The 56323-nt window shown below is 44.1% G+C and overlaps 1 protein-coding gene across 5 annotated transcripts; it reads right to left on the bottom strand.

The window, feature by feature from the left end:
- Nucleotides 1-1806: 1806 nt before the first annotated feature.
- LOC121550191 (apoptosis-inducing factor 3) lies at nucleotides 1807-51249 on the bottom strand. 5 transcript variants are annotated; one of them, XM_041862322.2, is made up of 22 exons: nucleotides 51089-51249; nucleotides 50882-50952; nucleotides 18237-18460; nucleotides 12029-12245; nucleotides 11786-11895; nucleotides 11539-11648; nucleotides 11385-11429; nucleotides 11200-11296; nucleotides 7892-8004; nucleotides 7296-7382; nucleotides 6976-7067; nucleotides 6707-6837; nucleotides 6383-6498; nucleotides 5866-5937; nucleotides 5300-5363; nucleotides 5041-5117; nucleotides 4644-4761; nucleotides 4256-4354; nucleotides 3681-3756; nucleotides 3396-3500; nucleotides 3078-3098; nucleotides 1807-2819 (listed from the first exon to the last, which is right to left on the bottom strand). In XM_041862322.2, the coding sequence occupies exons 3-22, from the start codon at nucleotides 18265-18267 to the stop codon at nucleotides 2777-2779; spliced, it is 1824 nt and encodes a 607-aa protein (XP_041718256.1). In that variant the 5' UTR covers nucleotides 18268-18460; nucleotides 50882-50952; nucleotides 51089-51249; the 3' UTR covers nucleotides 1807-2776. The 5 variants fall into 5 exon arrangements, with proteins under 5 accessions (XP_041718256.1, XP_041718257.1, XP_041718255.1 ...); XM_041862323.2 differs by lacking the exon at nucleotides 50882-50952; XM_041862321.2 differs by lacking the exons at nucleotides 50882-50952; nucleotides 51089-51249 and adding an exon at nucleotides 45237-45787.
- Nucleotides 51250-56323: the final 5074 nt, after the last annotated feature.

The raw sequence follows: 56323 nt of genomic DNA, 5'->3' as shown, positions 1-56323 counted from the left end.
AATCTAAGAAAGCGCCTGAACCAATCAGTGGGATCTTGAATTTAGCAAAACACGGTTTGAAAAAGCATGTGATCAAACGAAGCTTCGGACGTCATTGATGACATACTTCTGATAAAGTGATACACGGATCGGCACACTGCTTCAAAGTAATGCCTTGATCACACCGACAGTGTCATTGCATTTTGGTACACCAGAAGTACATTCATTTCCAATGGAACGCTGCGATCGCTTTGCAGAGGCATTTGCAGTGTGTCCTGTGTGGTGCATATGTTGGAGTTATCTTAGTATGAGTCAAACAGTATGCATAGACGACTTGACAGAAATCGTAGCAGAAGGTAAATGTTGCACACATATCCAGATGATGCTGCATACCATTTTGCGCAAGGCGTTACGCTTTGAACACACCGACTGCGTCATTGGAAATGAATGTACTTCTGGTGTACCAAAACACAATGACGCAGTCGGTGTGTTCGAAGCGTAACGCCTTGAAGCATGCCTTGGAGTTCTGGTATCAAACTTAACATCACTAGTTGACAAGCCACATCAGGCCTGCAAGTCACATTATGCTGGCTTGCAAAGTTATGTGTAATTCCTATTGGAATCCAGCCGGAGTGGGGATAGCCAACATTTAGAATTTTTATTCACCCACAACCTACATTTAGAATGACTGCTGGGTTGAGAAGACAAAGATATGAGACTACTTAAACTATCTTAACTGGAACAACCATTTCAGTAACGTGTGCAAAAGTACAGGTAACAGATTGGATTAGTTTAGAAAAACATATGTTATTTATATTTGAGTAGCATAAAATTAATTCATCAATCAATGTACATGCAAAATCATAGATATTGAAACAGACAATTCTAAAAAAAAAATGACCTGCAATAGAGCATGCTGGGAAATATGTTAATGATGGTCATGGTTTTGGTTTAACAATGGTTATTAACACCACACAGGGAATTTAACACCTGAATCAACACTAGAAATGTTACACAGAAAAATCAACACTAGGTAACACTGGCCAATTTGTGTATAATGATCCTCTTTTGTCATTCTTGTAAAGGGCTTTGTGTCGTTGTCTTTTATAAAGATAATATAGCTTTAATTCCAATACATAATGTTAGCAGTACAGAAAACATTGTTGAATACTTTTATTTCAAAGTTTCCATTATAAAAAATACCATTCTAAGCTTCTCTGTATGAAGAATATGTCTTTTAAAATGTGGTCTTGTTTTTCACCTCAGTGCTCAAGTATTTTGGAATCTTGCAACGTGCCAAAATGGAGATGGGAATACTTCCTCCTCTACACATCTAAGGAAATGATAAGCAAGTTCTGAAAACAAGACCTCTTCAAATACAGAGAACCAATATATGGTAAGAAAATAAAAGCAACAAGTTAATATATTTTTGCAACAGGACCAACCCCAATGTGATCAGGCCTCGAACCTCAGTTCCCTGAGTTAGTAACAAAGAGCATTCATAGCCTTCAGCAACTATTACATGACCATATCTAAAAGAACAACAGTAATTTAAGTTTTGTTAGAAAGCACAGACATATACTTTTCTATTGCGCAAGCATTAACATAGATTAAAGTACATTTCAATTTCTCGTTTGTGCAATCTACAGATGTAGTATCTTAATTTGATCACCCTGATGCAGGAAATGCAAACTTGTAGCTAGTGTATTCAAGGCTTAAAAAGGCTTCTAAAGTTTTACATTTCCACTTAAACATTTCAGACTTGATTTGCCCTAACAAAACATTTATCAACCCCTACACAAATGTCCATTCATTATAATACACACAATAATTCACATTTCCTGTTGCTGCAGGATTATTGGACTGCTGTGAGAAACTGGTCAAATTAAGATCCTGCATCTGTACGAGCAAGGCAACAAAGGTCACCACCAATAAGAAGAGATACATTGTAATCCTTAAAAGAGTGATTTGTAATCATATTGTGAGGATTTCATGCTTGTGTGTGTGTGTGTGTGTGTGCGTCAGGTGGGGAAAGGGACATTCAATTGCTGCAACTACAGATTATGTGTAGTTTATCTTGTTATGATACTTGCATGGTTGAGGCAAACATTGTGCAGTTGAAGGTCTCAATGCAAAGCTGACAAACCTAAGCGTTGTTTTTGTGTGGCTTCTATAGGTAATAATGTCTTTGCTTCTATAAATTGGGGCTGAACAATCTATAAGAAATCCTATTATTTCAACTACCAGATATACTGTACATGGTCTGTTTTAGCCCACATGAGCATACTCAACTAAATTTGTTTGATCTCAACCTTAGAAAACTCCAGTTTAAAATTATACAGCCCTGTTTTGTTACAATATATTGAGGATTATTGCTATATACAAAGTTGCATATACAAAAAAATTCAATACCCCTCTCCGGCCCTTTATAAACAAAGTGTACAGGTAGATACATCATGCAGAAGCACAGAGACTGCATCCAGGATTGCTTTACTGTGAAATCGCAGAACATTGCCATGAGCACACAGTTCTGCCATTACGGCATTGGATCATGTTAAAACCGTGCATGGCTCATGTTCTTGGTAAGATTACAGTATGTAATCCATCACCGTAGAGGTTCTCTGTAGAACCATCTCAGTCTCGATTCCAGGGGAGCGACTCCAACATTCCCAGACAGGGGTCTGCTGCTGTATGTCCACAGTATGACTGCTCTGCATCTCATCAGCACCAAAAGTGTCCATATTTTAGTGTCCGACAGATCCCAGACGCACAGAGAGCCTGAGACGTGGAGGCTCGATCACTGCGACCCTTTGTCTATCAACCAAGACATGTCCCCTGTCCTGCAATACAGAGGAAACAAAACGGCAAAAGACATCACTCAGAGTGCATATTATGCAGTTTAGACAAGAATGACGTGGATAATGTAGTCTAGGCTCCGAACAACAGAAAACAAGAGTGTAAAACTGGAACTGAACTGCATGTATAGCACAAGCATGCCAAGGTTGATTTTTGTGTGTTCTGACAGTGTTTCACATATAGTCTCATGAAGGGATCGTTAGTGGAGAGATTGAGAAAGACATGCATCTTAGATTTCGTACTTGCGTTGTCGGGTTAACAGCCTTCATTTTGTATGAGTGCACAATTAAAAATGAAAGATCAGCATTAGAGAAAGTAAGACATTGTTTACAGTAAAGCATTGTAGTACACATCTTAAACAAACTGACAGACACCCACTGGCAAATGTATCTAAACCCTCTACTTATTAACATAGGTCATGTCTTTCACAGTTATCACATATCATGTGGTAACATTTGTAGAGTTCGGTTTTTGCTCATAGTGAACCTAGGAAAATCTAAAGAACTTAACAACCTCATTGTCACCCAGACCCCCGCTTAAGACCATAGAAATGCACTTACTCCACATCTCGCTTTCTAATCGTCTTTCCGGACCCTAAGACCTCTGCCACACGGGATACAATGGGGTCATAGTTCATGCTGGCAACGGCAACCACCTCCTCACTCCTATAGGTGGGAGAGATACACCAAACAACTTTTAGACAACAAACTAGGTTTACTGGAGTTCATTCTGTGGTAAGGATGAACTCTACTGGATTATATAAGAACAAAAGAGAGGATTTACTTTACAAAACAACCTGGACCGATGGCTGAAAGCATCTCAGTAGATAGTGTTTGGACACATACCTGGTGTAAAATGCCACAAACTTTAGTTCGTCCACGTCCCCTTGGATGACGACATCATCAAAGCCCTCCCCGTAACCTTGGTAACAGAATAGACACACTTTAGGTCTGTAAAAAGAGTGCCACACCACCACCACACCTATCATGATGGCATCCTTCTAAATCCTATGATGACTGAAAAGCCGCAGTGTCTGAGCTCACAGCTAGGTGGCAGTACTTGAGCTACAATCTCAACAGAGGCATTTGGAGGAGAGCATTGGTAGTAGTCTTACCAACTCACTATTTGCAGATTTTTTCCACCTATTCAGTCCTAATTTAACACTTCCCAAACAATGAATACAGTACATAAACAAAACTTGTATAACTATGTAAAAAACTTTTCCAATGGTTCAGTGGGTTAGACTGAGCATGGTGCTGGCAACACCATGGTGGAGGTTTTGAAACATGCACAGGCCACATATACTAAATAGATGTGTCACTGTCAATTTTGACAGTTCTGCCATGTGCTTTGGATAAAATCTGCTAAATGACCCTAACGGTATTAAATGATATTACTTGTGGAGTGAGGCTCTGTTTACCTGCGTAGCGTAGGCTTTTCCCAAACATGGCCGACCAGAAATAGGGCACCGTTTTGATCTCAGTGGGTCTTCCCATCATGCCTAGTGCTGCCACTCTCCCTGTCAATCACAAACCAATAGAAAAGGTCCCATAAAAAACAATCCACTGCAAATCCAGCCCCAGATACGCAGCTGAGTGTTTGACCCTTTAGGGGAAATGTAAAAACTCACACTTAAAAGGAAAACTCCACCCCAAAACTATATTTTGGCATTTGTTTCATTAGTCCATTGTTGACATAGTCCCAAAATGTTTTGCTTGTCAGCAATCAAGTTTTCAAGATACAGAAATCATCCCCGTATGATGCATTTTTTATTTTAACACTTTATTAACACAACAATAAACACTTACCGTGCACATGGGCCATTTGCCAGTGTGGGATGTTCACCTTCTTATTGCTGCGCCCCGGAAAAGGAAACGTCACAATGTCTCCTCCGGCATAGACACCATCAATGTTAGTCTGCATTGTCTGAGGGTTAGAGGGTTATCCAGAAGAATACAGGAGCCAATGTGGAAATCAGGAGGATCTCTTACTTGTAGACAAGCCACCTGACAAATTAGATGATAACTGACGAAAAACTCACGGCTCTAGTTCTACAAATGATACAGTAACACTTGTACATCATTGCAATAGAGTGGCACTGAAATGATTTGTTTGAATAAAATGAGTGCATTTGAAATGAAATGAGTGCATTCAAAGTATTTGTGTGTTATTAGAATTGTTGTGCATCATCATTGTCTTTTCTACCTTGTTGACGGGGACAAAACCCTTGGAATCCATGTGAACGCCACTCTGTTTCAGGAATCCAGTGGCTGGGCCAGACCCTGCAGAGTGAAGAGACATAGATAGACCACCATTAATTCACCACCAGGAATCAGAGTAACATTAGTGGTTGAGTTTGATCAACTCTACATTACACTCCTGCACGACCACTGAAATGAGTGAGTGTGCTAAAGTGGAGGCTATTGCGGACCGAGCGTTTGTGTCTCTGAGCTAGCTGCCTCACCTGTGCCAATAACACACACATCCGCCCTTAGTACTTTCCCACTCTTCAGAACCACCTCTTTCAACTGTGGAACATAAAACAAAAAACATTGACAAAAACAGTGAGGCAACACACACACATAATATTACCACTAGATTACCCTCAGTTCTGCTACTTTCGTTCTTGAGTACGAAGTTTTTTTTTTTTTGCACAACCAGTATTGGCACACGTCTCTTTTACTGAGTCACACTCCAAATGGAGGTTGTAACTGGTAGTAATCTGGGCTGCTTATCCTTTGTTTGTTGGCACTCTGTGGTCTACTTGGGTCAGTCACACCCGTTCATCAGCGTTTAATGGCGGCGTCCCCATTCTCCTCTTCTCCCCAAGTGTATACTTGCACACTTCCTCTCATGGATTTGTGTATCATTCGCAGAGGGAGTTTCCACCATAGTGAAATCCATGACGGAAGTGTGCATGTTAGAGAATCTAGGCAAAGCCTGAAAATGGTCTTGACTGGCCAACAGTGAGAAGGAAGGAGAGAGCCAACTGTGCATTATGTCATGCTGTTTCTCTCACTTTCGGAATACCTGTCCATGATGGCCAACCATCTCCGACACCTCATTCAACATGTAGAACTTCACCCTGTTCGTCTCAAACAGCTGAAAAGTAAGACAGACAGAGAGAGCACTGGGTTAAGTGTTCAAAGAGTTGAGCTTTTGTTAAGTTTAGCCTAACTTGTGTTCAGCTACAAATATACAAAAATACATAGGCCTATTACTAATGCCAATGGTTAATTGGCGGTGATGCGGCAACTCTTTCTATAAATACCCTCTTCATAATGGATTATTAACACTATGTACACACACACACACCAGCGATACATCCAGTATACCCTCCCCTGAAAAACCAGGATTAATGGGCAATATATACCTGATTGTCTAAATAAGTGCATGAGCACCTATAATAATATACTAGACATATTTCCTTGTGGTGCCTGGTGCATTGAACATGATTCACATTTAGAGTATAGGTTTCTCTGTGTAGAAATGCTGATGAAGGTGTTCTAGAGGTAGTAGGGCTGATTTCCCAGGGGTGGGTCCCTACCTTCATTATGGCTTTCCCTACTTTCTCCCCCAGAGCTTTCCGGAAAGGGACTGCTTCTATCCCAATGATGGAGACAGAGTGTGCCTTGTCGGTGAGCGCAGCAGCCACCTCCATACCTAATGCAGAACCCAGATGATTACTCATGCACACATTCACAGATAGAAGTGCTACAATTACAGTACTACTATAAATACAACCATTCCAAACAAAGATTCCACAAAATACAAATTTTAAGGCTTAATGTAGCCTTCATAAACCCTTTATAAGGTATATAGATTGACATATGTGAATTTACATCTACTGGAGGTCTGTCATCTCTCTCACCAACAAATGATGTTCCCACAATCACAGCATTCTTGTTGTTGGCCAGCCTGGCTACGCTATTAGCATCTTCAGGGGTCCTGAGGTGAAACACATTCCTAACGTCCTGGCCTTTATAGTTCATTGGCTTGGGTCTTACAAAAGACAAAGGACAGTGTTATATCAGAGTCAATAGAACAATGAGTTATGTCAAAACTGGTTATATCAACTACAATAGAATTTAATTCCATTTTATTGCATTCAACCAAATACTATTTCCGGTCACTCCTCACTTGCTTCCTGTGGCAATGAAAAGCTTCCTGTATTCCATCCTAGAGCCGTCTTGAAAAGTCACAGCCTTAGTCTTGACGTCCACTGCCACAGCCTATGACATCCAAACATCACAGTTAGAAAGAGACCATGGGTGTCACCAAGGGGATGTGTTCATTAGGGCACACCAAACCAAAAGTTTTGCAACGGAAAACGAAAATCTTCTTATTGGAAGATGTTCAGGTAGCAAATCCATGATTCACTCCCTTTCAAAACTCCCTACTTAACACGGCCCAGTTGTAGATTCAAATGTAGCCTATATAATCAGTGTTTCAGGTCTCACCTCCTTCTCCGTGAGCAGCTCGATGTCGTGGGCTTGGAGGAAGTCTATGGAGCGTAGCCGGAGCTGCTCTGCTGTGCTCTCTAAGGACTGAGGGGGAGACAGTTAGTTACACCTCACCTCACCACAGCACGGTACACCACAGGCTGGACTTTATAGGTTGACGTTTGTTAAGTTGAAATGTTATAGGTGAAATTCATTGAAGAAATGCCACTTTTATGATGGTAATGCAACATTAATATGTTATCCCAATTTAAATCGCAATGTCAGCAAACCGTTTTCCCATAGAGATCATGGCCAAATGTCTACATTGGCCAGGACCAATATTTTCCCAAGATTACAGGCTAAAGATGGGTTCAGGATGGGTTAATACTTGCAATAACAAAATGGCAAGTATTTTGAGGCATGAAATCTCTGGATGGAATTGTTAATCTGCTATGAAACACAGTAGGGCATAACTGGTAGACTTTCGATCAGCAATTTCAATAATGTTTATATCCAGAAGAATCCTCAACTTAAAGAACCCTTGTGGACACTAAGTCTTTACGGGGATAGTCCTTGTATAGTTTCTGTGGTGTGTTCTGGATCTCTGTACAAACCTTACTCAGTTTAGGCCTGTCATAGGGTGGGTATTTGTCCATGGTGCACATGACAATGCGATCGGTGAAGCCTTCCTGTCTCAACGTCTCAGCGCACACCAGCCCTGCTGGACCTGGAGACACAAGACACTAGTTTATCATCTAAGTAGGATCTTAGATCCTTGCTATCCGAACTGAACACATGCTCTGTTTACCATAACGATTGACAGAAACAATAATAGTGAATCGGAGCGTGGATTAAGTTTGGATACCAGACACAATCTTATAGTGGTGTAAACAAAACTTTGACAAAGAGCATACAGTCAAAATGTGTAAAGAAAATATATATACACTGCTCAAAAAAATTAAGGGAACACTAAAATAACACATCCTAGATCTGAATGAATGAAATAATCTTATTAAATACTTTTTTCTTTACATAGTTGAATGTGCTGACAACAAAATCACACAAAAATTATCAATGGAAATCAAATTTATCAACCCATGGAGGTCTGGATTTGGAGTCACCCTCAAAATTTAAGTGGAAAACCACACTACAGGCTGATCCAACTTTGATGTAATGTCCTTAAAACAATTCAAAATTAGGCTCAGTAGTGTGTGTGGCCTCCACGTGCCTGTTTGACCTCCCTGCAACGCCTGGGCATGCTCCTGATGAGGTGGCGGATGGTCTCCTGAGGGATCTCCACCCAGACCTGGACTAAAGCATCCGCCAACTCCTGGACAGTCTGTGGTGCAACGTGGCGTTGGTGGATGGAGCGAGACATGATGTCCCAGATGTGCTCAATTGGATTCAGGTCTGGGGAACTGGCGGGCCAGTCCATAGCATCAATGCCTTCCTCTTGCAGGAACTGCTGACACACTCCAGCCACATGAGGTCTAGCATTGTCTTGCATTAGGAGGAACCCAGGGCCAACCGCACCAGCATATGGTCTCACAATGGGTCTGAGGATCTCATCTCGGTACCTAATGGCAGTCAGGCTACCTCTGGCGAGCACATGGAGGGCTGTGCGGCCCCCCAAAGAAATGCCACCCCACACCATGACTGACCAACCGCCAAACCGGTCATGCTGGAGGATGTTGCAGGCAGCAGAACGTTCTCCACAGCGTCTCCAGACTCTGTCACGTCTGTCACGTGCTCAGTGTGAACCTGCTTTCATCTGTGAAGAGCACAGGGCGCCAGTGGCGAATTTGCCAATCTTGGTGTTCTCTGGCAAATGCCAAACGTCCTGCACGGTGTTGGGCTGCAAGCACAACCTCCACCTGTGGACGTCGGGCCCTCATACCACCCTCATGGAGTCTGTTTCTGACCGTTTGAGCAGACACATGCACATTTGTGGCCTGCTGGAGGTCATTTTGCAGGGCTCTGGCAGTGCTCCTCCTGCTCCTCCTTGCACAAAGGCGGAGGTAGCAGTCCTGCTGCTGGGTTGTTGCCCTCCTACGGCCTCCTCCACTTCTCCTGATGTACTGGCCTGTCTCCTGGTAGTGCCTCCATGCTCTGGACACTACGCTGACAGACACAGCAAACCTTCTTGCCACAGCTCGCATTGATGTGCCATCCTGGATGAGCTGCACTACCTGAGCCACTTGTGTGGGTTGTAGACTCAGTCTCATGCTACCACTAGAGTGAAAGCACCGCCAGCATTAAAAAGTGACCAAAACATCAGCCAGGAAGCATAGGAACTGAGAAGTGGTCTGTGGTCACCACCTGCAAACCAGTCCTTTATTGGGGGTGTCTTGCTAATTGCCTATAATTTCCACCTGTTGTCTATTCCATTTGCACAACAGCATGTGAAATTTATTGTCAATCAGTGTTGCTTCCTAAGTGGACAGTTTGATTTCACAGAAGTGTGATTGACTTGGAGTTACATTGTATTGTTTAAGTGTTCCCTTAATTTTTTTGTGCAGTGTATATATATTACTGGAAACTTTCTACGTTTACCAATAAACTACCAGAATTTTGATATCTTTCAAGGATTTTATGTAATCTATCACAAGACATCTAGTGGCCCTTTTGGGTACTTCAGATTATCACAGGTGTCTGTAATAATCTCTGGCCCTCTGTGTGGCCTTATCACATGTAAAATACACTGAGTGCACAAAACATTAGGAACACCTTCCTAATATAGAGTTGCACCCCCTTTTGCCCTCAGAACAGCCTCAATTCGTCGGGGCATGGACTCTACAAGGTGTCGAAAGCGTTCCACAGGGATGCTGGCCCATGTTGACTCCAATGTTTCCCACAGTTGTGTCAAGTTCGCTAGATGTCCTTTGGGTGGTGGGCCATTCTTGATTCCCATGGGAAACTGTTGAGTGTGAAAACCCCAGCAGTGTTGCAGTTCTTGACACACTCAAACCGGTGCGCCTGGCACCTACTACCATACCCCGTTCAAAGGCACTTAAATATTTTGTCTTGCCCATTCACCCTCTGAAAGGCACACATACACAATCCATGTCTCAATTGTCTCAAGGCTTAAAAAATCCTTCTTTAACCTGTCTCCTCCCCTTCATCTACACTGATTGAAGTGGATCATCAATAAGGGATCATAGCTGTCACCTGGATTCACCTGGTCAGTCATGGAAAGATGTCTTAATGTTTTGTACACTCAGTGTATATTAAATAATTTAATAAGATGATTTTAAAATAAAAAACAGAATGACAAAGCTGTAAAACATGATCCTAAATATAAACCATCAACATAGTGAGTACCATTGGTGTTTAATATATATTGAGGGTTTCAGCATGAAATATCATTTATATATTGTTTTACAAACTTTTATTTATTTTACTATGTCAATATGTATTTGTTGTCAATGTTTTGGCGTCAAACTGGTGGCAGTTGTGAAAAAAGTAAATAGTTGCAGAGTTAATTGAAAATAATGCCATTGTTGATGCTTTTTTCATTAATTAGGCTATTTTCTATTGAACCATATGGTCTATCTAATAGAAGCTCATGGACAATATTAACACAGATATAATAAATGAATACTATGTGTATACATTTAAAAAAGTTATTCAAGTATAAATTATCAAAGTTACAATAGATTGCCATAGATTTTCTGTTAATTACCAAAATTACTGAAGATTCCGGTCATTTTGGTAAATTACCGGTAGCTTTGCAACCCTAACCATGAACTAAAAACATTGTTGTTGCAGTAATGTTTGGGAGCTGCTATCATCTATCCTTTTTTGGAATACTCAGGACCTATAATGAACCAAACATATGGTTCCAGTCCTAGTCGACAGTTTGAACAGACTTCTTTTTACCAGCGGTGTGTGAGTGCAAGGAGATGCTCAATGGCCAACTCACCTGATCCAACGATGAGGATGTAGCTGAAGCCAGTGCTGGAGTTAATGACTGCTGAACATCGGGCCATGGCCTTTGATCTCTTCTGTGACTGAAGATCCTGGAAGATGAAAATGTTTGCCAGGTCAACAAAGGGGGATCAGTTCATTTAGAACAACAGATTCTAGATAGTCCCAGAATATCTTTACCTGTTTATTAGCGCGAATGATCACCTTGTCCTTTTCAACTCTGACCTGAAGCAAACAGACATGAGCGATGTGTACACGGTTTTGACGATGCTTAGAGACAGTATGTGAAGGCAGGGAATGTGAATTGCATGGTGAATCGAATGAGGAAGGTCACCTGGAAGGTGGGCAAGCTGTCCAGTCCAGGAAAGTCCTCAATGTCTCCCGTAGCGATGTTGAAACAAGCTCCATGCCAGGGGCAACGCACGTGCCCTTTGGACAAGACACCTGCAACACACAAAGATATACATCCCACTGTATCATACACCAATCTATCTCAGAGCTTGTTTATAACATAAGAGAGCAAAAAGATACCACACCAATATTCCATCAAAAAAGCTAACACAATGCAGAACCGGACTCACCTTTGACCAGCGGTGCCCCATAATGTGGACACTTGTGCCCAATGGCAGAAAACTCTCCATGTTCTTTGATGAGCAGCGCTCTGCCACTTCCCAAATCAACCTCTCGCATCCTATGCAGGGATAAGAGCACACACACACACACACAGGAAGGGAGAAAAGATGTGAGGGGGAAAAACCACTGGTTGCAGCCATAAAAACTCCAGGTGATTGACCTGGTATATGTTGTCTTTTGTTTGGCCTTACTGTCCATTTTCCATATCCTTGACATGACACACTGAGGCCTCCACGTAGTCGCGGGGTTTGTAGAGCCTGAGGGGGGCGGCGGCGGCGTCCTCGTCGGAGCAGTGTCCCAGCGCTCCGTTGGGCCTGCATTCAGAGAAGGGGCTTGCCTTTCCATTGGGTGACATCACATCTGCTTCCTTTTCTTTCTCCAAGAGGGTAAGCTCCACTTTCACCTCAACTGCAGGACACAGACCATTAGAAATATGACAGCCTTTTCAGGTTGATCTTCGCCCAGTCACTTGTTTTTGTTCTTATCATACGGTACAGTTCGTCATTTTCACCCATCCTCCTCCTCAACTTTTAAGTCACCAGCCGCCCCTGATATTCATATTAATTTTTCCATTGATTACCATATCCAGCAGACTCCCCATGGAGAAGGGTTCTGTATCAAATGAAACTGACTTGACCATGAAAATACTTTTGCTGTGTGACAACCTTAAAAAGGTCCTGAACAATCATTCTGAATCCCATGTAAAATACCCTTTTGAGTGACTAAAATACACTACATGGCCAAATGTATGTGGACACCTGCTCGTCGAACATCTCATTCCAAAATCATGAGCATTAAGATGGAGTTGGTCCCCCCCCTTTGCTGCTTTGGGATGAGTTGGAACATTGCTGTGGGGACTTGCTTCCATTCAGCCACAAGAGCATTAGTGAGGTCGGGCACTGGTGTTGGGCGATTAGGACTGGCCTGCAGTTGGCGTTCCAACTCATCCCAAAGGTGTTCGATGGGGTTGAGGTTAGGGCTCCATGCAGGCCAGTCAAGTTCTTCTACACCGATCTCGACAAACCATTTCTGTATGGATCTCGCTTTGTGCACGGGGGCATTGTCATGCTGAAACAGGAAAGGGCCTTCCCCAAACTGTTGCCACAAAGTTGGAAGCACAGAATCATCTAGAATTTCATTGTATGCTGTAGCGTTAAGATTTCCCTTCACTGGAACTAAGGGGCCTAGTCCTAACCATGAAAAACAGCCCCAGACCATTATTCCTCCTCCACCAAACTTTAAAGTTGGCACTATGCATTGGGGTAGGTAGCATTCTCCTGGCATCCGCCAAACCCAGATTCGTCAGTCGGACTGCCAGATAGTGAAGCGTGATTCATCACTCCAGAGAACGCATTTCCACTGCTCCAGAGTCCAATGGTGGCGAGCTATACACTACTCCAGCCGATGCTTGGCATTGCGCATGGTGATCTTAGGCTTGTGTGCGGCTGCTCGGCCATGGATTGAACAGTTATTGTGCTGAAGTTGCTTCCAGAGGCAGTTTGGAACTCGGTAGTGAGCAACCGAGTGCAGACGTTTTTACGCGCTACGCGCTTCAGCACTCAGCAGTCCTGTTCTGTGAGCTTGTGTGGCCTACCACTTCGCTGCTAAGCCGTTGTTGCTCCTAGACGTTTCCACTTAACAATAACAGCTCTTACAGATGACCGGGGCAGCACTAGCAGGGCAGAAGTTTGACGAACTGACTTGTTGGAAATGTGGCATCCTATGACGGTGCCACGTTGAAAGTCACTGAGCTCTTCTGTATGGGCCATTCTACTGCCAATGTTTGTCTATGGAGATTGCATGGCTGTGTGCTCGATTTTATACACATGTCAGCAATGGGTGTGGCTGAAATAGCCGAATCCACTAATTTGAAGGGGTGTCCACATCCTGTTGGCCATGTAGTGAATCACCCATAATATCTTTGGGGAATAGAAATGCTCAAAATGTGAGACAAATTATTTTTTCTCTCATAGCTAACTACCAGGAAGTACTACTAGAAAAGACAGGCTGAGTGGGAGGAGAGCTTATATTTATGAGCTCGCCTTGACTGACAGCTCTTTGAAACGCAAGCAATTTGGATGCAGTGAGTAGTGTTGCAGTAAAATAATCTCAGGCAAATTTGGTGATACAGAAAGCAACTCAAACAACATTGTAATTGCATCAATGATGTCAATTTTTGTATACACATCTCCAGTTTGGCATGTCTGTTACGATCGGTTCACAGCAGCACTGATGTATCCGTTGACATGACAACTGTGTCAGAGTTTTGAATGACCCTTCCCTCCAACGTTTTGTTCCATGCTGGCTGAAGACCTAGCTAGCCAGTAACTAGTGAACACCAGACACAGATGAAGACCTAGCTAGCCAGTAACTAGTGAACACCAGACACAGATGAAGACCTAGCTTGCCAGTAACTAGCGAACACCAGACACAGATGAAAAAGGAAACATATAAGTAAGTATCTTTGCCATAGATGAATAGTGTAAACTTTTAATTATATTTGCAGACACCCTACAGTCACATTTTGGCACCAGTACAGTAGCTATCTAGCTATATAAACCATGCCCCTCTGCAAATGCACCTTATCTGATGTTGGATAAAAGGCAGTACTCATTTAAATTAGTTAAGAGAATATCATGTTACCATTGGTGTATTAAAACGTGAGTTAGGGTAATGTCACCCTATCCCCTTAATAATCTCGCCTCCTGAATCCAAGTGTTTGACATGGGGGAGGGGTTTATCAATGTAGAAGCAACAGTCATTTTTCATACATTGGTCATTATACTTTGATCTGGTTTCATCCAAATATCATCCAAATTTCATGAAAAACATGATTTTGACTGTTTAGATACAGTATATATTTAGGATCACTACACCATGCATTAGATATTTTCCTGAATAACCCACACAGGGATAGGCCTAAGGGGATGTGTGGGTTTATTTGTTGTGAGGCGCCCAGAGGCATTTGATGACATCTGATAAGTTGCCTCTGGGGTTTGTATTTCTTCATTTGAAGAAATGGTTGTGTAACCCGTTTTCACTGCAGCCAGCTTTATCTCTTCGGCTGGAAAAATGTGCTGACCATCCGGTTCTTACATGGTAATCTGGCAGGAATTTTCACCTGCTGAGCAAGTCTTAATTAAAATCACTGGAAAATCATGAGAGACTGCAATCGCAGGAGAGGAAAAGGGAGAGACTCCATCCCCAGACTCATATGGGATCTTTTTTTTTTTACTTTTATGAGAGATATTCAACTACAATAAGAGGAATTCACAATTTGTGCATTAGATTTGCTATAGAGATATATGTTTTTTGTTGATTATCTTTCTTTAGATTTTAATAGCATAAAATCACATCCACAGATCGGGACCATTCTAAATCCATAAGGTGATACTCTACCATATGCTCCATGCTGAAGTCAGAATCTCTCCTAAGCATCAGATCTATCTTTAATGTTCAGTAATTGTCACATGTATTTGATAAGAGATATACAGTATATAAATACAATGAAGAGTAACATGATAATTTAACATTAAATAAATAACGAACTCAATAATTATTTCATTCAATCAATCTAAAGTAAGTGGCATAGCCCATTCATGTGCATGAGCAACGATCAATTGTTTAATCATCATTAAAATCATATAGAAAGTGTATATTATGGTCCTCTACTCATCTTCTCCTGGACAGGGGTTTATTCGTCAATGATTTGCAAACGATGTTACCTTTAACTGAGTCTTTGGCTATCTGCCCATGCTGTGTAGCTGTGTTACCAAGCCAAACGATCTGCTCCTACTTTTGTACTGCATATAACATGTATAAAGTGTCATTTTTACCATCATACACACTGCTAAAAAAATATGGGTGATTTGCGGTTCTATATATAACCTTTTCTTCTAGCAATGCAAGCTGCTTTGTTTTTGGATGAGTTGTTTTTGCTTAGTTAAGGGACCTTTCTCTCCACTGAGATTCTCCAGTGCATCAAAGTGAAACTGAGTGAATTGTACACCTCAGGAGAAACATACCCTTGCTTGTCATTGGAGGAAGAGATACTCCGACATAGGGGAGATTATACTGCATTCTATCACTTTGCCATGCTATCACTTCATCCCCCCCTCTCACACACTCACCCCCTTTCTTTATCTTCCTACAATGTTTTCATTCAGAAACATCATGTGCTGAATCTTTTTGAATGGGCACTGATGGACTTTCTAGTCTCAGAAACAATTATTTGTTTATAATATGTTGTTAAAATATTTGAATGGATCAAATTGAAGGGCCAGTGTATGACATCTCAGCTCCCACTAACACATCTGCTTTTCACTGACTCTGCAGAAACTCAGTGTCCTGAAATGTTTTGACTAAGCCCACGTTTTCAGACATTTGCAGGATCATGACAATACACTTGGATAATTATCTTAATCTTCAATGTTCCTCTTTATGATTTATTTTTTAACCCTAAGTACAGTGTTAAGTACAGTGTAACAATAAATAAAGGAGTTATTACAATACATGTTCATCTGTACTTATAGGAATAACTACAGAGTTATAAAGACACTAATGTAAAGTTTTACCCTGATGGTGTGATATTGTATTTTACAGATTCTTGAAACATGTATTTATCTCACATTGTGTAAAATCTGTTTTTGTCTGGTTCAGTTTCTGATTTAGTTTACTATACTGGTGCTCATCACTGCTGTGTCCAAGGTTCTATTAAGGGGCCCATTTGTTTCCTACAGACTCAGACTAATTAGTCTTTTCACAGTGAGGGGCATCCGTTCCAACACACCACCCTCAAAAGCTCCCCTAGAGTACTGGAGACAAGTTTCCTATCCCCTACACTTTATCCATACTAGCTCCTAGTGTGGTATTGCAGTGGTTGTTTTTGTGAAAATTATGTTTAATTTGTTTTTGTGATTTCTTTACCGCTTTCCCTAAGCACTATTGAAAGTCAAAGATTTAAAAAATAAGTCATGTGTTTGATTTCAGTGCTTACTGCCCCCTTCAACAAGCTGACTGCATTTAAACAGTGAAATGTTTGCTTTTAAACAGCCATTCATCTGCAATCATAACATTGTTTCACTGCTATGCAGCTTTATTTCCAATCAGACCCAGTGACCAAGCTAGCGTAGCTACCTTCATAAGTGTCTTAATGACATCAAATGTTGGATGTCTGACAAAATTCTCCAGCTCAATGATAAGAAATCAGAGGTTGTTTTATTTGGCCCTCACCTTGCTAGAAACCAGGTTGTAAATAACCTTGCTCATTTGTCCACCAATGTAAAGCCTACGGCCAGAAACGTTGGTGTCTTCTTTGACCCTGACCTGAAGCTCGAGTTGCATGTAAAGAAGGTTGTCCAGTCCTGCTTTTATCATCTAAGAAATATAGCTAAAGTCAAGTCTTTTTATTTCAGTCACTGATCTGGAGAAGATTATTCATGCTTTTATTTCCTCACACCTAGATTACTGTAACTCTGTGTACATGTCTCAGTCAGAAATCACTCCATCATCTACAGTTCAAAATGCTGCAACTCGGCATTTAACACGCACCAGAAAATGTAACCATATCACCTATTTGGGATTCTCTACACTGTCTACCAGTCACTTTAATAATAGATTTTAAAATTGTATTAATCACATTTAAGGCTTTATTTAGCCCCATCCTATTACTCTGATCTTTTACCTCCTTACAAGCCAGGACTCAGCCTGAGATCCTCTGGCACGGCACTGTTGACCATTCCAAAGTCTAGGTTGAAAATGAAAGGAGACTGGACATTTGCTATTAGGGCCCCTAGACTTTGGAATGGTCTGCCAGAGGAGATCAGGCTTACAGATTCAGGGCCTCTTTTTAAATCCCTGCTGAAGACACACTTTTATAAAGATGCTTTTAAATGTAGGATTTCAATGTAGGATTTTAATTAGCTATCTTTTTTCATTCTCTTTCCTCCTGTCTTTGTTTCTTTGTTTGTACTTTTATTTCATTATTTTATGATGTGAAGCACGTTGTTACTTGTATTGAAAAGAGCTATACAAATAAAGTGATTATTATTACATTGTACCATACATTTTAAACTCATATTTGACAATGCAATTGAGAGCATAACAATTCTTCCTCCACAAAATGCCATGCTACAAAGGAGTTTGTATGACCTATATCTACATTTACATTTTACATTTTAGTCATTTAGCAGACGCTCTTATCCAGAGCGACTTACAGTTAGTGAGTGCATACATTTTCATACTGGCCCCCCGTGGGAATCGAACCCACAACCCTGGCGTTGCAAGCGCCATGCTCTACCAATTGAGCTACACAGGGCCTATATAGCTGGAGAACAAGTGCCAATTATTCCAGGATTTCGAAGGAGGGAAGGAAAACAGGGGGTTGGCGGAGGTGGTCACCTGGTTTGCTTTTGGAGAGGCATCCTCCCATGATGGGCCCAGGGTAGAGCCAGGAGGCCTGGCTGGAGGAAGCCCAGGGGAGGTGAGGGGGAGACAGGGTCAGATCCTGGGGTTGGGCTGTTGGGTTGGGAGGTAACGACGACAACGTTGAAATGGGGGTATCAGTACGTGCAGGTGCAGGTCCAGGCTAGCCATCGTAGACATCAGCTCCTCCACATCACCACCTGGGAAGAGGAAGAGTGATAAACAGCTGAGTGTCTGAAAAGCCCAGTGGAGGCTGGTTGAGGGAGAACATTTGGAGATTACATTGAGCCCATCCTCCCATTTCTCCCTCCACAATCTGGGTTTTCCGACCCTCCCATGGTGGAGCCGTCACTGGCTTACCACCTCCAACCCACACGCCGTGCTGCTAACACTACTGGCAGTTCACTCCCTGGAAAGACAGAGCGCTTTTCTGCCTCCATTTTCCATAAGACGCACAAAGCCTCGGCCTTATCAATCAGAGCACTTAACGTGACCTCTTTATTGTTGGCTTACCAGGCAGTGTTACTGGAGGATGTGTGGAAGCAACTGGATTCGGGGACCCTGAATAAGGATGCTTGGAATGAGATCTGTAAGATTACGGATCTAAACCTCCGGGCCTCACGTAATGCCATCCAAGGCTGTGGTCATACCATGAGCCTGGCGGTGGTGGAAGAAACAGACAAATAAATGGTGGACCTCCTGGATGCCCCTGTGACACCCAAGGAGTTGTTCGGCCCGCTGTCGCCGCCATGCAGCAGATGTATGAAAGAAGGCGAAGCCTCCCAGGCCCTGTGGCAGCCTGTTGGTCACTGCAACTCGCCCTAGCCTCACAGCAGGGAGGAGGCAACAAGCTGTCTTTGGGGGCCCACGACTCCCGGAGACTCAGCAGACTGCCAATGTCTTCGCTCAAATGGGAAAATGGGGGATGTGCACTCTTACCCTCAAGTGTCATCCCCCCTTTGGTTATCCCCTAAGCACCTTCTCATGTTTTAAGCCAGGACGACAGTCAGCATGTCCGCTCTCCCTCCAGTCTCTTCTGACTTACGGAGCTGGATGACATTGCCATATGCCATAACCATGGCTCCCCTTGCCTTGCGGCATTATCGCCTCTTACTGTCTATTGCGCAAGCAACACAGTTTAAACAGGCTCACATGAGTACCTCCAGGAGGTGGTACACAATTCCCATGTTTCCATACACTAAACAGGGAAACAGGTTTCCGAGGTTCACTTCAAAGATTGCCGTAACCCACTGGGTTTCTCTGGATCTTTTTTAGGATAATCTTATGGCAATTTAGCTCCATTGATAGAAAAGTATTTATATCGAGCTATAGGACAGTCAGTAAGGTATTCCATTATTCATATTTTCTGGTCCGAACCCCAGACAGCTATCTGGTACACCAAGTCCACCAGTCTCTGGCATTTTTCCTCGTCCCGTTCCTACCTGCGCTTGGTTCACGCAGTCTGGGATTTGTCAGCTCTACTTTCCCTTTGGGGAAATGTTCACTCTTGTTATCCCTCCTCTCCGAGGTAGGGCCAAGACTGACCAGACACATAGCTGATCTATTGCTTAGGATTAGGACATCTGTGTTACAAGCATGTTTCCTTCCTCCTTTAAGCTACACCGGTTGAAGCCTTATGTCACTTCGTTGGCTGCTCTCTCGCGCAAAAGCCCCCACTCGGTGACACGGTATAGCCAAACTTATTGCCACCTGCTAGGGACAGTCAAAGAGGATCAGGCATGTTTTGGAAAGAACGTTATGCCCATATGCCTCAGACAGATTACGAGGCTATCCCAGCAATCGCACACACTGTCTGCTATCTCCTGCAATATTATCACGCCCTGGGGTGCGAATGACACGCTCGCGCTGGCACTTTAAACCAGTTCCTGAGAGCCCACCCTCTGCATCTATCCAGACTGATTTGAAAGACAGACTGTAAAAAGCAACAACCCTATGAGGGTTTTGGAGACCCCGTCCCTGCTTAATGTTTACGCACCACTAGGGGTGGAAGCACTGGCACAAGGGTAATGCCCTAGGCTTTTTCTCTCTCCTAGGCCTGACACAGGCTTATCCCTCATCTTCGAGCCCTTCAATGACCAAGGATACCCTGGTTGGCGGAGATAACTCTCCCACTTTTAACCAGTCCTGGTAGTCACCGTTACGCAGGGATCTGCAGACCCAAATGCACGGAGAGATTTGCCTGCGACAAGCTGCCTACTCAAGACCTTTCACCAGAGTGCCAGTGCCCCTTTTTCGAGAAGTGGTGTGACCTACACAGATCATCCCTTGGAAACAGAGGGAAGATCTCCAAAGATCTCACCTGTCACATCTCACCTGTCGCACCAGCCTCGACATTTACAGTAGGGTAACACCCTCTGTAGTTGAGGGTGCGTGTCACAAAACCAGTCTTCAAGCCTTTAGCCCGTCACATGGGACTAGAGGTCTTCAAGGGTCCACCCGAGACGGTCCTGTTTGATTGTCATGGGGTCTTGGGTCTATGTAACTACAGCTGATAGACTCGGTTGGACCCGACCACAGCTCTGCATAGCCTATAGCAGATTTATTTTACGCTAATAAGGTGACTTTACTGACTTATAGAAGGCTTAGCCAACATATAAAGACCTATTTGTTAACCAGAAGAGCAACTCGGCTGATAAACATACTTTTTTTTGTAACGTGGATCCAATCTGGTCTAGGTTAAGTTGTTGTTGGATCCATTCAGGTTTGGGTCTGATTGTTCTTGGGTCCGTTCGGGTCCTCTACATGGGACCGTCTGTTGTGCTTGAGGCTTTCCCATGGTGGCCTTTTGTGCCGCTGGAAAGCGGGGAAATTTCATATTTATCTTTCTAACCTGCTTTTCCGTCTACCCTACGGCTACAAAGCAACCGTTCGTGCCTTCAGTTTGCCCTGGGGTCCTGCTGGGTACCTTGGTAGCCAAACCCAACCTTTATGCCTAGGGTCAGCGGCAACTGTGTTGTAGTGCCCTGGAGCTTGTGGTTACACCCACCGCTCTTCCCGTTTACAGAAGTAGAGTGTCTCCACCATTTGTGTCCAGCATGCACCTTGCACATTTGCTTGGATGAAAGCGAGAGTATTGCTCTAGAGCGGCAATGACCCCTGCATTTTTTGGGCACCTCCCTGCAAGGCGAGTCCCCCTTCCTCGTTAACGGCTATCTTCGGATGGTAGAGGCTATTGTATTGGAAAATATAATAGCAAAGGCTACAGTTTGGAAGGGCTCATTCCACCAGAGGTATGGTGATCTCTTGGGCACTGTTTAAGGCATCTCCTTATGGGAGTTTTGCATTTTGGCACGTGGAGCCACCCCTCATACTTTTATGAGGTCTTTACCGACTGGATGTCACTGCATCTTTTTTGTGGCATACTCCCTCTGTGTCGGAGACTCTGAGGGATGATGCTGTTGGAACTACACTGGCTTCGGAGAGGATGTCTGCATTGTGGGAGTTGGCCATATCCCATAGTGAGACATCAAAACGAGTATTTGAAATGAGATTACTTACGTAACCCCAGTTCTATATGAATATGAGTGAGATCGCAAGGAAGATAAGCAAGAGTGCAAGGAGGAGAGGCAGTTTGGCGGATGAAAGGCTCCCTTTATGGAGAGGAGGGGCTCTCATTCGCCACTCGACTTGTCGGTCTCCAACAGATGCTGTGTGATTGGATACTTCGAGCTTATGGACACGCCCAGGCACATCCCATAGTGAGACATCTCACTCATATTCTCATAGAACCGGGGTTACATAAGTAACCTTGAGTTCTTTGCAAGTCCTTCTCCTGTAGAGTGTGGTTTGTTTGCATTTATATGAACCACTGCCCCATTTTGGAAATTGAAATACAATACTTACAGTATATCAACCATGGCTCAACATTTTTACAATGAACCAATACACTTTTCAAGCTATTCATGATGCTGAGAAACAGGAACAGGCCACTGTGGTAGTGAAAAGACTAGCCTAGCACTAACAACCATTAGCATTCACAGCACCATCCACAGTCCTCTCAATGACATTGTTATAACATCGTTGTTTTCCACCAAAAAAACATCAACCACTTGTTTGAAAAGGAAAGGGTATGTAGTTGTCTGTCAACCTGCCCGTCTGTACATACAGTCGATCAGAGAAGAGAACTCCATATTTTAGTGATTTCTTTAATACAGTATGTCTGTGAGGCCCAAACTTGGTTCTCTGAGGTTGTATAGAGCAGCTATTACTATTCCTGTGTGCTCTGCACTCCAGCAACACTTGGCAACAATGTAAGGTTGTCACTTGTTTTCGACCCTTCTCTCTCTACCATGAAGCTAATGAGTGTGAGTGTGTGTGTGTGTGCATGTATGTGTGTATGTGTGTGCGTGCATGTGTCCAAATGCCCTTAAAGTGGAAGTAATAGTGTTAGTAGTGTTAATTGGTAACATTTTTCCACGTACATTGTTACTTAATGCATCACATGTTGCATACATAAGTGCTGTTAACCATTAACAGCCTTTGCACCTATTAACTTTAATGTCACTCTGTTGTGAAGGGAAGCAGAGGCCCCATGAGTTTCAAAACCACATTTGTTTTGCTGCCACACACTGCCCACACACCCCTGCCAGAACTTGTGGTATTTAACCCACTTGATGTTGCTTAACAATACAGCGGTTTATATGAATATGAGTGCAGTACTAGAGTAAGAAGCATTCACAGGCTGGCAGGTGAATCACTCAACACAGTACGATTCATTAGCAATAGCAAAACATTCTTTGGTGGTGCAACTAAAGTGAGTACTTGATATTCAGAGCACAGCTTAACGTCCTTGAGGTAAAACCAAAAAATAGCTGTTGAATGGAGCAGTGGTTAACAAAGTTTTAGAGACCAAGTGAGACATGGAAAGATCTCTCTTGTGAATGACAAAACACATTTCACACAATAAAAAGTTTGTGTCATCACTGTCAAACTGTTTAGACAGTATGTGTGTGTATATACTTCATAATACATTCAACTCAAAATGATCACAAAAAACATTCAAGAAGTTTGAAGGATATTTCCATTTGACTTATTTTGCAGCATGGAATTAATTATCAAGAGTCAATTTTGTCATCTTTTTAAAGGTAATATAGAACCTGAGCACGATAAACAACTGGGTAAGCCTGGTTCTTTTTGGGCAGAATGTGGGCGTTTGTTTTTCCCTACACAATTTGTGAAAATCTCCATGGTAACTGTTCATTATTTCCACTCTCACTGACACACCAACAACAAACACATCTCAAAATGTAATTTTGTATGAGAATGATGTTTCCCTATGAAGAAATCAATAACAGTCTTCATTAAGGCTGAATGAACCCTTTTTGCAATTTCACATTTGAAAATCGTATTTTCACAAGTGAAATAGCTGTTTTCACATGTTGAGCTTACATTTCCCATGTATTAAATTATAGTTCACATGTTAACACCACCTTTTCACATGTGAGGAGAATAACATGTTTTCACCTCACATGTGAATTGCAGTTTCAAATGTGGAATTGCAGATTCACATGTTGGGTTGAAATAATGTTATTCTCCTCACATGTGAAAATATGGTGTTAACATGTTGCAGTAGCAATGTTTCCACCGGTGGAATTAGGGTGACCAAATCTAAAAAGCCCAAAGGGACAAGGGAACAATTCTGCAGGACATTCGCGAAACAGTGGACAGAATAATTGTTTTTGGGGCAGGTTAATGGATCACATTAAAAAGGCGACATAGTTCTGCTGTGTGAAGGTCACTGCCTGTTAAAGGGGCAATCCTTAGTTGCTACATCAGTTTTTGGACTTATAAATATGAACCCATTAATTCTTGAAGAATACACTGAGTTTACAAACCATTAAGAACACCTGCTCTTTCCATGACAGACTGACCAGGTGAATCCAGGTGAAAGCTATGATCCCTTATTGATGTCACTTGTTAAATCCACTTCAATCAGCGTACATGAAGGGAAGGAGACAGGTTAAAGAAGGAGTTAAAAGCTTTTGAGACAATTGAGACATGGATTGTGTATGTGTGCAATTCAGAGGGTAACTGGGCAAGACAAAAAATTTAAGTGCCTTTTGCATGGGGTATGGTAGTAGGTACCAGGCACACCAGTTCATCTCAAGAACTGCAACGCTGCTGGGTTTTTCACGCTCAACAGTTTCCCGTGTGTATCAAGAATGGTCCACCACCCAAAGGACATCCAGCCAACTAGACATAACTGTGGGAAGCATTGGAGTCAACATGGGCCAGTATCCCTGTGGAACGCTTTCGACACCTTGTAGAGTCCATGCCCTGACGAATTCAGGCTGTTCTGAGGGCAAAAGGGGGGGGGGGGTGCAACTCAATATTAAGAAGGTGTTTCTAATGTTTGGTATATTCAGTGTATAACGTATAAATGCCTCATGAGCGTAGTTCAAATGTCATACCCCATCAGAACCCAAAATATAAGCTTGTTTTACGCTAATGTTTGTAAACAAAGTAAATGTAAACAACCACTGTATAGCCTAAAAACATGTTTAAAACTTTAATAGAGTAATAGTGTTATTATACGGTGCAATCCTCTAGTGAGTGAGTTACATTTTGTGCCATTAATACCAAGCAAAACTTCTGAAGTCAAGAACAAAATTCTAAGTATTGCAAACAAAAACAATGATATTGAAAGCAAAACACAAACCCAAAATTATTGATAGCAAAACAAAATATTGCAAGGAAATCATATTTTTTTATAGTAAATAAAACGGCTCTCTCTTTCCTGCAATTTTCCCTATCTTTGGTTACCTTGGCCTTTGCTTTCACTGCTTTGTTTCTAGTTGCAAGATTTGGTACATTAATTTCAGCAACATAGCAACCTGCATCCCACTGCTGGTTTACCTCTGAAACTAAGCAGGGTTGGTCCTGGTCGGTCCCTGGATGGGAGACCAGATGTAGCTGGAAGTGGGAAAAAAATATCACATGGGGAATTTATTTTTTCACAAGGGAAAAATGTACAGTGAGGAAAAAAAAGTATTTGATCCCCTGCTGATTTTGTACGTTTGCCCACTGACAAAGACATGATCAGTCTATCATTTTAATGGTAGGTTTATTTGAACAGTAAGAGACAGAATAACAAAAAAAATATCCAGAAAAACGCATGTCAAAATTGTTATAAATTGATTTGCATTTTAATGAGGGAAATAAGTATTTGACCCCTCTGCAAAACATTACTTAGTACTTGGTGGCAAAACCCTTGTTGGCAATCACAGAGGTCAGACGTTTCTTGTAGTTGGCCACCAGGTTTGTACACATCTCAGGAGGGATTTTGTCCCACTCCTCTTTGCAGATCTTCTCCAAGTCATTAAGGTTTCGAGGCTGACGTTTGGCAACTCGAACCTTCAGCTCCCTCCACAGATTTTCTATGGGATTAAGGTCTGGAGACTGGCTAGGCCACTCCAGGACCTTAATGTGCTTCTTCTTGAGCCACTCCTTTGTTGCCTTGGCCGTGTGTTTTGGGTCATTGTCATGCTGGAATACCCATCCACGACCCATTTTCAATGCCATGGCTGAGGGAAGGAGGTTCTCACCCAAGATTTGATGGTACATGGCCCCGTCCATCGTCCCTTTGATGCGGTGAAGTTGTCCTGTCCCCTTAGCAGAAAAACACCCCCAAAGCATAATGTTTCCATCTCCATGTTTGACGGTGGGGATGGTGTTCTTGGGGTCATAGGCAGCATTCCTCCTCCTCCAAACACGGCGAGTTGAGTTGATGCCAAAGACCTCGATTTTGGACTCATCTGACCACAACACTTTCACCCAGTTATCCTCTGAATCATTCAGATGTTCATTGGCAAACTTCCGACGGGCCTGTATATGTGCTTTCTTGAGCAGGAAGACCTTGCGGGCGCTACAGGATTTCAGTCCTTCATGGCGTAGTGTGATACCAATTGTTTTCTTGGTGACTATGGTCCCAGCTGCCTTGAGATCATTGACAAGATCCTCCCGTGTAGTTCTGGGCTGATTCCTCACCATTCTCATGATCATTGCAACTCCACGAGGTGAGATCTTGCATGGAGCCCCAGGCCGAGAGAGATTGACAGTTCTTTTGTGTTTCTTCCATTTACGAATAATCGCACCAACTGTTGTCACCTTCTCACCAAGCTGCTTGGCGTTGGTCTTGTAGCCCATTCCAGCCTTGTGTAGGTCTACAATCTTGTCCCTGACATCCTTGGAGAGCTCTTTGGTCTTGGCCATGGTGGAGAGTTTGGAATCTGATTGATTGATTGCTTCTGTGGACAGGTGTCTTTTATACAGGTAACAAACTGAGATTAGGAGCACTCCCTTTAAGAGTGTGCTCCTAATCTCAGCTCGTTACCTGTATAAAAGACACTTGGGAGCCAGAAATCTTTCTGACTGAGAGGGGGTCAAATACTTATTTCCCTCATTAAAATGCAAATCAATTTATAACATTTTTGACATGCGTTTTTCTGGATTATTTTGTTGTTATTCTGTCTCTCACTGTTCAAATAAACCTACCATTAAAATTATAGACTGATAATTTCTTTGTCAGTGGGCAAACATACAAAATCAGCAGGGGATCAAATACTTTTTCCCCTCACTGTACATGTGAAACTTCACACATGTCCGAGAACCACAACTGAATTTCAACAACAACAAAAAGTATATATACAGTATTTTACATGTCATTCACACATCTGAAAACCATGTGATTTTTTCATGCGTTTTTTTTTTCACTTAATTTTTTTGTAAGGGAAGAGCACTATATCTTCCATGTTGCCATATCAATAATTCCGTACAAATTAATATTTTATGAACATCGAAATTGCACCAGAAAGGCTGCGATTGTGAGGTTCAAGCAAGCCTGAGATATTTTGTGCTAACCCAAAGTAGGTTAAGCAGATTTGGTCCCCACAACATATGACGCAGATCCCAGTCGCTCACCAATGGGCCTGTCCCCAAGCAGTGCTAATAATCCTTCCTGCAAACAAGCTGTCAGTTTCACTCACTTCTCTCCACAAATGTAATACTTTTCACTGGAATGTAACTGGGAATAAGCCATTATGGCTCAATCCTTAGGCAGTACCCCCCATCCCCACCCCAAGTATGGATCTCTGTGAAACCAATGTTAAACTAAAAAATAAATTTGGACAAGAATGTTAAACACAGAGGACCAAATTCAAATGCGATGGCCACATCCATTACTCAGAAAGGAGACTTTACTTTTTAGAGCAGCCCAGGTAAACATACTTAGTTTCTAAACGGACTCCAGTTGAGGACTCCAATTGCATGAACATTTCACTGCACCACAGCCTTATTTGCTCACCGCCGTGGCACACCTGAGGGGTTGGTACCACACCCCAGGAAAAATAAGGTAAAACATTTGTCATTCCCAGATATAACAACTTTCCACACCTGCACCCCCACCTTATACCACCAGGAGAATGTTGCCCCATCCAGGTCATGAAGCCCACACACAAACAGATACAGCAGGCCAGGTAGTAGGTGGTCCTTATCCCTAAAGAGACAATAACAAACTCCACACTGACTATACCTACACTGAACTGCCTCAGGCATTCAGTGACATCAAGAGCCAGATGTACAGTAGCTTCAGTAAATCTGTATCAGAAATTATTTTGGCTCCTCAAGCATGCGGTTCAAGCAACCATAGGGTGCCATTTTCAGCTTAAAGGCCCAGTGCAGTCAAAATTCGGTTTTTCCTGTGCTTTGTATCATATTGTACAACAGCTGATGAAACTAACGCTGTAAAAGTTTGAAAAAAAAATGTATGAGTGTTATTTCCTGATAGTTGATAGCTGGTTGAAAATGCAATTGAAACAGGACCTTCTAATCAGCAGGTTTTGCACGGGTGGAGTTTTGGCTTGCCTGCTGACATCACCATGCGTTATACGTCAATAGACCAATAACAAAGAGTTCCAAACCTCTCTGCCAGTAACAGCTAGTTGTCAGGTTACAAAGCCCTCCAATTGGGCCCCTCACTCAGACCACCCCCAGACAGTCCTAGCAAAATCTTTGCTTGAGAAATCATTTTTTGCTAAAAAATCTATTTTTGTTTATTTTTGACCATTTTAAAGGAAAACTATTACAGTAAGGTACTTAAAATTGTTACCCAGAAATTATTTATCATTGAGATTGACTGTGTGCTCACAGAACAGGGCTGCGGGAAGGTGAGCGAAAATGGAGGAAATCTAAACTTCCGGAGGACCTATCATCCTTCCACTCTCTCCTCTCTACCTTATCTGCTTCTGTATCTGCTGCTAAAGCTGCTTTCTATCACTCTAAATTCCAAGCCTCTGTTCCTCTCTGCGGATTACTTTGTCAACCACTTTGAAAAAAAGGTTGACAACATGAGCTCTTTATTTACTCAGCCTACTGAGTCCACTGGACCCACTCACACAGAACTACCCTACACCTTGACCTCTTTCTCCCAAATCAAATAGAATTGGATTTGTTGCGTACACAGATTAGCAGATGTTAAAGCAGGTGCAGCGTAATGCTTATGTTTCTAGCTCCAACAGTACAATACTAATACACAAATACCCCCTCCAAAAAAAAAAAAAAAATTATATATCTATATATATATCAGAACGAACAATATCAAAATGAGCAATGTCAGAGTCCGGAATATAAATACGTATAGACAGTATGGACAATATATAAGTAGGAAAAGGTATGTACAGCAGTAGTTAAATAGGATGAGCTATGTCGAGAATACAGTGTGTACAGTGCCTTCAGAAAGTATTCATACCCCTTGACTTAGTCCACATTGTTGTGTTACAGCCTGAATTCAAAATTGATTTAAAAAAAAATCTCACTCATCTACACACAATATCCCATAATGAAAGTGAAAACAGGTTTTTAGAAATGTTTGCAAATGTATTGAAAATGAAACAGAAATTTTTAATTTACATAAGTGTTCACACCCCTGTGTCAATACTTTGTAGAAGCATATTTTACAGCGATTACGACTATGAGTCTTTCTGGGTAAGTCTCTAAGCGCTTTCCACACCTGGATTGTGCAACATTTGTCCATTATTCTTTCAAAATTCTTTAAGCTCTGTCAAATTGGTTGATGATCATTGCTAGACAACCACTTTCAGGTCTTACCATAGATTTTCAAGTAGATTTAAGTCAAAAATGTAACTCGGCCACTCAGGAACATTCACTGTCTTCTTGGTAAGCAACTCTAGTGTAGATTTGGCATAATATTTCAGGTTACTGTCCTGCTGGAAGGTGAATTAATCTCCCAGTGTCTGGTGGAAAGCAGACTGAACCAGGTTTTCCTCTAGGATTTTGCCTATGCTTAGCTCCATTCCGTTTATTTTTTATCTTGAAAAACTCCCAAGTCCTTAACGATTACAAGCATACCCATAACCTGATGCAGCCACCACTATGCTTGAAAATATGGAGAGTGGTACTCAGTAATGTGTTGTATTGGATTTGCCCCAAACATAACACTTTGTATTCAGGACAAAAAGTGAATTGCTTTGCCACATTTTTTGCAGTATTACTTTAGTGCCTTGTTGCAAACAGGATGCATGTTTTGGAATATTTTTTATTCTGTACAGGCTTCCTTCTTTTCACTCTGTCAATTAGGTTAGTATTGTGGAGTAACTACAATGTTGTTGATCCATCCTCAGTTTTCTCCTATCACAGCCATTAAACTCTGTAACTGTTTTAAAGCCACCATTGGCCTCATGGTGAAATCCCTGAGCGGTTTCCTTCCTCTCCGGCAACTGAGTTAGGAAGGACGCCTTTATATTTGTAGTGACTGGGTGTATTGATGCAGCATCCAAAATGTAATTAATAACTTCACCATACTCAAAGGGATATTCAATGTCTATTTTTACCCATCTACCAATGGGTGCCCTTCTTTGCAAGGCATTGGAAAACCTCCCTGGTCTTTGTATTTGAATATGTGTTTGAAATTCACTGCTTGACTGCGAGACCTTACAGATAATTGTATGTGTGGGGTACAGAGAAGAGGTAGTCATTCAAAAATCATGTTAAACACTATTATTGCACACAAAGTGAGTCCATGCAACTTATTATGTGACTTGTTAAGCTAATTCTTCCTCCTGAACTTATTTAGGCTTGCCATAACAAAGGGGTTGAATACTTATTGACTCAAGACATTTCAGCTTTTCATTTTTTATTAATTTGTAAGAAATTCAAAAAACATAATTCCACTTTGACATTATGGGGTATTTTGTGTAGGCCAGTGACAAAAAAACTATATTTTATCTAAATTCAGGCTGTAACACCACAAAATGTGGAACAATTCAAGGGGTGGGAATACTTTCTGAAGGCACTGTACATATAAAGTTATTAATTGATTAGCTTAATTTCTCAGATATCAAATAAAATTAATAAAATAATGTTGCAGGAATGCTAATCTTATCTGTTTTTAACTACATAAACGATTTGTGACCAGTGTTCAATGACTCCATATACTGTACATAGGGTCCCAGCTTTGATGCACCTGTACTGTCTCCGTCTGCTAGATGGTAGCAGGTTGAACAGGCCGTGGCTCGGGTGGCTGAGGTCCTTAATGAGCTTCTTGGCCTTCCTGTGACACCAGGTGCTGTAGATGTCCTGGAGGGCAGGTAGTGTGCCCCCGGTGATGCGTTGGGCTGAACGCACCACCCTCTGGAAAGCCCTTCATTTGCGGGCGGTGCAGTTGCCGTATCAGGCGGTGATACAGCTTGACAGAATGCTCTCGATGGTGCAGCTGTAGACGTTCGTGAGGGTCTTAGGTCGCCAAGCTGAATTTCTTCTTCAGCCTCCATCACGGTGTCGGTGTGGAGGGACCATTTCAGGTCCTCAGTGATGTGCACGTCGAGGAACTGCTTTTGACCCTCTCCACTGTGGTCCCGTGGATGTTGGCTCCTTCGTTTTGTTGACATTGAGGGAGAGGTTATTTCCCTGGCACCACTCCGCCGGGGCTCTCACCTGTAGGCTGTCTCGTCGTTGTTGGTAGTCAGGCCTACCACTGATGTGTTGTCAGCTAACTTGATGATTGAGTTGGAGATGTGCGTAGCCACGCAGTCATGGGGGAACAGGGAGTACAGGAGGGGGCTGAGCACTCACCCCTGTGGGGCCCCCATGTTGAGGATCAGCGTGGCGGAGGTGTTGTTGCCTACCTTCACCACCTGGGGTCAGCCCGTCAGGAAGTCTTGGATCCACAGGGAGGACTTCAGACCCAGGGCCCTGAGCTTAGTGATGAGCTTGGAGGGCACTATGTTGTTGAAGGCTGAGCTGTAGTCGATGAACAGCATTCTCACTTAGTTATTCCTCTTGTCCAGGTGGAATAGGGCAGTGTGCAGTGCAATGGCAATGGGGCGTCCGTTGATCTGTTGGGGCGATATGCAAAGTATAGTGGGTCTTAACTAGTCTCTCAAACACTTCATGATGTTAGAAGTGCTATGGGGCAATAGAAATTTAGTTTAGTCACCTTCACTTTCTTGGGTTCAGGAACAATGGTGGACATCCTGAAGCAAGTCGGGACAACAGACTGGGATAGGGAGAGATTGAATATGTCCGTAAACACTCCAGCCAGCTGGTCTGCACATGCTCTGAGGAGGGTGCTTGGGATGCCGTCTGGGCCGGCAGCCTTGTGAGGGTTAACACACTTGAATGTCTGACTCACGTCAGCCACGGAGATTGGGAGCACACAGTCCTTGTGAGCGGCGGGTGCCCACGTCTGCGGCTCAGTGCTGTTTTCCTCGAAGCGGGCAAAAAACTTGTTTAGCTTGTCCGGGAGTGAGGTGTCTGTATCTACGACGTGGCTGACTTTCCCTTTATACTCCGTGATTGTCTGGAGTCCCTGCCACTTGCGTCTTGTCACATGTGTCTCATCCCCTCTCTCTCCAGATGAAATCCTGCAACTAGTGATGTCCAGCCGCCGTCAACCTGCCCACTCGACCCCATCCCTTCTCCAGACTATCTTTGGAGACCTTCTTCCATTCCTCACTTCCATCATCAACTGACCACTGGCTGCATCCCCCTGACTTCAAGATGGCCAAAATTACTCCCCAACACTCGACCCCTCTGATGTCAAAAACAACAGATCGGTATCCCTTCTTTCTTTTCTTTCCAAAACACCCGAGCGTGCTGGTCTCTGACCAACTCTCTCGTTATCTCTCTGAGAACGATCTTCTTGACCCTAACCAGTCAGGCTTCAAGACGGGTCACTCAACTGAGATTGCTTTCCCCTGTGTCACAGAGGCTCTCCGCTCTGCCAAAGCTGTCTCTCTCTCCTCTATTCTCTATTCTCATCCTCCTAGATCTATCTGCTGCCTTCGACAAATTGAACCATCAGATCCTCCTCGCCACCCTCTCAGGGCTGGGTGTCTCAAGCTCTGCACACTCCCGGATTTCATCCTACTTGGCAGTTCGCTCCTACCAGGTGGTGTGGAGAGGATCTGTGTCTACACCACGTGCTCTCATTACTGGTATCCCCAAGGGCTCGGTTCTAGACCCTCTTTTCTCTGTACACCAAGTCACTCAGCTCTGTCATATCCTCTCATGGTCTCTCCTATCATTGCTATGCAGATGACACTCAACTACTTTATCATTCACCCCTTCTGACACCCAGGAGGTGACACACATCTCTGCATGTCTGGCAGATATCTCAGCTTGGATGTCGGCCCACCACCTCAAGCTCATCTTGACAAGACGGAGATGCTCTTCCTCCCATCACGGTAGACAACTCCACGGTGTACCCCCCAGAGTGCAAAGAACCTTGGCAAGACCCGGGACAGTACCCTGTTGTTCTATGCAAACATCAAAAAAGTGACTCGCTCCTGTAGGTTCAAGCTCTACAACATTACATTTACATTTTAGTCATTTAGCAGACACTCTTATCCAGAGCGACTTACAGTTTGTGAGTGCATACATTATTTTATTTTTCATACTGGCCCCCCGTGGGAATCGAACCCACAACCCTGGCATTGCAAACAATTGTGCACCGCCCCATGGGTCTCCCGGTTACGACAGAGCCTGGATTCGAACCAGGATCTCTAGTGGCACAGCTAGCACTGCGATGCAGTGCCTTAGACCACTGCGCCACTCGGGAGTGGTCTAACATCTATAGAGTATGACCTTCCTCACACAGAAAGCAGTGCAAGTCCTAATCCAGGCACTCATCATATCCCATCTGGCCTACTGCAACTCTCTGTTGGCTGGGCTCCCTGCTTGTGCCATCAAACCCCTGCAACTTATCCAGAACGCTGCAGCCCGTCTGCTGGTCAACCTTCCCAAGTTCTCCCATGTCACCCCGCTCCTCCTTACACTCCACTGGCTTCCAGTCAAAGCTCACATCCACTTCAAGACCATGGTGCTTGCCTACGGAGCAGCAAGGGGAACTGCCCCTCCCTACATTCAGGCTATGCTCAAACCCTACATACCAACTCTGAGCACTCTGTTCTGCCACCCCTGGTCTCTTGGCTGTCCCACCCTTACGGGACGTCAGCTCCTGCTCAGCCCAGTCAAAGCTCTTCTCTGTCCTGGCATCCCAATGGTCCCTGCCCATCTTCCGAAAACTGCTAAATGACTAAAATGTCAAATGCAAATGTAGATAAAAACAGCTGCATTGGGCCTTTAATCTGGTAAACCTTGAAAGTCATCACTTCGATGCGGTCAGAGCTTCACCAGTAATGCAATGCAAGAGTGTATCGTTGCTGTCTAACAAAAACCTTGTAACAAAATTAGTGTCTATTTTTTTTTACATTTATTGAACGCAGTAACTCCCCTTAATGTATTCTGAACATCTCATGACTCTAGGACCAAGAACATTTATTCAAAATAGCTTCTGAAGTTTCCTAATTGTATGTTCGTTAATAGGAAAATATGTTAAAATATTCTGTTTTGGAGATGAGGTTTTCATCAGACAGTGACGGTATGTTTTCCTTCTGTAAGTATGTGGTTTCTCTATGCTGTAGACGAACCAACAGGATACATTTTCCCTCAAGCGTGGGGTGACTGGTTATTTAACATATCAATTGGTTATTATATTAACATTTCATTCACCTAACACCTGTTCCACAGGTAAATGATGATACCAGCCAGGGTTAGGAACGTGGTCGTCGTCGGGTGAGGTTGTGTCTCTCTCTGGCGGGAGGTAAGCTTGGCTTTTATCGCTTATATACATAGTTTGTCGAGTAAAGCTTAAACTATGTATTTAGATTGTAGTTATGTATTGTAGGTAGTTATCGTGGGTTGTTGTATGTAATTATTGTAGGTAAGTATTGTATTCGGCTGAGCCCGGTGAAGCACGAAGCTAGCTAACCCACTACCTGGACTAGCTAGCGGGTAGCTACTGGTAACTATTAGCAACTGTGGATAGTTGTTTCACGCCTGAGAGTACCTGTAATTACGCCAGCTAGCTGCCTACAATAATTACATACAATAATGCCTACCATTCAGCTGTTTTTCTAACCTCATTGTCTGAAGCGTTAACGTTAGGTAGTAAGTGGCTACTGTGCTCGAAATGTAGCTAGCTTGTTGCTACCTGGATAGCTACTAAACAATAGCTGAAATGACCTAGCGAACAGACGCAAACTGGCTGAGTCAATTCAGTGGCTAGATTTGCACTTGGCTAGCTAACAGTAGCTGCTAGGGGTAAGTTATAACCTACATTTGTGTTTTGTTTTTACATACTGGTAGCCAGAGTCGTTCAAGGGAATTCGGGACATGGGTGACTAGTTAACGTTAGCTTGGCTCTCTCTGTGTGTTCGTGCCGTGGGAGGAGGGGTATCTTCGTTGGCTGAAAGCAATGGCTAGCTAGTATGCTAACTATTCTAGCTAACTAACTGGCTGAATAAGTTGACGACGGACTCGCTCAAGCTGTCGGGACTAACCCACAATGTTAGACACGAACACGAATGATCTGCTTGGCGTGTTGACACACTGGTGGTTTGTTGTGGCCGAGTATTGGTGCTAAACCGTGTTGTTGGAGTCCGGCATGCTAGTTGGCTGTGGCGTCATTTGACTAGGTGCCCTGGACGGTTTCACAGAAGAATACTGTACCAAGTTAGCTAGCTGAATAAAAAGTTAGTCTATTCCTAGAAAACATTGAACCGCTGTAGTTTACAACAATTATAGTTTCTGAGGTGGAAGTTGGGAGAGTTATATTTGGGTGTTTGTCACGCCCTGGCTCTGGGGACTCGTTATGTTTAGTTTTCTATGGGTTTTGTTCTAGATCGTTTATTTCTATGTTGGCCAGGGTGGTTCCCAATCAGAGACAGCTGTAGCTCGTTGTCTCTGATTGGGGACCATACTTAGGCAGCCTGTTGGCACCAGTTTATTGTGGGATCTTGTTCCGTAAGGTTTGTTTTGGTGTTAACCTAGGACTTCACGTATCGTTTGGTTTGTTGTTTTGATCGTGTGTTGAGTACGAAATAAAGTATGTACGCTTACCACGCTGCGCCTTGGTCCGAGTCAGTCAACGATCGTGACAGAAGATCCCACCAACAGAGGACCAAGCAGCGTGCCCAGGAGGAGAAACGGCGCCAACCGCGCCGACGACGGACCCGCGAGAGGCAACCCCAATAATTTATTTGGGGGGGGCACACGGCGTGGACGACGGGGCTGCTGGAAGCAGCTACAGGGCGAATCGGCGGATTAGGAGAGGAGGCCACCAGGTTACGGGGGCAATTGGTCACGAGGGAGAAGGAGAGTGTAGAGGCAAGGCGAGAGGAACTGGTTAGGCAGCAGAGGGAGCGGAGGTTTATGAGGAAACCCAGTCCCGCTCCTCGCACCAAGCAAGTGGTGTGTGTCACCAGTCCGGTCCGGCCCGTTCCTGATTCCCGCACAAGGCCAGTGGTGTGTGTTCCCAGTCCGGCCTGACCTGTTCCTGTTCCCCGCACTAAGCCTGTGGTACGCGTCGTCAGCCCGGTCCGGCCTGTTCCTGTCCCCCGCACCAAGCCTGTGGTGCGCGTCGTCAGCCCGGTCCGGCCTGTTCCTGCTCCCCGCACCAAGCCTGTGGTGCGCGTCGCCAGCCTGGTCCTGCCTGTTCCTGCCCCTCGCACCAAGCCAGTGGTGCGCATCGCCAGCCCGGTCCGGCCCGTTCCTGCTCCCCGCACCAAGTCAGTGGTGCGCGTCTTCAGCCCGGTCCGGCCCGTTCCTGCTCCCCGCACCAAGCCAGTGGTGTGCGTCGTCAGCCCGGTCCAGCCCGTTCCTGCTCCCCGCACCAAGCCAGTGGTGCGCGTCGTCAGCCCGGTCCGGCCAGTGGTGTGCGTCGTCACAACGATCGTGACAGTGTTTCAGTGAAACGTAAGTGAGGGAGGCCCCGCTCTCTTGCTTTCCCAGATGTTTAGTTCATTTCATTCCGATCTCCTTTGCATTATTGTAGCCATTTTATGTAGCCTGTCAACTATGCCTCTGTCTATCCCTGTTCTCTCCTCTCCGCACAGGCTATACAAACGCCTCACACCGCGTGGCTGCTGCCTCTCTAACCTGGTGGTCCCTGCACGCACCACCCACGTGGAGTTCCAGGTCTCCGGCAGCCTCTGGAACTGCCGTTCTCCGGCCAACAAGGCAGAGTTCATCTCAGCTTATGCTACCCTCCAGTCCCTCGACTTCTTGGCGCTGATGGAAACATGGATTACCACTGAAAACACTGCTACTCCTACTGCTCTCTCCTCGTCTGACCATGTGTTCTCGCATACCCCGAGAGCATCTGGTCAGCGGGGTGGTGGCACAGGAATCCTCATCTCTTCCCAAGTGGACATTCTCTCTTTTTCCCCTGACCCATCTGTCTATCTCCTCATTTGAATTCCATGCTGTCACAGTCACTAGCCCATTCAAGCTTAACAACCTTGTCATTTATCGCCCTCCAGGTTCCCTTGGAGAGTTCATCAATGAGCTTGACGCCTTGATAAGTTCCTTTCCTGAGGATGGCTCACCCCTCACAGTTCTGGGTGACTTCAACCTCCCTACGTCTACCTTTGACTCATTTCTCTCTGCCTCCTTCTTTCCACTCCTCTCCTCTTTTGACCTCACCCTCTCACCATCCCCCCCTACTCACAAGGCAGGCAATACGCTTGACCTCATCTTTACTAGATGCTGATCTTCTACTAATCTCACTGCAACTCCCTCCATGTCTCCGACCACTACTTTGTATCCTTTTTCTCTCGCTCTCCTCCAACACTACTCACTCTGCCCCTACTCAGATGGTAATGCGCCATCGCAACCTTCGCTCTCTCTCTCCCGCTTACTCTCTCCTCTTCCATCCTATCATCTCTTCCCTCTGCTCAATCCTTCTCCCTCCAATCTCCTGATTCTGCCTCCTCAACCCTCCTCTCCTCCCTTTCTGCATCCTTTGACTCTCTATGTCCCCTATCCTCCCGGCCGGCTCGGTCCTCCCCTCCTGCTCCGTGGCTTGACGACTCATTGCGAGCTCACAGAACAGGGCTCCGGGCAGCCGAGCGGAAATTGAGGAAAACTAGACTCCCTGCGGACCTGGCATCTATTCAGTCCCTCCTCTCTACATTTTCTTCATCTGTTTCTGCTGCTAAAGCCACTTTCTACCACTCTAAATTCCAAGCATCTGCCTCTAACCCTAGGAAGCTCTTTGCCACCTTCTCCTCCCTGCTGAATCCATGAAGACCATGGTGCTTGCCTACGGAGCTGTGAGGGGAACGGCACCTCCATACCTTCAGGCTCTGATCAGTCCCTACACCCAAACGAGGGCATTGCGTTCATCCACCTCTGGCCTGCTGGCCCCTCTACCTCTGCGGAAGCACAGTTCCCGCTCAGCCCAGTCAAAACTGTTCACTGCTCTGGCACCCCAATGGTGGAACAAGCTCCCTCATGACACCAGGACAGCGGAGTCACTCACCACCTTCCGGAGACACTTGAAACCCCACCTCTTTAAGGAATACCTGGGATAGGATAAAGTAATCCTTCTACCCCCCCTTACCCCACCCCAAAAATGTTTTATTGTAAAGTGGTTATCCCCAGGTGAATGCACCAATTTGTAAGTCGCTCTGGATAAGAGTGTCTGCTAAATGACGTAAATGTAAAAAATTTAAATGTAAAATCAGGCCTTGGTTAAAGATTAGGCCGCTCGCTTTCATCCATGGCTGATAAGGGCAGACGATCATGACAAAGTAACACCACACTTAATGTTCGACCACACCTCCCCCATTACTCCAGGTTTGTGAAATACAAGAACAGCTTGAAGAATCTTTTCCAAGTTTGTTAACCACCGCTTGACCAACAACCTTTTTGTCCCAAGACATTTAACAGCTATTTACCATGTTTGTCCTGAGCCTAATCAAGCCTGTGAAGTTATCATTTTGAACATTCTTGTTATATTATAAAACCTGCACTACTGATCGAATACTTGGCTTGTTGCACAACTTTGATTGATCTAAAAAATTGTCCCTGGAAAGCTGATGAAATAATAATTGTTTACCGATAACAGTCTAAGCCGGGGGAGGGGGACGGGGGGATTTTTTAAGAAGGTCATACCAAGGATCATTTGGCCTTACTGCTATTAGCCAATACAAACGCATTGAATAACAAGATTCACTACATGGAACAACAGATAGTCCCCCCAAAAACATCTAAAGGAAGTTTGTTCTGAAGTGTCTGTCCTACCTACAGTGCCTTGCAAAAGTATTCATCCCCCTTGGCGTTTTTCCTATTTTGTTGCATTACAACCTGTAATTTAAATGGATTGTATTTTGATTTCATGTAATGGACATACACAAAATAGCCCAAATTGGTGAAGTGAAATGAAAAAAATAACTTGTTTCCAAAAATTCAAAAAAAAACAATAATGGAAAAGTGGTGAGCGCATATGTATTCAACCCCTTTGCTATGAAGCCCCTAAATAAGATCTGGTGCAACCAATTACCTTCAGAAGTCACATAATTAGTTAAATAAAGTCCACCTGTGTGCAATCTAAGTGTCACATGATCTCAGTATATATACACCTGTTCTGAAAGGCACCAGAGTCTGCAACACCACTAAGCAAGGGGCACCATGAAGACCAAGGAGCTCTACAAACAGGTCAGGGACAAAGTTGTGGAGAAGTACAGATCAGGGTTGGGTTATAAAAAAATATCTGAAACTTTGAACATCCCACGGAGCACCATTAAACACATTACTAAAAAATGGAAAGAATATGGCACCACAACAAACCTGCCAAGAGAGGGCCGCCCACCAAAACTCACGGACCAGGCAAGGAGGGCATTAATCAGAGAGGCAACAAAGAGACCAAAGATAACCCTGAAGGAGCTGCAAAGCTCCACAGCGGAGATGGGAGTATCTGTCCATAGGACCACTTTAAGCCGTACACTCCACAGAGCTGGGCTTTACGGAAGAGTGGCCAGAAAAAAGTCATTGCTTAATGAAAAAAATAAGCAAACACGTTTGGTGTTCGCCAAAAGGCATATGGGAGACTCCCCAAACATATGGAAGAAGGTCCTCTGGTCAGATGAGACTAAAATTGAGGAAAACGCTATGTCTGGCGCAAACCCAACACCTCTCATCACCCCGAGAACACCATCCCCACAGTGAAGCATGGTGGTGGCAGCATCATGCTGTGGGGATGTTTTTCATCAGCAGGGACTGGGAAACTGGTCAGAATTGAAGGAATGATGATTGAATGATGATTGTTGAGGGAAACCTGTTTCAGTCTTCCAGAGATTTGAGACCGGGACGGAGGTTCAGCTTCCAGCAGGACAATGACCCTAAGCATACTGCTAAAGCAACACACGAGTGGTTAAAGGGGAACATTTAAATGTCTTGGAATGGCCTAGTCAAAGCCCAGACCTTAATCCAATTGAGAATCTGTGGTATGACTTAAAGATTGCTGTACGCCAGCAGAACCCATCCAACTTGAAGGAGCTGGAGCAGTTTTGCCTTGAAGAATGGGCAGAAATCCCAGTGGATAGATGTGCCAAGCTTATAGAGACATACCCCAAGAGACTTGCAGCTGTAATTGATGCAAAAGGTGGCTCTACAAAGTATTGACTTTTGGGGGTAGGGGGGGTGAATAGTTTGTTTGTTTCACACTTTTTTATTTTGCATCTTCAAAGTGGTAGGCATGTTGTGTAAATCAAATGATACAAACCCCCCAAAAATCTATTTTAATTCCAGGTTGTAAGGCAACAAAATAGCAAAAATGCCAAGGGGGGTGAATACTTTCGCAAGCCACTGTATATCTGAGATAAAAGAAAGATCAGGAAACACATATATATATATATATATATAGTACCAGTCAAATGTTTAGACACTCTGTCACGTTCGTTTAAGGACGGGTCAGACCAAGGCGCAGCGTGAAATGCGTACATGTTTATTAAACTGATAAACACACGACAAAACAACAAACCAAACGAAATGTGAAGTCCTAAGGCTGAACACTAAATAAGCCTCCACACGGAACAAGATCCCACAACTAATGCATGCCAACAGGCTGCCTAAGTATGATCCCCAATCAGAGACAACGAGCGACAGCTGCCTCTGATTGGGAACCACACCTACCAACATAGATCTACACATACTAGATCATATACATAGATATACACAACATAGAATATTCACACCCTGACTCAACATATAAGAGTCCCCTGAATCTGGGCGTGACACACACCTACTCATTCAAGGGTTTTTCTTTATTTTTACTATTTTCTACATTGTAGAATAATAGTGAAGACATCAAAACTATTAAATAACACATATGGAATCATGTATTAACCAAAAAAGTGTTAAACAAATCCAAATATATTTTAGATTCTTCAAAGGAGCCACCTTTTGCCTTGATGACAGCTTTGTACACTCTTGGCATTCTCTCAACCAGCTTCACATGGAATGCTTTTCCAACAGTCTTGAAGGAGTTCCCACATATGCTCAGCACTTGTTGGCTGCTTTTCCTTCACTTTGCAGTCCAACTCATCCCAAACCATCTCAATTGGGTTGAGGTCGGGTGATTGTGGAGCCCAGGTCATCTGATGCAGCACTCCATCACTGTCCTTCTTGGTCAAATAGCCCTTACACAGCCTGGAGGAGTGTTTTGGGTCATTGTCCAGTTGAAAAACAAATTATAGTCCCACTAAGCGCAAACCAGATGGGATGGCGTATCGCTGCAGAATGCTGTGGTAGCCATGCTGGTTACGTTTGCCTTGAATTCTAAATAAATCACAGACAGCGTCACCGGCAAAGCACCCCCACACCATCACACCTCCTCCTCCATGCTTCACGGTGGGAACCACACATGCGGAGATCATCCGTTCACATACTCTGCGTCTCACAAAGACATGGCGGTTGGAACCAAAAATCTCAAATTTGGACTCATCAGACCAAAGGACAGATTTCCACCGGTCTAATGTCCATTGCTCGTGTTTCTTGGCCCAAGCAAGTATCTTCTTATTATAGGGTGTCCTTTAGTAGTGGTTTATTTGCAGCAATTCGACCATGAAGGCCTGATTTACGTAGTCACCTCTGAACAGTTGATGTTGAGATGCGTCTGTTACTTGAACTCTGTGAAGCATTTATTTGGGCTGCAATCTGAGGTGCAGTTAATTGCCGATTTCTGAGACTGGTAACTCTAATGAACTTATCCTCTGCAGCAGAGGTAACTTTAGGTCTCCATTCCTGTGGCGGTCCTCATGAGAGCCAGTTTCATCATAGCGCTTGATGGTTTTTGCAACTGCACACTGACCTTCATGTCTTAAAGTAATGATGGACTGTCGTTTCTCTTTGCTTATTTGAGCTGTTCTTGCCATAATATGGACTTGGTCTTATACCAAATAGGGCTATCATCTGTATACCAACCCTACCTTGTCACAACACAACTGACGCATTAAACGCATTGAGAAGGAAAGAAATTCCACAAATTAACTTTTAACAAGGCACACCTGTTAATTGAAATGCATTCCAGGTGTCTACCTCATGAAGCTGGTTGAGAGAATGCCAAGAGTGTGCAAAGCTGTCATCAAGGCAAAGGGTGGCTACTTTGAATAATCTCAAATATATTTTGATTTGTTTAACACGTTTTTGGTTACTACATGATTCCATTAATGTTATTTCATAGTTTTGATGTCTTCACCATTATTCTACAATGTAGAAAATAGTAAAATGTAATTAAAACCCTGGAATGAGTAGGTGTGTTCAAACATTTGACTGGCACTGTATATATATTTTTTGTACATGTATTTGACCACTTTTTCTTTGGCACTAAACGGTCTCCATAAATACTGTACTTCCATTCACTTTTTCAACTGGTACAGGGGATCTTCAGATTATTCTTGTGAGGCCTGTGGGCGTCCTAGAGCAACACAACTGAGAATTGTGAGAATGTCACCTTTCCACAGAGGGGTCATATTAGTGTGTAGCCCAAACTGTTCGGACGCTACAGACAGAAGTTGGCAGGTCGGCTGTACCGACTTCAGACCAGTCCCAAGATGCTTGTGGGGGTCATAGAGCAAAACGGAGAACATCATCGTGTTCGTGAGAGTCGCATCTTTCCATAGATATTTTTGTATAGTCAGTTCGGACCCTACAGATGATTTTGTGAGAAGACTGATTTTCGGGATGTCTCACGGTCTGACAAACACCGCTCTAGCTCAGTCACCTTTCACCGCAGATGCGGAAGTGCAACATTGATGGATGCGGTGGATTGAGATGCATCCAATGCAAAAAAAAAACAGATATCGCTAGTTTAAACTGACAGATTTGTATGGAGATGTATGTATTATGCTAATTCGATGTATGTGGGGGCGTGGACATCGGCTCTAGGTTAAAGGATGGAAAGAAGCTTTTGAGTGACTTTTTTGTTTATTTCCAGAGGCTACCAGTTTTACACTTGATGTATTATAAACATTGGATTAGAGCTAATCAGATTCCCCAATGAGAGGCTCTTGAAGCATGTGAAACAATCCTACATTGTGACTAAGTGCATTCACACCTTTGTCTTGTACATGCTTGCATGCTTGTTTAAGTTTGTTGTCCCTAAGGGAAAAACGATAGTTATTTAAGGTAAGATCAAAATCTAACATTGTTTTTATGTTGTTTCTCCACTGTAAAATGTGTTTTCTGTCATTACAGTTCCATGAAAACAGAAGGTTCATCATTTTACAGTAACGTTTACTCCATCATCAAAGTTAATTTATGGAATAATGCATCTACATGTCCAAGATGAACAAGGTTCCATGTAGCTACTATGTCTATTAGACAGTTAACTTTCCATACAATAGATGGTGAAAGTTGTTAAGTTTGGAATGTAACGTATGATGTCTGAAATGTGTTTTTACCATGATCAGGCTGCAGAGGTCAGGTTGTTGAGCTTGTTGTGGAATTCAGAGGGTAACCATTAGTACACTTGGTGGGACAAGGCAGGAATACCACGTGGTACCAGAGAAGTTATATCTACCTACAATTAGTTAAGTAAATTCAGTTCAGATTCATGTTTGGAGTGGAGTTACATGGTTAACACAACTAATTGTAGGTAGATATAACTTATCTGGTACCACGTGGTATTCCTGCCTTGTCCCACCAAGTGTACTAATGGTTACCCTCTGAATTCCACAACAAGCTCAACAACCTGACCTCTGCAGCCTGATCATGGTAAAAACACATTTCAGACATCATACGTTACATTCCAGACTTAACAACTTTCACCACTCCAAACATGAAACTGAACTGAATTTACTAACATTAAATTAAAAGACCACTATCTGGAATAAAACATGCACTGAAACATTGAGTCTGATTTTGAAGTTGACAGATAAATGAAAAATAATGAAGAATTAAATAAATATGTAACGCTGAGTAGCTGGCAGCGGCACTATAGAGATATAGTGTCAGGGCATTTTTGTGCTACTTTCAGCATTTGCCTCCCAATTAGGCCAAAGGAGTTGTGATGTCATGGAAAACCAGAATAGCATTTTACAGAGGGGTGTCCACTCCTGCAGGGGACCAATGTTTCCATGGTCAGAAACAACGATTGAAACAACCAATTTCCCAGGCGTTTCACACATTCAGCACCTAGGTACACATTAACTGCACACACGCACACGCTCGCAATCACGTGAGTGCACGCACACACACACATACTGTATATCAAAATGAAACTAAACACAATTATTATCTCCCTCAGTGGACCATTCATTGTGTTGAGGGCAAAATATCCCTCAATGAAAGAGTTCCTAATTGAGGCAATATTACATGGCTGTTTAGTTTGATTACTGTAACATAAACACACACTTGCCACTGTATAACAGTGTGCTTATTTGTGAAGTGTCTTGTGTTTATTGGTGTACTGTGTGTAAGAATATTTGATATATTACTGCACCAAATTGCTCCACTTCTTTAAGCAGGACTGCAGAAATATGTGGAACTGGCCCAGAAACAAAGCTGAAAAACAGCTTCTATCTCAAGGCCATTAGACTGTTAAATAGCCTTCACTAGCACATTAGAGGCTGCTGCCTATATACATAGATTAGAAATCACTGGCCACTTTAATAAATGGAACACTAGTCACTTTAATAATGTTTACATATCTTGCATTACTCATCTCATATGTTTATACTGTATTCTATACTATTCTACTGTATCTTAGTCTATGCTGCTCTGACATTCCTCGTCCATATTTTTATTTATATATTCTTAATTCCGTTGCTTTACTTAGATTTGTGTGTATTAGGTATATGTTGTGAAATTGTTAGATATTACTTGTTAGATATACTGCACTGTCGGAGCTAGAAACACAAGCATTTCGCTACACCCGCAATAACATCTGCTAAACACGTGTATGTGACCAATACAATTTGATTTGATTTGAAACAAGTGACTTCCTTGGCTCTATAATGCTGAATGGACATAGTGCTGTACCACATGCAGAACACAGAATGTAGTAAAGTCTATTTGATATACTGAGCATCACACTAAGATATCATATCAGCAGTAACAAGCACAATCATAAAATGTAAAAGAGGAAAAGGATCTTACCCAACAAGCCAGTGTAGAGCTGGTGCACTGCCGAGTGCCTGTCTGTCAAACGTCCCAGTGTTCAGCCTTTCCTGTGAAGCACGGTAGCATACTATCGAACCAGTCCTCCAAGAATCCTGTCCCTCCTCCGCGTTTGCCTCTCTCTTCTAGAGTATTCCCACTCCGTATCTCCCGTTCAGCTCTCCTGTCTCCACTTCCTCCTATGCAGCAGTAGCGGCCGGGGCTCTAGTGGGTGTGCTATCACTGACAGAAACCTCTCGAGCAGCACAGTGATCAGGGGGGATCATGGAAGCTGCTCTCTCTCGCTGACGGAGGCGGCGAATGCAGCACTAGGGACCTCTGCCAGTTTCCAAGCTGTATGCAGTATTGACGGAGTTGCTGGGTGGATGCTAACACCGCACGAATTCTCACAGTGCTCGGCTCTCTCCCCCCTTACTCTTTCGCTCTCTCCCACACACGCATCCATACACACACACACACACGCACTGACGCAGACAAACACACACAGTCCCCCTCCTGCTTAGATCCTTTCAGCATCGCCTTCAGATGCTAAAGGCCTGACTGCCAGCTTAGCCTGTTCAAAGACTGGCTTGGCTCCCCCCTGCACTGCCTGGTCTCATGGACTAGACGTAACATAGTAAATGTAAATCCAGGACATTGAAATTAGCATGATACGTTTCGTTTTTTTATGATGTCATTTTTACTTTTTACCCCTTTTTCGAGTTATCCAATTGGTAGCTACAGTCTTGTCCCATCGCTGCAACTCCCTTCCTGACTCGGGAGAGGCGAAGGTCGAGAGCCATGCGTCCTCCGAAACACGACCCTGCCAAGCCGCACTGCTAACCCGGAAGCCAGCCGCACCAATGTGTCGGAGGAAACACCGTACAGCTGGCGACCGTGTCACCAAGCATGCGCCCGGCCCGCCACAGAAGTTGCTAGAGCGCAATGGGACAAGGACATCTCGGCCGGCCAAACCCTCCCCTAACCCGGACGACGCTGGGCCAATTGTGCGCTGCCTCATGGGTCTCCCGGTCACGGCCGGCTGCGACACAGCCCAGGATAGAACCCGGGTCTGTAGTGATGCCTCAAGCAATGCGATGCAGTGCCTTAGACCGCTGTGCCACTCGGGAGGCCCTAGCATGATATGTTGGTTGGGTGTTCGAATCTCATCATGGAAAACTTTAGCATTTTAGCTAATTAGCAACTGTACAACTACTTAATACTTTTTAGCTACTTTGCAACTACTTAGCATGTTAGCTAACCCTTCCCCTAACCCTAACCTTAACCCTAACCTACATGCCTGTCTGTGTGGAAATGTTCTGCCTACTTTAAATGCCTATCTGACTGACTACTGGCTGGCTTGACTGCCTAGCGGGCAAAACTGATTGCAATGACGTCACTATGTACCATTATGGTCCAGTTGTATACTGAACAAAAATATAAATGCAACATGTTGGTCCCATATTTCATGAGCTGAGATAAAAGATCCCAGAAAGGTTCCATACGCACAATAAGCTTATTTCTCAAAAATGTTGTGCACAAATTCCAGTTTCAACTAATTTGCTTATATCTCTGTTAGTGAGCATTTCTCCTTTGCCATTTCAAGAAGCTGATTAAACAGCATGATTATCATTACACAAGTGCTCCTTGTGCTGGGGACAATAAAAGGCCACTCTAAAATGTGCCGTTTTTTCACATAACACAATGCCACAGATATCTCATGTTGAGGGAGCGTGCAATTGCATGCTGACTGCAGGAATGTCCACCAGAGCTGTTGCCAGAGAATTTAATGTTAATTTCTCAACCATAAGCCGCCTCCAACATCATTTTAGAGAATTTGGCAGTACATCCAACCGGCCTCACAACCGCAGACCACGTGTAACCACACCAGCCCAAGACCTCCACATCTGGCTTCAGACGAGCCACCCGGACAGCTGATGTAATTGTGGGTTTGCACAACCAAAGTAGTTCTGCACAAATTGTCAGAAACCGTTTCAGGGAAGCTCATCTGCGTGTTTGTCATTCTCACCAGGGTCTTGACCTTCGGTGGGCAAATGCTCACCTTCGATGGCCACTGGCACGCTGGAGAAGTGTGGTCTTCACAGATGAATCCCGGTTTCAACTGTACCGGGCAGATGGCAGACGTTGTGAACAGAGTGCCCCATGGTGGCAGTGGGGTTATGGTATTGGCAGGGATAAGCTATGGACAACGAACACAATTGCATTTTATCAATGGCAATTTGAATGCACAGGAGATACCGTGTTGAGATCCTGAGGCCCATTATCGTGCCATTCATCCGCCGCCATCACCTCATGTTTCAGCATGATAATGCACAGCCATGTCGCAAGGATCTGTACACAATTCCTGGAAGCTGAAAATATACCAGTTCTTCCATGGCCTGCATACTCAAAAGACATGTCACCCATTGAGCATGTTTGGGATGCTCTGGATCGATGTGTACCCGCCAATATCCAGCAATTTCACACAGCCATTGAAGAGGAGTGGGACAACATTCCACAGGCCACAATCAACAGCCTGATCAACTCTATGTAAAGGAGATGTGTTGCGCTGCATGAGGCAAATGGTGGTCACAGATACTGACAGTTTATTTGATCCACGCCCCTACTTTTGTTTTTTTAAGGTGTCTGTGACCAACAGATGCATATCTGTATTCCCAGTCATGTGAAATCCATAGATTAGGGCCTAATTTAATAACCAGTTAATAACCGAAATATGACAAAGTATATTGGTTGTAAAAGGAATCGACCAAAAGACGACATTTCTTACTGGTCGTAAAGCTGAGTAGTTAATAACCAAAATATTAAATATTTCCAAGACGTTAGGGAAAAAGACGTCTTTGCCTGGTTGTAATCTGATGTCTTTATCAACAGAAAACCAGTTTACAACCAGAAAATGATTGTTTTCCCCTTTGCTTGGTGGATAGAGTGGGAAAAGGGAACACTGAAGTGGTCCTTGTTGTCCTTGACATGTTTTCTTGGGGGAGGGGGCATAGGTGTGCTGGTTTCTCTGATTGAATTGCTTATTTACAATGATTGGGAGTATCCAGGTGGATTGTCAAATCCCCTCTCTAATTTATGACAATGGCAAGGCCATACAGTCCCTCATATCATATTACATGTAAAGTGATTGATTTTATGGGAAATACAGCACCAACACACAGCTGGGGTATTCTTGAATTGCTTTGGCATTTGAGCCCCTTGGCTTTGCAACATGAAAACACTTACATTGACAAATAGTTACTCATCATACATGATTTTGTTTATATGGAACTGTTTATCAATGATAAAACATTATGCAAGTCCTTTATACTCCACATCTTTATGCACTGTTTAAAGTACTACAGGCAAGCAAATTGGCTTGTCCTGGTAGTAAGGAGTTGAGTTGCAGTGACATGTTTTGGGGATGTGAAGATAGCTTTCTATTTTTTGAATGCTAGAAAGTAAACAAAAAGTATTTAAAATATTATATAGGTCAATAAAAACAAAGGCGATTAAAATACCTGAACCATAACATTGCAAGTCAAATGTTTTGATTTGGCTATAATGCTCAGCCACTGCAAACAAGCATAATTTGGGCTCTCTTGTCTTGCTGCTCTGCTCAAAATACCCTCTGCTGGTCACACAGAGAAAGAACAGCACCGCTGTGTGTGTGAACGTGTGAATGTGTGTGTGTGTGTGTGTGTGTGTGTGTGTGTGCATGCATGCATGTACATGTGTGTCTGTCAAGTGTTATTGTTACTATAAGGGAAGCAAGATGACTGATCGTCTCTCCCCAAGGGCAGGAGGAGGGTCACAACATGAAATCACTGGTACGTCACTGTTTAATTTTATTATGGTAGTACTCCTATCCGCACCCTGGCCCAGGGGACAGCCAGCCAAGCACTCCAAAAACCCAGATTAAAGTACTACAGGCTTGCAAATGGGTGACTCATTTACGAGCTATATATCTCAAAATGTTAATGTCAGCAGCTTTAAGTGTAGGTTTAACCCCTGCCCCTCTCTGGGCAATACTAGGCTGTGTAAATACAAAACATCTGATTTAACTCACTTTGACACAGAGAGTGACTCATTTTACTTTACTCTTATTGGTGATAAATATGATTGTTTGAACTTGCTCCCTTTTACATTTACAGTAGGCTACATACAGTCTTTCCTCAAACAAACTTTTTCGTCTAGCCCCTCTCATGCCTAAATGTGCATTAAGAACTCAGGCTGCCTCATGTGGCCAAGTCCCTCCCCCAAACTACACAAAACACAGAAGAGCCTTGGCTTTGGAATGCATCTCTCCCCTCTCACACTGGCAGTGCACTAAAAGACCATAGGAAGTATCGGTTGAGGTTTACAATTCATTTATCTTCCCTGTTGCAATGAATCTCAGCAATTGCCAAACATATTAAAAGGGAAGTTCCGTATTTTACAACACTTATTGTTAGACGATCCCTCACCAATCCATGGTTCGGTTTTCTTTAAACAGCCCGTACAAACTTCAGCTAACTTTAGCCACCACTAGCTAAAAATGAATGGGAGTGGTAAAGGCATGGGGCATGGCCAAATCAACTCAATCATTTAGCTTGACGTTACTTAAAGATGATATGGCAACAAAACAAATTAACAGCTAACACATGACCTTACCACTCCCATAGATGTTTAGCTAGCAGTGGCAAAGGTAGCTGCTAACCAAAATTGGTTTTGACTTTGGATAGCCTATATCTGGAGCTAGTTAGGGACTGTCAATAAATTACACTAAGGAAACAACTGCAGGGTTTGCATTACAAAATAAATAGCTTCCCCTTATGTTATGTAATATTGATCAGGGACCCTAAAAAAACAGATACCATTTTTGGCAAATTATCCTTTAAGAGCTTTAGTGAGTGTGGAAAAGCACTGCTCAAAGTAATCTTATCTTTTCCTTTTTTTTTTTTACTTCCTTCATACTGGACACAGAGACATAAAAATGGTATCCACGAGTTCATCTGACTCTGGGGAAGTAGATAAAGGGCCTCATTACCAAAATCCCAAATCGCTCATAATCTAATGACTGCCTCAGACCTGTCGTAGAACCTCTACAGTGCCTTCAGAAAATGTATTCACAACCCCTTGACCACATTTTGTTGTGTTACAGCCTGAATTTGTTATTGATTAAATTGAGATGTTTTGTCACTGGTCTACACACAATACCCCATAATGTCAAATTATGTTTTTAGAAATGTTTACAAAATAATAAAAATGAAAAGTTGAAATGTCTTGAGTCAATAAGTGTTCAACTCCTTTTTTATGGCAAGCCTAAATAAGTTCCGGAGTACAAATGTGCTTAACACGCCACATAATAAGTTGCATGGACTCACTCTGTGAAATAATAGCGTTTAACATGATTTTTGAATGACTAACTCATCTCTGTACCCCACACATACAATTATCTGTAAAGGTCTCTCAGTTGAGCAGATTCAACCACAAAGACCAGGGAGGTTTTACAATGCCTCGCAAAGGGCACCTATTGGTAGATGGGTAAAAATAGACATTGAATATCCCTTTGAGTATGGTGAAGTTATTAATTACACTTTGGATGGTGCATCAATACACCCAGTCACTACAAATATAGAGGCGTCATTTAAAACAATACTCACGGGAGTCCCTGCTACAATGGGATCGCCCTGCTTCGGTGGATAAATCCCTTAACAAGTCTGTGGACTCTCTTCTGAAACACATGAAAGTGTTGGCAACCGATGAATGGATTAATGATCACAACCGTGGAAAGGCTGGCCAACGAGGGAGGAGAGGTGGTGTTCGATTACGGATTAAACATCAGCAGCAGGCTAACCGCATCCCCTTACCTTCTATTATCCTGGCGAAGTTGCAGGCAAAGGTCAATCATCTTCACGAGTACAGAGACGCCTGTTTATGGCTTTTAATGACACTTGGCTGACTGACTCAGACATGGACTCGTCTTTGGAGATAAAAGGATTTGGGTGTCTGTTCCTACTGGACCGGGACAGCAGTTCGACTGGGAAATCACAAGGGGGCGGAGTCTGCTTGTACATAAATCACCGATGGTGCAACAATGTAACTGTCCGTGAGAGACTATGTCTACCTCATATTGAACTGCTGTCACCTTTCTATCTCCCAAGAGAGTTTCTCCAAATATTTATCACGGTCGTTTACATTCACCCTAAGGCCAATGCGAAGAATGCTGCTGATCTTATTTATACTGTGTAGTGGCGACCCGTCATTCAGGGAGAGCCCCACCTGTTTTGAGCCCCAGATTTTTAGCATGTTATTTTGGCATTGATACGTGTCACATATCAGTTTGCAAACAATGTAAAAATAACAAAATCATTGAGTTAATAAAGCCGCATACAAACATGGTCTCTTCTTTGCTTTATTGAGTAAGGCAACTCCAAAATGCAGGTGTTTCAGCCTAGCTCAGAGTTTTCTGTGTTGGTGGGGCAGCCAGCAGAAAATACGGAGCGTAGGTGTTGGTAATGTTCTCTAGTTGCGCCGTGATTGGCTCAGTGTTCTGTCTCTCATGGAGACACTACATCACCGCCAAGTCTAAGGGTAGAGATCGAAAATTCAAGCCCCTTGGGTGCTGCCATGGAGTTGCATTAGAAGTGCTCATCCAAGAAGGTAATTGGCCACAGATAAAATTACATCAAATCACGTTATATCTACAGTAGCTTTGAATGGACTGATCATGTCAACATCATACTTTCAAAATCTCATGAATCAAGTCGACAATATACTGGCAAATCCTTTTTAATCCTTGTCACATGAAGATAAATAATGAAGATAAATTATAGATAAAACAAGTTGGAAATCGCAAATTCAACATTGAGTGGTTTGGAAGGAATCAGTGGCTAACTGCAAGCATTGCAAAGCAATCACTAGCCTGCTATTCAGTGGAGTGGCTGTGTGGTCCCAAGTATGGGATTAAGGGTCTCTTTTCCAAGTTTAAAATGATAAACATTCAACATTGGCCATGCTGTCAATGAAGCATGATTTGTGCCACGCTCAAAACAACTGTTAACTCGGAACTGCGAAATCTGACTTCAATCTGAGTTCAAAAAAACTGGGAACTCTGGAAAAATGAGCTCCGACTGGGAAAATACGTTTTGAACGGTCATCCAACTTGGAATTGTAAATCCGGAACTTGGGCCTCTTTCTAGAGCTACGACCTGAAGATCACTGACGTCATCATGATTCAACCTTGTTTTTTTCCGAGTTCCCAGTTGTCTTGAAAGCACCATAAATCCAGAGAATGGCCAGACTTTGATGACAAAGTTTGATAACAAAATTTGCCCACGAAGGACCGCCGCGCCACCTTCCTGTTCAAGTGAGCACAGCACAACAAGGTGAGTCCAAAAATGTATTGTATACTGCTGCATAAATTATGTAATATGCCAGGGATATATGTATACACTAGCTAAGAAAGTCATACTAAGTGTATGTTGTGTAGTAAGCTGTTAGTAGCCCATGTGCCACACCCTAATAACCTACAGTCGTGGTCAAAAGTTTTGAGAATGACACAAATACTAATTTTCACAAAGTCTGCTGTCTCAGTTTTGATGATGGCAATTTGCATATACTCTAGAATGTCATGAAGAGTGATCAGATGAATTGCAATTAATTGCAAAGTCCCTCTTTGCCATGAAAATGAACTTAATCCCAAAAAAACATTTTCACTGCATTTCAGTGTCACGGTTCTCTAAGACCGAACCCAGAAGCAGACCAGGACAAGGTGAGTTGAACGAATGAGAGTGTTTATTTACAGATAACAGATGCAGAATAGTCCAGTAGACGGAGCGGGTGGCGGAGATGAGTAGGTGGTGGTGAAGTAGCAGATGAACTGATGGCACGGCAGGGTTGGGTGAAGGTTCCGGGAGAATGACTGTAGACAGAACAAACGGAGGTAAGTACAAGGCAGGTCAACAAGGTGCAAAAACAACAAAACTAACGCTAGTACTCTGAGGCTGGTACGCTGGCAAAACATACTGTTTATGGCTAACGATCCGGCAGGGAATGGATGTTAGGCCAGAGCCTAAGAAGGGTGATGATCAGGACCAGGTGTGCAGATTGCTGATGGGATGCAGGTGCGGAAATCACGAGAGCTCCCCGGAGCGTTCCAGAACCCTCGGGAAACTGGAGATCACGAACAGAAAAAACTAGTCCACAGACAGGACCCGACTCAGACTGCCGGGATCGTTACAGTACCCCCCCTCCGACGAACGCCACCGGGCGGACTCCCCGGAGCGCCAGGATGGAGGCGGTAGAAGTCACGGATGAGGTCAGCATCTAGGATCTGTCGCCGCGGAATCCAACTCCTCTCTTCAGGACCATACCCCTCCCAGTCCACGAGATACTGGAAACCCCGGCCCCGCCGTCTGGAATCCATGATGCGTCGCACCGTGTAGGCAGGACCACCTCCGATCATCCGAGGAGGAGGAGGAGGAGGCGGAGGAGGCAACAGAGGACTGAGGAAAACAGGCTTGAGGCAGGAGACATGAAAGGTGGGATGGACTCTGAGCGTCCTCGGTAGTTTGAGTCGAACTGCCACTGGATTGATCACCTTCTCCACCACAAACGGACCAATGAACTTCGGTAACAACTTCCTAGACTCAGTCCGTAACGGAAGATCCCGTGTGGCCAACCAGACCCTATCTCCGATGGTATAGGTGGGAGCGGGAATCCGGCGACGATTCGCCTGGAGCTGATACCGGTCCGAAACTCTAAGGAGTGCCTTTCTGGCCCGATGCCAGGTCCGGTGGCAACGACGAATATGGGCCTGAACCGGAAGGCACTGAGAGCTCCTTCTCCTGAGAAGGGAACAGGGGAGGTTGGTAGCCATACAGGCACTGGAAGGGAGACATCCCAGTGGCAGATGTAGGGAGAGTATTGTGGGCATACTCAACCCAAGGCAACTGAGAGACCCAGGAGGTGGGGTTGGAAGAGACCAGGCAGCGTAGCGTGGATTCCATCTTCTGGTTGGCTCTCTCCGCCTGACCATTGGATTGGGGGTGAAAACCAGATGTGAGACTGACTGTAGCTCCAATGGCCAAACAGAAGGACTTCCAGACAGCAGAGGGTAAACTGAGGGCCACGGTCGGGAAACGATATCACTGGGCAAACCGTGGACCCTGGGAAACCTCCCCTAACCAGGATCTCGGACGTCTCCGAGGCAGAGGGAAGCTTGGCAATTGGCACAAAGTGGGCGAACTTGCTGAATCTGTCCACGATAGTCAGAACGACCGTGTTCCCCTCAGAAGCGGGCAACCCAGTGACGAAGTCCAGGGCCAGATGCGACCATGGTCGCCGGGGAATAGGAAGGGGGGTGAAGTAGTCCAGAGCTGGGCCGATTGGTACTCTTATTCTGCGCACACACTGGACAGGCAGCAACAAAACCCCGAGTATCCTCGGCCATGGCAGGCCACCAAAAACGTCTGCGAAGAAACGCCATTGTCCGAGCCACGCCAGGGTGACAAGCCATCTTGCTGGCGTGGGACCATTTGAGGACAGCAGGACGAACCGACTCAGGCACAAACAACCGACCGGGTGGACCGTTACCGGGACCGGGCTGAGTCCGAAGGGCCGCCAGCACCTCCTCCTCAATCTTCCACATAACTGCTCCCACGACGCAGTTCCGGGGGAGAATTGTCTCGGTCTTGGACCCACTCTCCTCCGTCTTGGAGAACATCCGGGACAAGGCGTCCGCCTTGCCGTTCTTAGATCCAGGTCGGAACGTCAGGGGAAAACTTGAATCGTCCGAAAAACAACGCCCACCTGGCCTGACGGGGAGTTGAGACGTTTAGCCGATTGCACGTAAGCAAGATTCTTGTGGTCAGTCCAGACAATAAACGGTTGCTCCGCCCCCTCCAACCAGTGGCGCCACTCCTCCAAGGCAAGTTTCACCGCGAGAAGCTCCCGGTTACCCACATCGTAATTCCTCTCCGCAGGCGAAAGGCGACGAGAGTAGTAGGCGCAGGGATGGAGTTTACTGTCCGTGGAGCATCGCTGCGACAGGATGGCGCCAACTCCCACATCAGACGCGTCCACTTCAACGACGAACTGACGGGCCGTGTCCGGTTGAGAGAGAATCGGTGCGTTGGTGAATCGCCTCTTCAAATCCAGAAACGCTCGATCCGCCTCCGGATTCCACTTGAAGGTCCTGATACTGGAAGTCAAGGCAGTTAACGGAGCGGCCACACGGCTGTAATCCCGGATGAATCTGCGGTAGAAATTCGCAAACCCCAAAAATCTCTGGAGCTGCAATCTCGTACCGGGCTGGGCCCATTCCAGAACCGCTCTAACCTTCTCCTGGTCCATCCTAATCTCTCCCCTGGAGATGATGTACCCGAGAAAGGATGTCGTGTGGGCGTGAAACTCGCACTTCTCGGCCTTCACGAACAGGCGATTCTCCAACAATCGCTGCAGAACCTGCCGGACATGCTGGACGTGGTCGGAAGGTTCCTTCGAGAAGATCAGAATGTCATCCAGGTACACAAACACAAAGAGACCGATCATATCTCTCAGGACGTCGTTCACCATACTCTGGAATACCGCTGGAGCATTGGTCAGTCCAAACGGCATCACCTGATACTCGAAGTGACCCATCGGGTGTATTGAAACCCGTCAACCACTCGGCCCCCTCTCTGATCCGGACCATGTGATACGCATTGCGTAGGTCTAGCTTGGTGAACACCGTAGCACCCTGTAAGGAGTCGAAGGCAGAACTCATCAAGGGCAGGGGATACTTGTTCTTGACCGTGATGTCATTCAACCCCCGATAATCAATACACGGTCGAAGAGAGCCATCCTTCTTACCCACAAAGAAGAATCCTGCCCCCAGGGGTGATGACGAGGGACGAACGAGACCAGCAGCTAGGGACTCCTTGATGTAGGTCTCCAAAGCCTCACGTTCAGGTCGGGAGATACTGTATAACCTTCCCTTGGGGTAGACAGCTCCAGGGAACAGGTTGATGGCACAATCATATGGTCGGTGGGGAGGGAGTGACAGAGCCCTCTGCTTACTGAAAACTTCCCCCAAATCGTGATATGTCTCGGGAACCAGGGAC

This window comes from Coregonus clupeaformis, chromosome 18 (assembly GCF_020615455.1).
Source record: "Coregonus clupeaformis isolate EN_2021a chromosome 18, ASM2061545v1, whole genome shotgun sequence".
NCBI classification, from domain to species: domain Eukaryota; kingdom Metazoa; phylum Chordata; class Actinopteri; order Salmoniformes; family Salmonidae; genus Coregonus; species Coregonus clupeaformis.
Note: the sequence above shows the minus strand (reverse complement) of the source record. Positions and strands in the feature narration are given on the sequence as shown.

What these genes read in the sequence shown, in the direction of transcription:
- LOC121550191 (XM_041862322.2), bottom strand. Translation starts at nt 18,267, where the DNA reads ATGGGAGGATGCCTCTCCAAAAGCAAACCAG. An exon ending in TGTGGGAACATCATTTGTTG is followed by an intron (nt 6,499 to 6,706) that starts GTGAGAGAGATG and finishes GTTCTGCATTAG; the next exon opens with GTATGGAGGTGGCTGCTGCG. An exon ending in ATTAGAAAGCGAGATGTGGA is followed by an intron (nt 3,099 to 3,395) that starts GTAAGTGCATTT and finishes TACAAAATGAAG; the next exon opens with GCTGTTAACCCGACAACGCA.